The sequence below is a fragment of the Coenobita brevimanus genome, chromosome 92 (assembly GCF_032717465.1).
Source record: "Coenobita brevimanus isolate Jiangsu-jjx chromosome 92, ASM3271746v2, whole genome shotgun sequence".
In the NCBI taxonomy this organism is placed as follows: Eukaryota; Metazoa; Arthropoda; class Malacostraca; order Decapoda; family Coenobitidae; genus Coenobita; species Coenobita brevimanus.
Genome location: NC_137045.1, coordinates 2,457,842 through 2,529,930, shown reverse-complemented (window position 1 = coordinate 2,529,930; position 72,089 = coordinate 2,457,842).

Below are 72,089 nucleotides of genomic sequence, written 5' to 3'. Positions count from 1 at the left end.
GGGAAAAAAAAAAGGAAAGAATATGAAACGAAAAAAAAAAGGGAACTAAAAAGGAAATACAAAAAGGATAATGCAGAATGAAAAGGTTAAAGGAAGAATGAAACGGAAAGGAAGGAAAAATGAAAATCAGTAAGAATCATCAGGAAGAGCAAGGAAATAGGAGGAAGGCGAACCGAGAAGTTAAGGTAAAAGGAAGGCAGTGAAAGTGATAAGAGAGGAAGCGGAGGAAGGGAGACTGAAAGGGAGAGGAAGGGAGAGAGAGAGAATGATGATGATGTGAATGTCTGGGAGTAATTTATGATAGTGAGGGTGGGAGGAGGGTGGGGAGGGGAGGGTGGGAGTACGGTGGGGAGGGGAGGGAAGAGAATGATAAAGTAAATGGTAGAAGTGGGATGGTGATACAGGAGAGGCAGGAAAGACGTAAACCGAAGGAGAAAGAAAGACTATAAGAAAGAAAGAATGTAAGAGAGAAAAGAAAATCAAACACTAATATGTGTGTGTGTGTGTGTGTGAGAGAGAGAGAGAGAGAGAGAGAGAGAGAGAGAAAGAGAGAGAGAGAGAGAGAGAGAGAGAGAGAGAGAGAGAGAGAGAGAGAGAGAGAGAGAGAGAGGAAAAACACTGTCCAATCTATTTACAAGGAAAGGTTCAACAGCAAACACAAATACACTAAATATAATAATCATCAGTATTTTACCTGAGTAATACGTCTCTAAGATAAATTCATGTGTGTTGGTAGCAGGGGTAAAATAGTGAACAAACTGGCTTAGAAGTACTGAAGGAATTAATGTCTTTACACGGCATGTCTGTGAATTAATCTTACAGCAGCCTAGCAACTGGATTTGTGTACATCAGTGTTCATTTCCAACCACTGATGACACTGAGAACATTGGTGGCAACACAACGTCAGCACACACACACACACACACACACACACACACACACACACACACACACACTCCATGCTTACAGGACAGTGCGGGGGTGATGAATAGGCGATACACATCATCACCAGCACCACAGTTCCCATCTGGTCCCCCAGCACCAAACAGATGTGGGTGTTTTCACTGATCCCCTTCACTATTACCACTCCTTGTATTTCATTCCTGTCATTTCCAGGCGCGTTTAAAGGTTATGAGTAGTTTGCGAATTGGAGGGGGTATGTAGAGTCTTCATCAACCATTTAAATACACAACGCTTTTACAAATTTGAGTAAATTCGTCACACAATATTTTAAGACAAATTTTTATGTTCAGGAACAGACAAACTCACTGTAAACCCAACACACCAGTACAATAGCAAGCACGCCTCCAAATTCAACAGCTATATACTGAGCGACTGAATCAACTGAGATTCGGTTCAAGCCGGTTCTCCCCACCACTATCCCTTCCACCACACTTGCAGGTCTATTCTGTGCCACTCAAGTCAAATCTTGTCAATACAAAACAATGGAAATAAATCATGCTTGATAAAAGTACCTGTATTCTTTTACAAAGATCACAGTATGTATTTATAAAATATCTATCTATATATACAGAGAGAGAGAGAGAGAGAGAGAGAGAGAGAGAGAGAGGAGGTACAGTATAAACGGAGAGAAATGAAGTAAAAACCTACACCTATTCACCACACAATATATAATCAGGCGTACAAATCTTACACAAGCGACCTACCAAACGAAAATAAAAGTCTGGCACATTTGTCACACTACAAGAAAAAGTGGAAGATATAGTTGGTTGGGAGAAACGGGGAGGGAGGAGGATCGACGACAGGAAAATATTGTACCGTTGTTTATTATTTTTATCATTATTACTATTATTATTGTTATTATTATTATTATTGTTATTATTATTATTATTAGTGTTATCGGTATTTCATTATGAAAAGATGGGAGTCCAAGGAGTGTTGGATAATTTTTAGACTGAAGTGATATACAAATATAAAAATTAACGTTTTGGCTGCGAATTCAAAACCTGGGCGAATTTCTTTCAGTTAACGACTGATTTTTTCTTTTTTGCATAAGAAAAAACGGCGAAACAAAAAATTTATGAGGTATCGTGGTTAACGTTCTGGACGATAATAAAAAAAAAAATACCGGTATATATATATTACAGACGATTTTACTGAGCTGAAGGGAACGTATCACAATACATGGGTTTACGTGATCAAACAAAAGACAATGTGTTGGTAAAGATGAAAGATGAAGCTAAGAAAAGGATGTGAAACAGGAGGAAAAGAACTGAAATACAGGTCAGAGAAGGCACTGAAACGAAAGACACGGAAGGCTCAGTACTCAAAATCAGGCAGATGAAGAAAAAAAAAAAATAAGCGCTATCATAATGGGAAGAAATTCGTTACTCTTCAGTATGATGGCGTCTTTATTTCCGCTACCTTCACATCATTTTAATTCCATTTTGGGGATAATTCGTGTAGCAATGGAGTTAGCAAAAAGGTCCATCAACTCCTCCAGTATCATGACACAGATTTTATTCGGCTTAAGGGAGACAACGCACCCAAAAGTTAACGAATCGTACATAGAACACACACACACACACACACACACACACACACACACACACACACACACACACACAAAACATAATTAGACCTGCAGTAGTAGAAAGAAGTGAAGAATAGGCAGAGATAGGAGACATTAAAAAAAGTATGATCCACATTCCAGAAATAAGATAAGGATAGAACGGAAAATATGTTAACACATCGTATATCTATCCGCGGAGTAAAACGAAGAGAAGGCAAGGACAGAAAGGAAAAATGTTATCAAAACAGTAGAGAAATAGAAGGAAAGGAGGGGGAGAATAACCAGGAAGGGGAAAACCTTCCACATAAGAGAACTAGAACGATGAGAGAAACAGACAGGAAGAGGGAAATATATATTCCTATATACAGTACATAAACATGATATACCGTTATATATAATGTGTCACACACACACACACACACACACACACACACACACCAAAGAATTACAACGACGAGAGAAAAAGAAAGGAAGGGAAAAAATTTTAATATTATTCCCACCCACCTCAACTGTGTGGGTGTTGAGTTACAGCTTGTGTAATGTGAGAGGACAAGGGTGATGATTTCGGCAGGGGGCAGGGGGTACGGGTAAGGGAGGACTAAGGAAGTAAGGGGTAAGGAGGAAGGACTGAGGGGGTATGAAGGCAAGGCGGTGAGGGAAGGGGGACTGAGAGGGGAAGGGAAGGGGTAGGAGGTGGGGGATAGGGGTTTGAGGCTGAAGGGATTTAGGTAGTAGAAAGTGTGTGTGTGTGTGTGTGTGTGTGTGTGTGTGTGTGTGTGTGTGTGTGTGTGTGTGTGTGTGTGTGTGTGTGTGTGTGTGTGTGTGTGTGTGTGTGTGTGTGTGTGTGTGTGTGTGTGTGTGTGTGTGTGTGTGTGTGTGTGTGTGTGTGTGTGTGTGTGTGTGTGTGTGTGTGTGTGTGTGTGTGTGTGTGTGTGTGTGTGTGTGTGTGTGTGTGTGTGTGTGTGTGTGTGTGTGTGTGTGTGTGTGTGTGTGTGTGTGTGTGTGTGTGTGTGTGTGTGGTCCTTGAGGAAATGGAGAGCTGTGTGAGGGTGAGCGGGTGGAGGGATGTAGAAGAGGAGGCAGCACGGGAAAATGTTGGTGGGGGAGGGGAGGAGAAGCGGCAGGGGAGAGGAAGGGAAGAGGGATGCTCATAAAAGGTGAAAGGAAGGATGGTGAAAGGGGCAGGGAAAATGAAAAGAACAGGAGGAAATAAGTAAGGCGAGAACAACTATGATGCAGAACAGGCAAAAAATGATGGCGAAAAATTACACAATGAGGAAACTTACGAAATTCGTCCTTAGGAGTAGTAAAGCAAGGAGGAAATGAAAGTAGGACAAAAAAGGACGGTTGTGAGAGGGATGTGTTGTAAAAAAGGTGGTGAAGGAAAGAAAGCTGGGATGAGGAAAGGCAAGGAAATGTGTGGGAGCGAGTTACATAAAAAGGGCTACACGAGCGACATACAATTTATGAGCCTGTGGAAATCCTTAGAGTGAGTTAGGTTAGGATAGGTCAGGTTAGTAAGACAGCCTGTGGGCGTGAAAAAAGCTAGGTTAGGGTTGGGTAAATTTGGAAAAGAAGTGTAAGCTATGGAAGCAAGTTACGTAAAAAGGTTAGGTTTGGTTACGTTAGCAGGAAAGGCATGGAGGTGTGTTGGAGTTACATAAAAAAAAGTTACGGAGATACACAGGCGACTTACACTTTATGGCCCCATGGTGGTGCTTAGGCCTTTGTATTACGGGAAACAGTGTCCCCTGGTATAAATGAGAAGAAAACAGGGCAAGAAGGTAGAAGAATAGGGAGTGCGACGAAGAAGGGACCGTGACGGGGGAGGCAAGAGGGAGTGGATAGGAAAAAGAAAAAGATACGAAGGAAAGGAATGGAAGAACATCATGAGAAAGGAAGAGAAATTAACATGGAAAAGGGAACTAAAAAAAATGGAGAAGGATGGTACGGAGGAGGGGCCGAAGTGAGAACGGAAAAGGTTGTGGGAAGAAAAAAAAATAGGATAAAAAAGGAAGATGAGTAAGGAAAATAGGAGTGATAAGGAAGAAGGAATATAAGAAACGAAACGGTGGTGGGATGTAAGACAGAGATGAAACAGGATAAAGAAGAAAGAAAGAGGAAATGAGATGAAGATGGTAAAGGTGTGTATAGTGGAAGATATAACGATGAGGAAGGGAAAAAAAAAAATGTCCGGGAGGGAAGACTGCACGAGATGAGAAAGGAAAAAGTGTGTGGGGAAAGGGATACCCGTGCAACAGGAAGATCAAAAAGTACAAACATATGAAGAGGTATGTGTTGAGAAAGAAATTAAATGATACTAGATAATGCGATGGGAAACAGGGATGAGAGGAGCAGGATCTTGGTGAAACTCATACAATAAAGGCAGGTAGGACTTGGAAATGTGAGGAAGGAAGAGGGAATGAAAGGGAGAAGATAAGGAGAAAAGGGGAGAGAGAGGGAAAACGTAGAGAGAAACGAGAATGAGTGGCTTATAGAAAGAGTGGAGGAGAGATCGAAATGAAGAGAATACCGGTATGGGAGGGTGTGGCGTAGGAGAAAAGAAGGGGCGTAGAAAAATAGGGCAAAGAGCTTAGTACAAAATAAAAATTGGACACAGAAAAAGAAAAACAAGTAATTGGTGTACAGACGAGATGCAAAAGAAGGGATGGAGAGAGAGAGAGAGAGAGAGAGAGAGAGAGAGAGAGAGAGAGAGAGAGAGAGAAATCAGAGCGTGTAAGAGAGAAGTGAGGAGGGGTCGGTGAAAGGATGGACGGAGAGAGAGGTGGCCAGAGACAGGAAGGGAAGGAGAAAGGAAATCGAGCGAAGTTTAGGGAGTGATAACGCACGAAGGGAGAACTAGGGTGGTCTGGTGGATGTGTTAGGCATGGGGGTTGTGAAGGGGAAGGCTGAGTGAAGACAGACAAGACCGGACGACCTACAGATAAAATGAAAGTTGTTATTTGGTCTAACTTCGGGGTTCGGTGGCAGTGGAGAGATAAGCAAGTAGATTATTCATGTGCTAAGGTCGTAGGTTAAGTGGCTCGGAAGATTTTGTTACAACACTGCCTCACACATCATACTCGATACATCATACTCTACACACCACATCTCAACATCTTTTTGTGTATATTATCAGTGCAAACTATGTCAATGGTGAAATTAAATATATAGCATAAAAGAATATCATGATACAAACTACATAAAGAATTAATTCATAAATGGTGCTAAGAAACCTTCGATGCCAAATTGTATGCGGTCGTTGTTACACAAAAGTGAACATAGGTAATTAAAAAAAAAAAAACACACACACAACAGGCCTTGAACTGCTTCCTGATCAATGAAGACTAGTAACAATTCTTTCCTTCCCAGTCCCGTGCGTGTGGTGCTATGTCGTTGTTGTCGCCACACGCTCTGGACGAGAACCCGACAGACTGCAGACTGAGTTGCTGATCTCCTGTAGTCCACCATTCGAAGGACAAGAAAGCTAATAGGCGCGTGTATGAACAGGCAGGGGAGCCACCCGGTTATATCTGTGACCACATGAAGGCGATCCTCTCTAGCACCACGTACTTCTGCCGTAGGGACTTGAGTGTGAGTGAGTGTTTATACATCGTGTTTGTTTAAAATGTGCTCAGTCAAGTGCTATCTTCGTTTTGCTCTAACACTGTCCTTGCTTGCATTCAGATTCCAATACTGGGTCAGGAAGCAGGTGGTATAGTGGGAACGGCTGGTAGTAGACGCATTTTTATAATAGTTCTCACGCTAGAACGGGAGTGGTGTGGGTGAACACTAGCAGGCTGGGGTGGTGGTGGGTGGTTGGGCATGCCGAGGAAATGTGTACTGTGGTGACCGATGTTGTAGGCAGGCCGGTAAGGTGCAGGGCAAAGATGCGAGTAAAAAAAAAAAATAAATGGGTGGGGTATGTGGAATGGACTGGGTGGGGTTAGTGGGGTGAGCGAACTGGGTGGTGGGTGGTGGGTCAAGTACACACAGGACGTTGTATGAGGAGCATAGTTCTTTCGGATGTTTGACAGGTAACCGGGTGCGGTGAGCATAAGATGGCTCGCTAGGAAGGGCATTGTAAGCTGGCCGGTTTGGACAAAACACAAAAAATTAGGAGAGGAAGAACAACAAAGTCAACACACGTCGCTCTATACAAGTCTCCCGATGCATGTGAGAACAAGGAGAGAGGGAAGGATTAATGTGGAGGAAAGGAAGATAAACAGCCGAGAGAAAGAAACTATCACATTAAGTATGGCCTCCTCCTCCTCCTAACTAACCAGGTTCATTATAATTCTCATCTTCTGCCCCGCCTTCTTTCCTTCCCACATTAAACACAACTTCGCTTTTTCCCACAACTTAGCAGGAGTTTTGTGTCCCCGGCTTGGAAAAACATCGAGGGAGATGAAATTGAGTTCCGTCTTTTCACTTTTCCCGCGGGCCAAAACTCCAGGACAAAATTGCACACTCGAACGCGCACGCAGCCGGCAAACACAGAAAAGGCGGAGGAGGAGGAAGAAGAATATGGCCAGAATAAGAATGGATAAAAATAGTAATAATGAGTACGAGGAGGAGGATATAATGCACACTCAAAATGGAGTTCGTATTCTCGTGGGATTAGGAGTCTTTCTAATCCTGTTTTCTTAAAGTTATTCTGTGTTTTACTTCTTAAGCCCTTTAGTGAGCTGGAGTCTTAGATATTATATTTCTCTTACCACCTGTCGATTTCTCTCAGGTCAAGTAAGGCGTCTGGCAAATTAAAGGGTTAGAATTTTCACTTACCTCCACGTTAACAGAGCTCTCGTTAGCTAAGTAATCTTGCAGTAACGAACATTAAATAAAGGAAGGAATTACTAAAATGAAAAGGTTAATATTTTCTCATGTATTAAGTAGTTTTACATGGGACATTCTGCATAACAAACTGAATATTAATGGGTCACTTGGGGAAATATCGGCTCCTCTCATTATACAGTAAGTCAACGATATGCTTTAGAATACCAAGATTTTTTCAACACAATTTTCACTGTAAAATGGGGGGAAATGGTTATTCATCTTTATATGCAGCGATGGAACTTAAACATGCTTTTTTCTTTAATTTCCTGTGGACTTAATGGCAGAACGAATAATAATAATAATAACAAAAACGACAATGTAAACTGGTAAAGAGGAGGTACAGTCATTGAAAGTGCTGTTGACTCTCCTGCTTCTCTCTCTCTCTCGGCTGGTGAATCTGCAGTAACCGACACTGATAATTTGGTCATGGATAAATGTCATGAGTGTTATTTTCTTCACATTCACTAATTTTCAACGCCCGTGGAAATAAAAGCAGGAGAAAGGACAAGACTTTTCTGCTGCTGTAACTGACAAGAGTACGAACTAAAGGCACGCAAGGAACACACGAACACTCCAGCCAAGGCCTTGACTCCAGCAAGAAAACGCATGGGCACGGAACCAAGCACAAGAACGCGCAGCAAAATAACACGCAAATAAGCACACACACATGCAAGCAAATAAAAACAAGCAAGGGTACAAAATCACAAAAGCAAGAAACACGCACAATATCGCACAGAAAGCACAAATAAGCAAGAAACACGCAAGCAAGCAAACAATACACTCAGGGAAACAAAAAACCCTCAAGAAGCAAGCACAAAAACACTAGCAAGATTGAACACGCATAGCACAAGATGATACAAAAAAAAAAAAAAAAAAAAAAAAAAAAAGCCAGCAAGCATGAGCTCATACATGCAAATAACACACCAGTAGGCACAAGAACACCCTAAAACTCACCAACAAGCACAGAAACACACAAAAACACGCTAGTAAGCAAGAGCACACGCAAAAACACGCCAGCAAGCACAAGAACGCTCAAACACGCCGACGAACACACCAACAAACACAAAAACAAACACGGAGATTGCTCGTGTGGTGGTGGTGGTTGTGGTGCAGTGGGTAAGGTGGACACTCAAGGACAAATGTCAGAATAAGTTGTGTTGGGCCGGTTTCAAATGTCTAGTTCTTAACCTCCACACTACAATTATGTCTTTTTATCTGTGTTATTCGTGCTCTTGTCCTCTCTCACGCTGGACAAGTACAAATGAGGGACGGGTAGCCTACCTGAAGTGAGAGTCCTATAATGCATGGAAAGGCTGTCATTTTTAAACATAATGAATGGAAATACCACCATTTTTAAACTGCTATATATCTGTGTCAGCGTCTGCATGCACCACTGGTCTGAACCGACAGCGCGCCAATATACTAACACACTGATTGATATAGCACTAGCACCCACTTGAAATGTCCAAACAGACTGGAGTTAAACCCAGGCCTGGCACCGCAGCTCGGCCACGTCTCCGTAAGCACACAAAACTGTCACTCATAATCCTAATTAGGGCAAAACTTTATCAGTGTTGTGGAACACAGTGACACAATATATGATTACGTGGTTTTTAAACACCAATTCTTATAGTCGGCATTTCAAGACATATGCATACAAGTGATATTCTCTACAACTGTCCCTTGATAAATGACACATCTCAGAGCAAATCGAGTCAGTAAGAAGGCAAAGTAAACGCAACTTCAGGATTAATAAGACTCTCCACACGCCCACTCAATTCCACACACAAAGGTTCGTACATCCTAAAAATAAGCTCAGTTGGATATTCTCTTTCGCCTCATCTTTCCTTCCCAACAAATGTAATATAACTTTAGACTTCAATTTATATGAAAAGAGCAAATTCTTTCATAGTTGCCTGCAGTGAGATTAGTGTTGCTCCAAGTTATTCTGTGTTTCAACTTTCTGCGTGAGCAACGACGAGAAGACGACTTGTGGGTGAAGTGATGAAGACGAGGACGAAGTGGAAACAGAGAGAGAGAGTATGATGGGATACGAGGAAAACTGAGCATTAGAAGGAAAAAATTAAGAATATGAGTAGAGAATTGTGCGTTAAATACTGTAAAAGAGAATTAAGCAGGAAAACATATAAAGCTGCAGAGAATATAAGGAAAAACCGAGTACTGAGGGAAGAGGAAGAATATGAGATGAGGCCATTTAAGTGGAATAATGAAAAGGATCGCGAAGCAGGAAATTAAATGGAGAAGAAGAGGAAATATAAGGAAACTCCGACAATCAGGAAAGGAATATTAGGATTATGATGACTTTTGGGTGGAATGAAGAGGAAGAGCGCGAAGAACCGAGATCTAGAGTATGTGGCTATTCAAAGGAAAACCAAGCATACCAGAGGCAAAAATAAGACGAAAGAGAACCGAATGTTGCTCTTGATAAATAAAGTACTGTCAGGAGGGAATGAAACCTATGCAATGGCTTGGGGTGACAGGTGCGTCTTGTAGTGCCACGTTCCTGCAGTGTGGATTTGTTGGTACCCGATACGAATCATAAATAGCTTTAATCCCTTTACTACTATGGCCTGGTGGCAGGTGGAGGCGACAATCATCCACTCACTTAATGTAGTGCTGCCTACTTCTTCTTTCACCTTTCTTACTCATTTATAGTGTCTGCTCTCCTCTTTCTAATTCTCTCATCTTCTCCATCAGTTTTTATTATTCTTTCCAATTCAGGTTGCCCTACACTGAGCGATAAGACAAGTCGAATGGTTTCATGTGACCCAGGAAACCATTTACAACGCTGGTTGGTAAACATATAACCAACTAACGGGGTGATGAAGAGCCTACTGTGATGCCCCTGTTAACTGGATGGAGGCGCAAATGCGGCGTTCGTCCGAGAACCAAACCTCCACACTCTTCCCTGCGCGTTGCTGTGGTAAGGCGCTGTCCGCCGCAGGGGGACATCGGTTCACTGCATGAGAGGGCCTTGTAGAGGCAGTTGCTTGCCTGATGTTGATGGGTTTGCTCGGCCAGACATGCAGGTGTTACTGAACAACAGCAACTACCTTGTTTTTTTTGTCATTTTAATAGGAATTCCACCATACATGTTTAAAAACTTAAGGATATCTAGTAGTAAATGACTTAATGAAAGCTGTATCTAACTCCACCAGCTCGAAAAATCCATACTAAACCGAAGCAAATCGTTAGGGGAGAGCAAGACTAAAACAACGATGACGTACTGAGAATACAGGACAAAAATGGCCTCTCGTCACCATGGCCTCAGGAACGATGGACCTCCTGCACCATTCATGCTCAAGTACCAATAAATTTCAAACGTAGCTTGGATGTGTCCAGAGTTGACGCACCTGGTTATTATGGGCAGTTAGGGTCGGAGGTGAGGTACACTGAGATGTATGGTATGGCTATGTGAATATCTCGAGTGCTTTAAACGCAATGCAAAACCACCTCTTGCTGCTGCTGCTTCTGCTTTGGCCTTGTGCCGATCAAACTGTGCTGAGGGTGAAGTCTCGACTGTCACTTATCAAGCAGACTGCACAGCAATTTCTACCAATATAGGCCAGCTTCTTTGGTGTTCACTCATGCGTATGCAAAAGCCATTGGTTACTTAACAGTTGCCCTTGGGTCATACTCACTGAATTTTGCATCTTAAAACGGATTTACTTTTACGATCCACTTTTTTTCTTCTTCTTAAGGAACACGAAGTGACAGCACTGAACAGTATCGTTCTTATTATCAATCGTTAACAGGAGCCGTAAAAGAAAATTACTATTGTCACACACTGCGTGCACCTTAGCTAAATGCAATAGTTAAGTCAGTTCTGGCTGAACCTCCATCCACGCTGTGTCCTCCGCATCTCGGCGAATGATAGTCGTGATACGAGTATTTAGTGGATGGGTTTTACTGCAGTATTTCATACTGTTCTTGGCTAGCATATATTAAAATGTCAAAATTTCTCCTTGGTTTCTCATCTGAGTATGATTCCTAGTTCATGCGATGCATTATGATAATTAACAGTTGGGTCCCATCGCGGGTGCAGGCCCAACTAAGACTGTAAATGAGCTCTGGTATGTGTGGGAGCATTCAGGCTGCTTGAGCAGGTGTGACGTTTCCTCATGGTGTCCAAAGTGAAGGCTGATGGTTATACTGACCTGCTGGGTCACTCACTACATGGCTGACTATGCCCCCAGAGTCAGAGTGGTGGTGGATGGTGCAATGGTGACTGTACTTGCGTCTTCAGTGCTGAGTGGAGAGCAGCTTGGTAGGCATCTCGTATTTCTTCCACTAACTGACTACTCCCCGACCTGGCTCACCCTCACATCTGTACCCACAGGTGCACGTGGGAATGAGGTCAATTATCACCACCACCATCAGGACTCCGATGACAGGGAATAAGTGGAATGCTACTTGCATAAAGTTGCTGATCCGGGGCCTTGAGCCTTAAAAACCAGTAATGCGGTGGATGCAGCAAAAAAGGAACTGAGTGGCTGTGGCCGGGACAGGCGGGCGGCAGGTAATAATGAGGGGGAACCGGGATATAGAGATATGAATGATAAAAGAGTCATATACAAAACAGGAAGCTCATGTACGGTTCCGCCTATAAAGGTGTACAATAGTCAACGTAGAAGACGAAGCGGAGACTAGGGGTAAGATGGGAGTGAACTGAAGATACGGTAAAAAGGAAAAACAAGATAAAGTTGCATGGCAACCTAAATACATAAGTAAAATAAGACTAAACATATGTGACAAAAGGACGCCCATACCGGGGGCAAACACAGATGGAGAAAGGAAAAAAAAAAAGGGGGGGGGGAGGGGGAGGACACTGGAAGGCAAGATGAAACAACTGAATTAACGAGACAATGGTCATGAATGAGAGGAACTACAGGTATTTTATATACATATATATATATATAGCATCTTGTAACAAGTGGTCCCAACAAAGGGACGATCCCTACACAGCAACGACCCCCTCCCCCCACCCTTCCACGACACTCCACCGTCCCTTGTATACTCCCTTCAGGCTTCCTTTGTCCTTCTACCTGGTTATTGGTCCACTTCTCTTTCCAGTCACCACACTCACATACTGTACACCCTCCTAGTTAATCTCTAGTTATTCATTCACTCCAAATGGCCTACCTCTAAGCACTTTCTCTAGATTCACTTTTAAAAATAAATTGTTTCCACTATCTCCACTCTCGACTGGTATCTCAAGCACTGTTTTACTTTTCCTGCTTGCATATGTCAGTGCTTGAATAAATAGCCATACTGTACCGTCAGGTGTACGCTCATATACACGACGGTATTCTGCCTATCATGTCCAAGATCTTCCGTTTTATGCACAACTGACGTTACATCAACATCCGTATCAGCAGCTGACAGAGCCACCGCAAATCATATGGTTTCCAAACAACAGAAAAGGCATGTAATGTATGTGAAAGTTCTAATACCCTGTACGTCAACAGGACCCTTGCCAACGGTTACTTTACTGGAGAGCATATATAAGAAGACATATCAGTACATACTTATGATGAATAAAGGTTCAGAATCCGTTGAAAAAAAGCCGTCAAGATAATTTTCCTTGTTGCGTGCAGAGAAAGAATGAAGTTATCTTCCTAATGTTTGGTGAATACATCGTGGGAAAGCCCAACCATCCGAGACGTGTGTTAGCCCGGTTAAGGCTCCGGTTCTGCTTCGTTAATTTAAAAATGATATTTCGGCAAAGCTGGGAAGATAGTTCATTCCTTGACTTTACGCAACTGTGGTTCCAAAACAACCTTAATGAAGAAGTGTGGTACTTACCTTATCAGCCACGTTATTCTCACCATCACGTCTGTCTGAAAAAAACAAAAAGTGTTAAATTAAGCTGATACAAGGCAAATCTGTTTTCATATCTATATGATGTAAATACACAGAGCGCAAAAATATAATTACCATCTCTGGTGAGTCGGGATAATCTGCATTCAAGATATATCAATACTGTCTCTACAGTTCAATAAAATTTGTTAGATATATGCACAAGGAAGTGCTATCATGGATTTACTTATAATTATACCAAAATTCTTGCTCATGCATTCCAAGCTTATTTTTGTATTTTAACATGAGCTCACATTCTTAATATTACACGAGCTAAGACGGGATGGAACAAGCTAAGAAACACACAGACAGGAGGAGGAAGTGGAGAGAGGGAAGCCCCACAGATATCTGTTTTTCATTTCTAACATAATCTAAACTATCTAATTTAACCTAACATAATCTAATCTGATCTCCCTCACCACACTCTCACTAAACTACACCTAACCTAACCTAGGCCTAACAACCTGGCCCAACAAACAAAAGAGATGAGAATGCTGAAGTGAAGAGAGAGAGAGAGAGAGAGAGAGAGAGAGAGAGAGAGAGAGAGAGAGAGAGAGAGAGAGAGAGAGAGAGAGAGAGAGAGAGAGAGAGGACATCCAACAACTGTTTACATATTTCCCCCCCATATTACCTTGCTCTGTCCTCACTCACACCCACTGCTTTGCTGTACATTAAAGATCAAACGTCTACGTCTCTGCTTCTTTGCGGTTCTGAGTGCACTTGTAAACTGAACAATATCGTAGTATAAAAGTGAGAATAACAACACCGCTCGTTAACTTTTTCAGCCCAAGATGTCATTTGTAGTTTATTTTTACAGGCACCTGGCGATTTTACTCAGGTTATGACAGGACCTTATTAGTGAAGGTGTTAATGATGGCTATACACAACTCTGCATTTTAAACAGCCTATCTTAAAACAGTACACAATCGTCTGTTGGGGACAAGAACAAAAATGACGTCATCTCGGGTGGAAAGGGTTAAGTAGAAGAAAAGGGGGGGTGTGGTGAAGAGATGTGAAGTATTTCATGGAGGAGTATCCAAAAAAAAAGTTCACTGAAAACAAAAAAAATCCCTGTCACATTCCTTTTAACCATCTGCTTCACTGACGCCTATTACCCAAAAAAAAAAAAAAAAAAAAAAAAACACGCAGTTTTCTTATTCATAAAAAAATGATAATACTAAATAAAAGTATGATGCTACAAGTAACAGCAAACATGATTTACAATAAATACTATAACATAATCACCGTATATAATTAATGCAAATATACAAGAATCTGATCCAAAATCTATCTTTCTATCTCTTAAATTAGTACATATAATCAAATACATTCCCTCACCATTCTAAAATTGCACACACACACACACACACACACACACACACAACACCGGAACACAAAACACAAAACCACGAAAACAAATCACCACAAAAAGCAAGCCAACATATACAAGACCCTTCTAGGAGAAAGGGAGAAAAAAAAAAAAAAAAAAACAGCCCACGAAGAAAACCCCGTAAAACCGAGCGGAAAGTTAATAAACACGGGACAGAGAGGAAGTTGGGGTAAATATACGAGGAAGGAAAAATGCGGCGGGAAGTTTAGGAGGGAGTGGTGGTTTGTTGTTGATATTATTGTAGGGGGTGGTTATTGTGGCATCATCATTATCATCTCCACGACAACGATGATGATGATGATGATGATGATGATGATGATGATTTTGTGGCTGTTTATGTTGTAGGCTAATTATGCTGTGTTCTCGTGAGTGTTTATGTTTGCCGTATTTGTGATTCAGTGTGGCTGTTCGAGTGTTGTCTTTGTGGCGACTGATGATGATGATGATGATGATGATGATGATGACTGGATGCTGCTGCTGCTGTTGTTTTGATGATGATGATGATGATGATGATGATGATGATGATGTTGTTGTTGCTGCTGCTGCTTTGATGCTGATGTATTTTGTTTCTGTTGATGTTGTTTGCGTCGCTGATGTTGGTGCAAGGGATGATGACGCGTTGCAGTACACTCGCTATTGCCAGACGACTTTTTTTTTTTCCTCTTCTTCGATCAGGAGACTTCGAATTGGAGGCGTTGGATATACAGTCTTCATTAACTCTTTACCACAATTTTGAACACACACACACACACACACACACACACACACACACACACACACACACAAATACTACAGACGACGTTCTCGACGAAGGGAAGTTCCTAATGGCGTGGTGTTTTGATGTGCTGTAGGTTTGCTTTCAGTTATCAAAGTTTGGATCTAGGTTTCTTGTCGTAGGTACTCTTTTACTGTTAGGTCTGTGTTAGTACTGATAGCGTCACCATTGTTAAAAGAGACTGTTTTCGTTACGATGGAAGAGCTATATATACTGTTAAGATTAACAAGGGAGCGGCAGTGTTTTAACTTAGGCCCTAATGCCTCACTCAGCTGAAATTGATTCATCTGCTTTAGCTAGAATAGAATACTAGAGCTGTCCTAACCATGAGAGGGTTAATGGTGAAAACATCAATCTCCTCAAGTTACTAACTCACTCGCAGCAGAATAAAATCGTCTGGTGACGGCTAGAACAGAATCCTACAGCTGTCCTGATCATGAAAAGGTTAATGATGACGGTATTAACTTTCCCAGGGTCCTCTGACTCACTCACACCAGAATAAAACAAAATAATCGAGCTGTCCCTATCATCAGAGCGTAACTCATCATGAATGTGTTTTAATTATATGAAGGGCGTGTCAGGGTTACAATTATCAACGGTGCAGTGCCATCGTTATAGCTGCAGTGGCCGTGTTCTTGCTCTAATTACAGAGTGTGTGTGTGTGTGTGTGTGTGTGTGTGTGTGTGTGTGTGTGTGCGGGAATTCTTGTAGTAACATAAGAACATAAGAAGAGAGGATAACTGCAGTGGGCCGGTTGGCCCATGCTAGGCAGCTCCTAGAAGAGTAACTGAACTACTAGAATGAGATAAGGATAGCAAAGAAGAAGGTAAGGTGAATAAACTCGTCTAAGTATAATGTAAAAAATAACGATCAAAATGTGGGGGTTAGGAATACAACCATAGGTGCCGTGGGATGATAGCAGTGTGATGTGCAGGACAATGAGGGGAAACTGGAATTTGTGGAATTGTTTTAGTACCTAGGTGCAGTGATAGAAAAGTACTATTATATACAGCGCAGACATAGATTTACTTCAATACGATAAATACAGGGCCAATGAACAATGATTTTTGAAACCCACATACGTTATCCTCTGAGCACAATACACCTTTTTTCATTATGTACGAATTTCAAAATTGTTCGACTAAAATGTGGGGCAGTATCATGGTCCACAACTGTACAAAGGAAGTAATGTGGCCCATGGAGCTGAAGTGACAGGTGTTATGATGATACTGAAACAGATGTGAGGTCAAGTACAAAGGCTTTAAATGCTTAGTGCCAACAGGAAAGCATGGATGTGAGATCCACTTGTGATACTTGCGATGGGTGTGTCCTTCCCCTCCCGACCCCCAGTTCCTTGTGGCCACTGCCTTTCTATACCACGCTATCGGAAACCCTGCCATTTTCCTGATTCCCGCATATGGCCTCTTACAATCAGTCTCATGAATCTGCAGCAACTGATAGTGGGGACTATTTTACTACAGACCATTGTCACCAGTGTTGTCTGTATCTGCTTCACCACATTAATATTCAACAGCCCTTGGAAAGAATAACAGGAGAGGCATCAGGACTTCCGCGGCCGAGAGTGCGTACGTGATAACTCTTCATTTTTACTAATTTCGGTCCTTCAGTTCCCCTCTCGTTGCTGTAACTCTCACATACAGCTCTCATCCATCTACGCCCACTCCTTCCTTTTGTCTCTTAACTCTATCTCGTCTTCATGCCTGCACGGCTCTGCTTCCCCATCAGTGTTCTCTTTCGCCACTCAGTTCCTCCCCTCATTCCTTAACTTGCAATCATTCTCCCTTACTCTGACTTTCCCTACCACTTTCCTGTTTCTACTCCCTTCATTATTAGTTTATTCTCCATTACTTTGCCTTTCACTACCATATTCCTGTACGCATCATTATTGCTTCCTTCTTCCCATGTTCTACACCTCGCATGCCTTTCTCTTTATTCTCCCCCTTTGTTCCTTCACAATGATCTTTTTTTTTTTTTTTCTTTTTTTTTTTTTGCTCTCCTGTACAAATCAGTCTCCTTTTCTCAAAATTTATTAGCGGTCTCTTTCTTCCTATAAGCCTCCCGTCCTCCACGTCTATCTCCTTCTTTCGTCTTCATTTCATCCCATTTCCTTACCTCCTCTAAGTCACTTGTTAACAAATTCCTTTTCCCGCATCTTACTTTCATTATTTTTCTCATTTCCATCCAATATTACTCTCATCTCTACATATTCTGCTTTTCCCACACGCCACTGACACTCACCTTGTCTCTACTCCGCATCCCTTATTCATATAGCATCACTCTTTTACCCTCCTCAACCATCATTCTCTCTCTCTCTCTCTCTCTCTTATTTATCTATATCTCACGTCATTTACCTCTACATCCTCGACATCCTTCAGTGTCCTTTCCAATTCTCATACCTTCACTTCCGTATATTCTCTACTCCCTGACCTCGTTTCTTCTCACCCCTCTTCTGTTCATATCTTTTTGCCCTCTCTACATTTTCCCCTTCCATTCCTCTTCAATCCCCAATTCCCACTACCCCCACTTTATTCCCCAATACTCTTCAATTTACATCCAATACTGCTTTCTTTCCTCACCCCTACTCTCACGCCTCTGACCCTCACTCTGCTCCCTCTCCAGGTTTTTTCTGTTTCCAAGACGTCTTCATTTCTTCTCCCTACATTTTTCCCTTCTTTTACTTTCATCCTCACTTTCCACCCAATTTCACTCTCCTCTATAACCTCTACTCCCTGGCTCTCACCGTGTTCCCTCTTCTGTTTATCATTATTCTTGAGTCGCCCTTCCTTCCCCAACCTTCATAACTCTCTCCTTCTTCACTTTCCGTCCAATATTGCTCTCCTCTATAATCCCGCTACTTCCTGGCTCTCACCTAGCTTCTTCTCCTGTTTCTTTTCTCAAGCCGTCTTCGCCTCTGCTTCCCCCTACCTCTCGTAAACCATCCATCACGGGACGGGTGCTTATGAACTGGAGGGGCCATGGATTTTAATATTACACCCCTCGTCACCCTCTTTATCACTCCGGCCCTACGTTGTTTATGTATTTTCTTTCCCATCTCTCCTTCTTCTTCAATTATCTTGCTATATTAACTACTCCCTTCTCTTCTACTATTTATCATACTTTCCTTCCTTTCCTTTTTTTTTTTTTTAAAGGGCTCTCAATTATAATCCTTCCTCTCCCTACTTTTTTAAAAATAATATGAGAGGGTTCAAAACTATTCTCTTCCCTTCCTTGCTTTTTGTCCTTTATGAATGAGCGGGTCAGAACTACTTTCATTTTTTTTTCTTTTTTTTTAATATAAGGGTCACAACTACCTTCCTTAGTCTCTTTCCTTTATTTTTTCTTTCAGAAGTGAAAGGGTTCCGAACTAAGGGTGAGTGCAGTGGAAATGGTACTGCTAAGGAAAGGTGCTTACGTTAGACAGACAATATAAGAAACTGTGAAAACGTTGATTAAAGAAGACAACCAGTATAGATCGGACGTGTTCAGAGAAGGTAAAGAGCGGATATGTTTATGGAGATGGAAAGGAGAGATGTGAAATAGTTTGCGAGTCGGACGAAGCGTGGAGAGGCAAGAGGATTGATAATGTAAGTTAAAATGAGAGCCCGGTATGGAAGCTGGGGTGGCAGAATAGTTCATAAAAACTAATGCATGAACTGAACAGTCGACGGTGTGGTTCTTCCCCAGGGTGCTGCGATTTAACCACGAACGATTCATGACGATAACTCGAAACTGTTTGGTAATTACAGAATTAGGTGTCTTATTAACATGACCAGGATGAGGCGGAATGATGGGGGGGAATGGTATGTATGAGAGGGGTGTGTGAGTTTGAGAGAGGCGGTGGGATGGGGTGGAATGGTATGTAAAAGAGGGGTATGAGTTGGAGAAAGTGCAACCTGATGGCGGAGGACACAGTAACATGGAGAAGATTTGTTTACGGCCACTCCTCATGGAATTAAGGCGTCTGGCGATAGATACACAGGTGTACAGTGCATACCTTTGCTAATTGCCTGTCCTTTCTCTTACCCTCTAGTTTTTGTCTGCTCTTAGTCTTCCTTAGTTTACTCTCGGTGCAACCAAAAGATTTTATTCAACTAAAAAGGGCCTCTCATATCTAAAGGGTTAAGGCTGTGTCTAACCTCTCCACTTGAAAACCTGTCTCCTATGCTGAATAAAATTGCCCGGAGATGCTATGAATATAATGAAAAATATGTTCCTTGTCACAGTGGGCTAAATGGCTGCTAGCACAGGAGCATCAGTTGTCCACATACGAAGAGACTTCTTTTCTGCAAGAGGAGAGCAATTGATCATCCTTGCCTTAAATGTCTGAAATCCGTAGCTTAGCCTCGGGTCCCTACGCTACTGACGGGGAAGCAGAGAGAGAGAGAGAGAGAGAGAGAGAGAGAGAGAGAACCATCCCGTCCTTGTCATTTCCGCACTTACCTATCTGTCGGTGTACATTTGATTAAAAAAAAAAAAAATACGGTACTTAACAGAAGCGATTTGGACTGATGGTAAGGGCAAATGGGTACATAAGCAATCCTGTATGTGCGCATGTTCTTCCGTATCTACATAAGGCAAGAAACCACACCTAACTACACCCTCCTCTCTCTCTCTCTCTCTCTCTCTCTCTCCACACAACACAAACATATAAATTAAAAACGAAGGACTCAGATTTCCCATGGTAAAATAGATTGTTTTTGGCCATCGAGCGAAACAAAATTCTGTCCAATACTGTTCCAACAAAATATGCTCACAGCGATATACGAGAAATGGAAATAAATAATAGGAATATGGAATGGCGACGACAACGACCTAGAAATGGAGAGGTGTATATGAGAAAAAAGTTAAAGTTTGTGATGAAAATATGTCTAAATATATTGTGCAGTGCTATTTCGTTATTTCTGATAATCTCTGCCTGGAAATATTTTAATCCCTTCAATCCCACGACGCATTTTATTCCTCCAACGTCGTCGTGCTGAATGGGTGTTTATCACCTGTGTCATAAGCCGCCAGGTATGATACACTTGGAACGTGCCGCCCTCATATTGGCAGAGCGGCACGAGCTACCTTGTTATTGTTACTGGTGGCAGAAAACTTGAATTTGGCCCACTGAAGCAATAGGTGATTTGTAGCCATTTTGTTCTTGTTACTTTCAGACGCTTTTGGTCAGTTTATGGATGTCATTTTCGAACTGGGGGAGTTAAATATAGTCTTCATTAGCTTCGTCGCTACAAAGGTGATTCCCTAATCTGATTTACATTGTCTGGTAGCTGTTACTACAAAAAAAAAGTACACAAACTGAAGTGCTTAAGCTTTCATTACGCCAATACTATTCCACCAACAACAGGCTCTTTGATGGATGTAGTACGAGTCAGCCCACGAGTCCACCACCTACCACGACCACCATCCAGCTCCTCCTCCTCACTCCTCTCCGACCATGTCACCCTGTTTAATGCCCACGCCCCTTCAACCTAATCCTCTCCGCCCACTTCACCCACCTTTTCCTTCCTCACTATGCACTATTACATCTCACCAGCCACTGAATCATGCCAATGCGATTTTGCATATGGCATCAGAGCCTCATGACTGCCTCATTTACAAAGGTGTATTACTCGGAGAGCGACATGTGATTCCATGAAAACTGTTACCTTGCTTCCAAAACCACAATACCAGATAGACCAATTTCCGGCAATGTGCCACACGAATGACTTGAATCACTAAGGTATGTATTAACCTGAATATATGACAGAGCAGAAGATATTTTGGGCCCAAAGCCTAGAATGAGACCTGAGACTAGATTAAGGTCTGAGCCTATTTGAAGACCGATTTGGATCCACAAAACTGATAAACAACAATAAAGCAACAACATCTCAGATCGTGCCAAGACTCCGAAGTCTATGCCACCTCCAGGCTGACATGAGACTGAACTGAGTGGCGTGGAGCCTCACAAAGAGACAACAGTTTTATCAATTAACTTTTTCTCTCATAACGCCTAATACAACAACACCCAACATTTTGTAATAACATACTGTGGATGCACAAGTTTCTCAGTAATAAACATTTTCAGTCTATGATAAATATCTGATGCACACGAGCAGACTAATACATATATACTGTACATATGTGTTCTACATCTGTCAGTTATTTGCTGGAATTAGCTCGTCACCCGACACATAATTTTCCGGTTCTTGTTACCTAAAGGTGATGCAACCAGTGCTTTATAATTACAAGGCTGCCCAATACATTAGTATCATAATAACGTACGCTCGGCCATTATCTTTTTAGTCAAATACGACTGCAATGTATATAAAGGTGGTCATTTTATGCAATTTAAACCATATGAATTGGTGCATAAAACAGCTTGCTTTATTAACCATTACATTTCATATTGGAATCAAGCTGATTACATCATCAATAATTAATCTCATTTCCTTCCTTACCTTCCTTTACCTTGCCTTAATTCCGTGTTTCTCCTTATCTCCTTTATTCTATGTCCCTCCATTATACCCCTTAATACTTTCTCAATTTTATTTTCTTTCTTATTCCCTCCTACCCTGTTCCACCTCTGCACCCATCACCACTACACTCCATCACCCCGTCTGCTTCCACCTACTTCCCTCACCCCCACTATCGCTCCCCACCCTCCATTCACCATTAGGTCAGCCGTGATGGATGAGAATTCACCTAGCAACCATAACCCGTGAATACACACTGATATACTCGCGTACAGCCCCCATCTGTGTGTGTGTGTGTGTGTGTGTGTGTGTGTGTGTGTGTGTGTGTGTGTGTGTGTGTGTGTGTGTGTGTGTGTGTGTGTGTGTGTGTGTGTGTGTGTGTGTGTGTGTGTGTGTGTGTGATATTCGTATGCATTAAAGCCTGACTAGAAAAGTGTATGTGAGTTAGGTGAAGGAAGCGAGGAAGAAGGAGTGACCAAGAACGAGATTGAGTGATGGCGTGAAGAGATACAATACAGGGTTGGGGGGGGGGGAAGTGAGTTGGATGGAGGAAAGCCAAACAGCAGAGGACAAGGCGAAGAAGAGGCGATTTGTCTGTTATTACCCCTTATGAGACTATGGCGTTCGGGAACAGAAGAGAGATAGATAGATAGATAGATAATAGACAGATATGTCTTAAAATTTAATGCTAAGAATATGTGCTAGGAAGACTCATGGGTTAACAAGATTATGGTCCATATGCCTCAGATCCTAGCACTCCTGCGAGGCACAAAGGGGACCCCCACTCTCGCCTTGACATCAATAAGGTGAGGGACATCAATAGAGCCATCAATTACGACACACAGCACCAAGGCGACACACACACACACACACACACACACACACACACACACACACACACACACACACACACACACACACACAGGTTTATTAATGGAATACATACATACAACAGTCGTCAATGGCCTGTATGCCTATGTGTACAAGTAACTCTTCGGGCGTGGTGGAACAGAATAACATTAACATTGTCCATCGTAGGCCGGAATTTTTTTTCCTTCCCGACAACAACAAGTGTGATAGGTCTAAACATTTTTAGTGTCCTATATTCCTCTTGACCACAGCAAATGATCGTATGAATCAAAACGAAGGAATATGAAAAGTCGTAATTTGCAGATAAAAGGTTAATACGCTGCATGAAAACAACTGCACCGAAACTGACTTACTCTCTCCAATGCCCATCTATCCTTACATACATTTCACGACCATTGTAAAAGCGTTTTACGGAATTCTGGGGATTCTTCTTCCCACTCTCTATGTAACACCTTCCATATTCACTGCTTCCCTACCCCGTCTGCCAGTGCTCACACCTGACAAATAACGCACTTTTCGTCATTTATCGTAGTTCGCTCCAATTTCACCTCTGTTTCACATCACTTTTCTGAACACTGTGACAATTTGTTCTTATGATGTGCACGACACTTAAGATTAATGTGCTCTTGCTAACTAATTCCACAATTTTCACTTTATCTGTATTAATATACATCATGTGAAACATTATTCTGATATACATTTGGTGGTAGGTGGTGGCGACTATCATCTGCTCACTGGATGTACTGTGTGCAGCCTACTTCTTCAGGTGACTCTACACTGAGTTATAAGCCTAATGTTTCCTGTAACCCAAGAACCATTCACATCGCTGCGTGGTAAACCTGTAACCAAAAACGGGGTGATGTGGACCCTCCTATACTGTCTGTTAAATGGGTGGAAACCCAAATGCGGCGTCAATCCTGGAATCAAAACTTCAAACTCGCTGTCCACCGCAGAGGAGTATCGGTTCGATGAACGGGACAGCCCTGCAGAAACGATTGTATGCTTGCGGTTGATGGGTCTGTTTGGTCAAACAGACCGGAATTGCTCTACTACTACTACTATGAAACAGAGTATAAAGACAACATGTCATCTTGCTTAAGAAATACATTATATATAATCATGTACTGCATAGAGAAACTGTTCCACAACTCATATTTAAAGCAACATCGCCGCGCAATCACTGTGTACATTCTGTTTGTCTGATTTAACAATTGGCAGAATTATTGCTCCATAACTGCTGCGTGCATCCATTATACAACGGCTGTGATTCGTGAACTGTACATTAGTAATGTACAAAGTTGGTAGGAAAAGTCTTCTTCCTGGTGGAGTGTGATGTACATGCACCGGAACAACGGCCATCTCTTATAGTATAAATTTTATTCCATAACTGGCGGGTTCGTGTTGTAAGGTTATATATATAAAAGGGGTGATGGAAAAAAAAAAATGTGGAGCTTACGCTTGGCTAGAGATTCAGGGCCGGGTCTGGGTCTATGGTTGGCAGTGCGTGGTGTAGGGCGTGATGAATCTGATGCCTCTCCACCAGCCCAAGAGTAATGCCAGGGTCTACTGGGAGGGAGAGGCTGAAGGAGGGAATGGAGCAGCGGAGAAGGAGAGGAGGAGGTGGTGAAAGAAATGGAGGGAGTGGCGAAAGAAAGTGGTTATAGAAAACAAGGGCAGTAGACTGGAGAGGGTGAAGGAGGGGAGGGAGTGGGAGAAGAAGGAGGGGAGGCAGTGGAGGAAGAATGAGGGGAGGCAGTGGAGAAAGAAAGGGGAATAGAACTGGCAAAAAGAAGAGGCGGATGAAGATGGTGGAAGGGAAGCAGTATATACCTGAAGGTGGTGGTGAAGAAAGAGAAAGGGCGCTGATGATTAAAAGCCGGTGACACTGCAACGATGACTGGCGATGAGTGAGGGAGTAATGGAAAGCTGGAGGGAGACTATGACGATGAGAAAACAGTGAGAATATAGCAGGATGAAGAGGAGCAAAAGAAGGGATGCTTGGTCCTGTCCCGGGCAAGGCGACAGGGGGTAAAAAAGAAAATAAAAAGGATGTTGGGAAAATTCATGAGAACTGACCAGCCGAAGACAATAAACGCAGGCGAGGAGCTCTGAGGCGTGAGGTGTAAGCAGTGAGGTGTGAAGGGTGAGGTGTGAACGGTGAGGTGTGGGGGGTGAGTTGCAAGGTGTGGCGTGGATCCAGTGAGGTTTGAAGGGTATGAGTGGTGAGGAGGGGGGGATCTAAGAGAAAGTAAGAACATAAGAAGAGAGGATAACTGCAGTAGTCCGGTTGTCCCATGCTAGGCAGTTCGATTATGAGAACATTCAAAGTTCCAGATCACAGGGAAAGGCTAAAGATCAAGGTCACTGGGCGAAGTCAACTAAAACAGATCTGACCTGTTCTAAACCAAAGTTGTCAAACCATCTGCGGACACACATCCTTAAGTTCATATCCAATACCATTTTATTTAGCTATTTATTTATTTTTTTTCTCCTAACAACAAAGCGTCGAACCCTTTACCTTCAGATATCCTGAAATGTGCCATGAAACGACAACGATTCTTTCTTCCACTCCACAAACTCATCAGTGTCGGTAATAATTTGCTCCTGTCCTTCACTATGACATATTTCAGATAACAGAATTCCAGTTGCTGCATAACTTACCGTCCATCCATCATCCAATCCTACTTTGCCCCATGAAGAGCGTTGGAGCCCGGGGCTAGGCATGTTGGTCCTGACATTTAAGATGAGAGTGACCAGCCTCACTCATCCCTGAGTGGCATTACGTGAGCAATAACCCCAACCATCCCTTGGATATAAACCTTCACTGGCTCAATCCGATTGGAGCACCGCAATTACCCACTAAACCACCAGTTGTCATAATTTGGTTACATGGTTACCACCCAGCATAGTATATGGTTTCCTGGTGTACAGGAAACACAAATACTAAATATTTTCCAAGGAGTCTTAAGTCTTACTCACACATACATGTTCATTTTCTCTCCCAGTTACATCTCATTGCCTTTTACAGCGCGCGCACGCGTGCACACACACACACACACACACACACACACACACACACACACACACACACACACACACACACACACACACACACACACAATTACGAATATCATGTTTTTGCATAAGTCCACTTCAAGACTGAGTGAAGTCATGCGTGATATCTCTCTCGCTCGATCTTACCTCTCGGCATCTCTTATCTTGCCTGGGATCTCACAGGTATGGTGCGGGGAAAAACAATGGAGGGGAAGAATGGAAGAGAATGTAAGTTGAAAATGACCAGCAGTGTTTCTCTCTCTCTCTCTCTCTCTCTCTCTCACACACACACACACACACACACACAGGATCACACATTAATACTCAGTTCTAATTTTACACGATGATACTAAACGCAAACTGTAAACGCCTACTGCATGACATGAGTGGCTTTACTCGTTTTAAAATCATTTTCCATTCTCACTCCTTTCCATACCCATTTTACCATTGCCAGTTACTTTTTGCAGTCCATCCTCTCCCCTTTCATTATTTCTCTCTCTTGAACACCAGTTTTGTTTGTAAGGGTCCATTTAAATCTCTCTCTCTCTCTCTCTCTCTCTCTCTCTCATCTCTATTTCCACCAACTGTTTAAAAATGCCTCACCGTTTAACCTTTCAGTAACTCTCATGGGATATAAAAATAAAGTCTTTCCCTTCCTCTGTCGATTTCATGTTTTTCTCGCTGCCTGTTCTCCATAAAAGTCTGTTCTTTCAGTGACTTTCACCGTGCTCTCTAGCTTTCACCATTTATTCTACAGTATTCTATATCAAGTATTTTTTCCACTGGTAACATGAAAGTGAGTGACATGTAGGCGTGCGGGCATCAGAGAACGGACTGTCCAAGTGCATACCCAGAGTCGGAATTACACCCACACACACACACACACACTTACACTCATCCACCTGCCCATCCACTTCTCCCATCATCCGCTTCTCTACAAACAACTGCCAACTTTGCGGCAACCACCTTATTACTCACCCGCTTCCCTGTGTACGAAACTTCATCCACCTCACCTATCATCCACTTCACCCTTCACGAAACTTCATCCACCTCACCTATCATCCACTTTGATATTTACGAAACCTCATCCACTTCACCTATCATCCAGTTAACCATGTACGAAACCCCATCCACTCCTCATCCATCATCCACCACTATCTCTGCGACCCGTTCCACCGTTCACCCATCCCTACTCATCCACTTACTAAATCCCACGTGGTTTTCACCCATCATCCACATCCCTATACATGCGACACGCTCTACCGTTCACCAGTCCCTACTCATCCATCTAGTCAACCACTCACTAAATCCCTTCCAGTCTTCACTCATCATCCACTTACTACATACGCAACCCGCTCCACCGTTCTGCCATTTCAATTCGTCCCCTCCTCAAAGTTACCAAAGCACTCCACCTCATGCTCCTTTCACCCTGTTTATCCTGCCTCTGAGTCGTGTTTATCTTGAGGGTCGCTAAGAGGGTAGGGTACTCTTGAAGGAGCAGGAGGAGGCGGTGACGAGGCGGCGGCGGACAAAACCCAGGGATACAGGAGAAGGGCGGAGAAAGGGAACCGTCGGGAGGAGAAGCAGGAGAAATGATGACGAGTCGACTGGGAAGGGATGAATGGTGAAAGGATATTTGTTAAAAGAATGGAAGGCACGGAATAGCTGAGAGAAGAACAGAGACATTGCACGTAATAATCGCTGAGAGAAGAACAGAGACATTGCGCGTAATAATCGCTGAGAGAAGAACAGAGAAGACGCACGTAGTAATTTTTAAAAGTGTAACGTCTAAATAAATATGATTCTTACGTGTTTAGTACTTGTTTAAAGATGAACGCTGTGACCTGGTATTTATGAATAACCTGTCTGCGTTAACTGTTCTGTTGAAATCAACGAGTTGAACGCAGATAACGGAAAACTGGTTACAATAACATAAAATGAGGGGGAATAATGGCAGTGCCTTTCCACATCTTATTCCCCAAGTCTGCAAAGATTCTTCCTGTATGTGTCGGACGGTGTTCCGGCGAGATACAACATGGTTAATGTTTGTCTGTAATGTCAGTAATTTAAGTGTGCATATTTCAAGAAACAAAAACTATTATTTGTAGGCAATACTTTTCTTGTATACACACTGTAACACTGATATCGTTAATAACAAAGTATTATATAATAATAACACACATTTTAAAAGTATCAGTCCATACATCCAGTTTTGAATATCCATTGTATCAGGCACTGGATGATACGAGGCTGGATGTTCCCGGGAAAACTATACAACAAGTTAATTCTGACAATGCATTAATTTAATCACATTCGTATTAAATGGCTTCCTTGGTCGGGAGTTGTGTTGCTGATCCATCTGCGGTCGACAGGGTAGTGCAGGATATGGCTCAGCAGACGACTATTTAAGGGGTTGTTGCGCAAAAATAGGTCCTGGTCGTGTGTGCTACATGTCAAAAGCCTCAGGTCAGCAGCACCTAACAACCAAATGCTGGCTCAGGCTGGTGACGATGATTGGCACCAACTCATATTGCCGTCACTGGTGGGAGGGGGAAGGCAGGGAGAGGAAGCAGGGGAGGAGGCGGGGAGGGATGGGAGGGGTAGGAAAAGAGGTGAAGTGCATTAGGATGGAAAAGGGATAAAGGGAAGTATAGGATGGAGAGAGAACAGCGATAGTAGAATGGGGAAGAATCGAGAGGCGACAGTGGGTGGGAAGAGAGGTGAAGTGCATTGGGATGTGAAAGGGATAAAGGAAAATGGATGACGGTGGGGGAAGAGAGATGGCAGGGGTGGAACGGATGGAGAGAAGAGGAAAGAAGCATTAGGATGGGAAAGGGGTAAGGGGAGATACACAGGGGAGAATGGAGATAAGATAAACTGGAAGGGGAAGAAGATTTGGTGATTTAAGATGGAGAAGAGACTAAACGAGTAAAAATAAGGAAAAGCGAAGAGGGTGGGAAAAGGATAAAAAGAGACACTGGTAGAGGAAGGAGGAGAGATAAGGCATGTTAGAGCGAGGTACGAATAAAAGAAATTAAAGGAAGAGAGAAAAAAGGCGGGGAAAGAAGTATTATGCATTAGGATGAGTAAGGGACAAGAGGGGAACAAGGTTGGGGCGGAAATTAGGTAACTTGCGATGGAAAAAGAGAGAAAAAAAAATGAGGGCTAAAAGGTACATGTGGATAGGAACGATATATTAGGATCGAGAAGGAACAAAAGCAATGAAGGGATGAGGAGAGAAGGTAGGAAAGAGGGATACGGTAATAACGGAAGAGGAACTGACAAAAGGAGTAGTGACGGATGAGAAGAGGCTGGAAGAAAAGGAAGATAATTTAATATGATGAAAGGACAAAATACAAGTCAAGGTGGGAAAATGAGCAGAGGTGGGAAAGAAAAGTATGTAAGGTAAAATGGGATGAGAAAGGGAGAAATAAGAGAATGGAGAGGAGGGCAGAGGCCTGGGGTTTAGAAGGGGAAAGAAGGAAGGGAAGAAGTGACATGGAAGGTGAAAAGCAGTGAAGGCAGACAGACGAGAGAGAGAGAGAGAGAGAGAGAGAGAGAGAGAGAGAGAGAGAGAGAGAGAGGAGAATCACAGATCAGCATATGAAACTGGAATGGCAAGAGATAAAAGTCAGGGATGGAGAACAGACCAATGTATAAAAAAAAAAAAAAAAAAGCAAATCAGACAGAAGGGAAATGAACCGGAGTGGCAAGAGGAACACAAATAGAAAGAAGGTAAAATAAAAACAATAAATAAAAACTGATCTAGGGGAAGTAAATACTCTTGGGGAACGGAAAAACAATGAAGAAATGAACGGAGTGGGGAGGAAGGAGAAGGACTCATGGAAAACAAATGAACGCTGAAGACGATGGAAAACCGAGGGAAAAACAAATCTGTGGATGGAAAACTGGTGTTGCGTGGATGTGACATTAACATAAAAGCAAGAAGAAGAAATATAGTCTAATGAGAACTAATGAAAGAACTGCAAGACGCTGATAACGATAAAGATGCCGAAAATGGAGGGAAGAGGTAAAACAAAATCGAGTAAAAGAAAAACTCTAAAAAACAAAAAAAAGGGGTAAGAGTAAGAATAAAATCAGGAGGGAAAGTAAAGGGATAGTGAAATAAAAAGGACGATAAAAATGTCGGAACTGGATATGGACAACTGAAGAAAGTGGCCAGAAGAAAATAATAATGCCAACAATGGAAAACAAAAAGAAGAGGGCGAAGTGCAACAGGAAAAAAAAAGAATTAGCTCAAGAATTTGTTTACAGGAGGTGAAAGAGAACATGGAGAACTAAAACTCCAAATTAAAAAAAGAGAAAAGGAAGAATGAACAAAAAAGATAAAGGATGGTAAGAAAAGATAATCGGAGGGGAGGAAAAATAATGCTCAGTGAATAACAAAAAAAGGACAGGAATGAATTAATAAAATGCAAGAGGACAAGGTGAGGGAGAAGGAAAAATTATAGGAGACTGTGAGCGGAGATACCAGTGCTGATGATGACGCTAGGAATGGATGAAGTTGCTATCTTACCTCATTCCCCTAACTTTCTGCCACTCTGACCCCCTCCTATCCTCTCCTTCACTGTGTCCTCTTTGATCTCTCTCTCTCTCTCTCTCTCTCTCTCTCTCTCTCTCTCTCTCTCTCTCAGCATCTGCGGTAGTTTCGTGCAGAGAATGAATGTGACAGCTCAGGCAGGAAAAGGGATTTAACCCATTGAGTTCAAGTGAAAGAAGGCAGACACAAGGACGAGGCTGTGTGTGTGTAAGGATGAATTGAAAGTGGGATGGAAGAGGACGGCTGGATGGACAGAGATGAGTAAATAGAGGGATGGAGCTCTCTATCTATCTATCTGTGTGTGTGTGTGTGTGTGTGTGTGTGTGTGTGTGTGTGTGTGTGTGTGTGTGTGTGTGTGTGTGTGTTTATTATCTTTCTTTTGTGTCCCTATCTGTGAGAGGAGTAGCGCACATCCCACCTCCCTCTCTCTCTCTCTCTCTCTCTCTCTCTGTCACCAATCCCCTCCCCTCTCCCTCCATACCTCGTTAATTTGAGGAGCAACTTCCAGGAGGAAATTAATCACGGACGGACACGCTTAGGGAGGGGAAGGGGAGGGGAACGAAGAAAAGAGTAGAGGTGGGGCGAGGATGAGTACAGAAGTGGTAAAGAAAAAAAAAAAAAAAAAAGGATGAGAGAGAGGAGATGAGCAGATTAAAGAGAAAAAATGTGGATCGGGGGAAAAAACTAAGCAAGATGTTAGGGTTCCAATGATAAGGAGGAGGGTATTAGGGGAAAGAAGGGAGGGAAGGGAGAGTACATTAGCATATATGGAAAGAATCGGCTGAGAAAGGGGAGATAAGAACGGATCGGGGAAAAAAAAAAAAAAGAGCAAATCATCTAGGAAATAAGAGGAGGAGGAGAGGGCGAAAGGAACAACAAATGTGATTAAAAAAAAAAAAAAACGTAAAATGACATGTGGTGGACAAAGGAAACGACTGAGAAGAGGAGAGACGAGGAAGAAGGAAGAAAATGAATTTAACCAAGCATAGCAAAATTAGCCTACAGCCAATTCCACAGTGGGTGACCCCCAGGGGCCGACCCTCTGTGAGGACTGGCCCTCTGGGGTCACACAATTCCTGTGTCTGGTGGGTGGAGGTGTACCACTATGTAAAGCTTCGTGCTCCTGGGAACAAGAAGTACTCCCACTCTGCCTAAAACACACTCCTGTACGAGATATACCACTGTCCAAAATTTCGTTTTCCTACGTTAAAGCCGGGCCGTGCTTACAGGCGTTAACCGGTACGCCCGGAGGCCGCCTCCCCTCCAGAGGGTGGCTTTTGGGGGTACCATCCTTCCTATAACTTGCTTTTGGTGGATATACCACTATGCAATATGTCGTTTTCCTTGGTAAAAAAACTGGCCTTGAATAACGGTACTTCCGGAAGCTACCTTCGTTTTTGACCTCTGCGCCCCTACATGTCTCCACGAAGGTAAATAAAATCGTCTGGAGGCGGCAAACATGAATTAATGACTTCTTTATTCTTATTTTCCCTAGACCATTAAATTTTGCTTAGGTGAGACTTTCTAAACGAGGACATTAAAAAATTCTAGCCCTTCTACCACGACAGATCCTTTCAAAGACATCTGGAGGTAGAAAGAAGAAAATACAAAAGACGTCATCGTAGAAGTGGGGTTAAAACTACCTCCTCTGCTCCACTTAAATACATAATCTCCACCAGCCAATCCAGAGTTAGTTAGGCCTAGTGTAGAAGTTGGCCTTTGAAGATTTAATGGTGTGATGGCGTTTTTGTGGGTGAAAGTTAATCTACGTACACCTGTCTCTGTCTGTCTCTCTGGTGTGTGTGTGTGTGTGTGTGTGTGTGTGTGTGTGTGTGTGTGTGTGTGTGTGTGTGTGTGTGTGTGTGTGTGTGTGTGTGTGTGTGTGTGTGTGTGTGTGTGTGTGTGTGCGCAATTTCTCAAAATAAAGCGAAGTGGAAAAATATCTAAAAACTCTCACACAGCCCATACGTAACTTGTAATAAACCTTCTTCACTCCTTTCTTTACTTTCATTTCTTACCCACCGCCTCTGTTTTACTTCCTGATTCTCTTTCTGTTCTTACCTACCTCGTCTTCATCTCCCCCTTTTTCTTCCTTTCTTTCCTATCTCCTCTTCATCTACCTTCCTCTCTTCCTTTTCTCTAACACCTCTTCATCAATTTCCCCTTTCTCTTCCATTTCTTTCTTACCTTTTCTTGAATTGTCCCATCCCTCTCTCTCTCTCTCTCTCTCTCCTTTCTTTCCCACCTCCGCTTATACTTCCCCTTTCTCTTGTTAGCCTACTTCTTATCCTCTTCAGCTCCCCTTTTTTCTTTCCTACCACCTCTTTAACTCCTTCCCCTTCCAAATTATCTCCCTCCACCTTCACGCCTCTCTCCTCCACTTAACGTCTCACACCTATCTCTTCATCTCAATCTTCTTCCTCTTTAATGAAAATGCCCGCAAGTCTTCTTAATCTTCTCTCTTTACCAACATTCATTTGCATTTTTTTCTCTAACTTCTTAGGCCGTGAATGTACCTTAATTTATACCTTGTTCTTGCTGCTACCTGACGATTTTATTTACCTTCTGAGAACACCTTAGTAATGGAGGTGTTAATGAAAACCACATAAGCACCTGACAGAAAACCTTTAAAAAAAAAAACTTAGTAATTTCGTCGATACAGCAAGACGAGGCTACAAAACACGTAATCTTTGTAAAGGGGTAAAACTCCTATTTCCCCTTTCATTATACATTTTTCAACTCATCTTCTCACTCCACCTCCCTTTCCAGTAATTCCTCCTTCTCAATAAGCCAAGTCCTCATCATCCCTCTCATGGTAAGGTCAACTCTAATGTTATAGTCCAGGTAACGTCAGTCATTTTTTTTAAGCTTAGAGTGTGTAATGTTAATACAATGAATGTTTGCACTACTTAAAATTAGCCCTCGCAGTTGGGACAATTCTATTTTTTTTTTTTTTATTCTAGTTGACTCCAGAGGATTCTATTCAGCTGAGAGTGAGTTCAGGGGTCAGTAGCTGTTCTCTCTCTCTCTCTCTCTCTCTCTCTCTCTCTCTCTCTCTCTCTCTCTCAACACTCCTTCCCCCTACCTCATAATAACGCCTTGGACCTCCCTTCGCTTAACCTCCCTTCGTTTAACCTCCCTTCCCTTAAGCTCCCTTATTCCTACTAATGACGATGGAATAATTTCTCCTGAGGGAATCACGGTAATATCTAGAGCATCTTAATCCCCGTAACTTTGGACGTGGGGGAGGAAGGACTGCTAGCATTATGTAGCCCAAGATTGAGAGTAATGGTTCATAGCCCTACACTAACCCCTCTAAAGGAGTTTCAGGAATAAAGGTACTTTTTATTGCCAGATTTTTCGTCATGTGCCCGTTTAACACACACACACACACACACACACACACACACAGACGCGCGCGGTACTGTATTTAGTGAGGCTAGCAATCCAGATTATCTGACGGAATGTGGAGGACTCTTTCGGAACTGATTCTGGTTAGTAATAGTCTATATGAAGGGAAAAACACTTGACGTACAAAGGTGTAGAGGATGATACACTCTTAATATTAAACAGATTGGCATGTAATTAGCACTCTTACAGAAATTTGCCTGATGTGTGTTACGGCTCAGGTTGCTGATGTGGGCGTGGATGTGGCATGCTGCGTCACAATAAATCAACCTGCGTCCCCATAATCGCTCACAGATAATTCCCTTAGCGGCTCCTTTAGCGATTATTAGCCCAGTTCTCACCCGTGCTCAATGACACGCGAATTAATTAACTAACTCGGCTATTTACTGTTGGGTAATTACATGCCTGGCTTGCTTGAGTGGATAATGCTGGATGGCTGGCTGAGTCTCTCTCTCTCTCTCTCTCTCTCTCTCTCTCTCTCTCTCGTGTGTGTGTGTGTGTGTGTGTGTGTGTGTGTGTGTGTGTGTGTGTGTGTGTGTGTGTGTGTGTGTGTGTGTGTGTGTGTGTGTGTGTGTGTGTTTAGCCTATACGCATGACCAGGATATGGGGACAGTAAGCATAAAAAAAAAACTGATAGAGAAAGTCAAGATGATAATCAGAAAGTAGGTAACAAGAGGAGAAACACAGTATCATGAAAATTTAATTGAGGGAGGAATTAAAAATGAAGAAATAACATGAAAACGAAAATGAAAAAAAAAATAAAAGATGAGAACAGGATAGCCCGGAAAAAGACAAACGAAGAGAGAGAAAAAACACATCGAATTAGAGAGACAGGATAATGGAGGAGGAGGAAGAGGAAAACTTAAGAACGAGAGGGGAGGAATGGATGAGGAAGAAGACATGTTAAAATGAAAAAAATAATAATAATAAAAGACCCGGAGGAAATGGAAGACGGAAGAGTCCAGAAATATGATGAAAACATGAGGAAAAGGCTGAAGGAAAAACAAGCAACATTAAAAGATTAATCAAGGCAAGACTAGGAGAGAGAGAGAGAGAGAGAGAGAGAGAGAGAGAGAGAGAGAGAGAGAGAGAGAAAGAGAGAGATACTGGTACTGGAAACAGATAAGAAATATTAAGACTTCAGTATTATTAATGTTACAGCGAGGGGAGGTGAGTGGTGCGAATGGCCAGAGTGGTGATGATGATGAGTGAGTGGTGGTGAAGAGTGTGGAGAGAATGGCCGGTAAGAATGACAATGAACAGCAGAAATGTAGAGCGAGTGACAAGAATAAAGTGACAGGTAAGAATGAAGAGGAGGAAGTGAGTGGTGAGAAAGCAGAGTGAGTGATGATGTGGAGTGGGTGGTGAGAATGCAGAGTGAGTGGTGACGATGTGTAGTGGTGACAATGTGGAGAGAATGTGGATTAGAGAGAATGACAGAATGACTAGTGAGAAACTGAAAGAAAGCTTCCAATGAATAGTGATTAAAGAGAATATAAAATGCAAGACAAAAACAGCGACTTGTGATAGTGATAAAATAAATAGTGTGGATATGGCAAGTGTCAGTGTGGATGTGACAGGTGCTGTGGATCTGTAGTAGTGTTGATGAAATGAGTGGTGTGGATGGCTGTATAAATATGCATGACGCTATGACGAGTGATGTGGATGTGATGAGTTCAATGTGTGTGCGTGGAAGTGATTAGTGGGGTGGATATGAGTGGTGTGAATGTGATGAGTGATGTGGATGAGAGGTACAGATTTGAGAGGTGTGGATGTGATCAGTGGTGAATTTGTGACGAGTGATCTGGATGTGATGGGTGATGTGGATGTGATGAGGGGTGTGAATGGAAGTGACGAGTGGTAAGGATGTGACTGTTGTGTGGATGTGAGTGGCGTGGATATGAATGGTGTGGATGTGAGTGGTGTGGATGTGACGAGTGGTACGGAAGGTGACCTGTGTGAGAGCTAGTTCCCTCCAAACAACGCAAGTTAAATTAATCTGCGAGTTTTGTGGGGTCTCTCTCTCTCTCTCTCTCTCTCTCTCTCTCGCTTCACAGTATATATTATTTAGCATATAATTTTTCTCCTCACCTCAAGCAACAACTTTCACATTCCATTTCTCTATTTTCCGACTAAACCTTTCCGCCACTTTCACATTCTTAATAATGCTGTAAATCTTTGCTTCCTCTGTGTCTGTCTGTCTGTCGCATTTTCACATCCTACACCTCCCTCGTCTCTTATCATTTTCATTTCTCTTCATTTACTCTTCCCTCCTCCCATCCCCTCCATTATTTCCTGCTTCCTCTCTTCCTCCTCCTTCCCTCTCCTCTCCTCTCTCCTCCTCTCCCTTCTCCGTCCCTCCTCTCTTTACTTTTCTCTTCCTCTCCTCGCCTCTCCTATGCCTCCTTCCATTTATCTGTTTTCCTTTCCCCTCCCCTTCCTGTCACTCCTTAACCTCTCTCATTTTCCCAACGTGTGTGTGTGTGTGTGTGTGTGTGTGTGTGTGTGTGTGTGTGTGTGTGTGTGTGTACCCGAACGGCGACAGAAAAGTACAAAAAATGGACAAAGTTTTTATCCAATAATCTGTGGCCGGAAGCTGGTGTCTCCCGGCAAGACGTTTTCTCTCCATTCTCTCCCACTCACTCCACCTCGCTCCTCCACTCATTCCATCTCCACCACTCATTAAATTTCTCTACCACTTAGTCCACTACTCAGTCCATCTCTTAAGAACCCTCTCTCCCTCGCTCCAACTTACATTCCATCTCTCCATCACTTCGCTTCATCATTCATTCCCCCTCTAGACCATTCATCCCACCATTCATTTTATCTCTTCTCCACTCGTTCCATCATTCATTCTCTCTCTCTCCACTAGTCGCCCCACATCTCTGCACCACCCATTCCATCTCACTTCCACTCACTCCACCTATCTCCATCACTCATTCCATATCTCCACCACTCGCTCCAGTTCTCTCTACCTCTCTCCGTCACTTATTCCACATCTCCACCACTCGCTCCACCTGCTCCATCTCTCTCCACCCCATATTTTTTTCTCCATCTATTTCCACCCCTCGTTCCACCTCTCTCCTTCACTCAATCCCCATATCTCTATTTCATTTAATACAGCCATCATTTCCCTCAAGTCGCTCCACCTCCATTCTCTCTCTCTCTCCCTCTCCCCCCCCCCTCTCTCTCTCTCTCTCTCTCTCTCTCTCTCAAAGAAAAGTGTACAGTAGCCTGCTAGGTGTGAAAGGTGTCAGGTGGGATGTAATTATTCAGCTCCTTATAGGTAGGGGTGACGGTCAATGTCTGGAAGGAGAGCGGGAGAGGGTCAATGTCTTGGGGGGGATGGGGAGAAGGAAGAAAGGAAAATGTAGTAGGAAAGGGAAGGAGAAAATTAACGTCGGCCTGAAGGGGTTAATGGAAAAAAAAAAAGCTGAGTCACTGCGGTTCGAAAGGTAAATTTTGAGCTGATTATTGCAGTCTGGTGGTAGGGAAAAAAAAAAAAAAAGCCTGAAAGCGGAAAAAAAAAAGTTCAGGGAGAAGAAAATGAAACTGGAGGGGGGAAGGAGGGAGGGAGGGAAGGACTGAGAGAAAAGGAGGACTAACACAAGGAAGTTGAAGAAGCAGAGAGGGATGGCATGAGGAACTATGAACTTAATGGAAAAGATGACGAGGAAAATAAAGGAGAATGAAAGGGTAATACAAGAGTGAGACGATGAGGAAAAGATGTGAAGGGAAAACAGAAATGAACGAATAATATAGGAGAGAGAAATGATAGAGGGAGAAATGATGGAGGGAGAAATGATGGAGGGAGAGATGATGAAGGGAGAAATGATGGAGGAAAAAAGTGGCGGACGGAAGACGCTGATGAAGTTGTAGAAAAAGTTAGTAAACCACATGCCACTGACGCTACAATTCCTCTCTCTCTCTCTCTCTCTCTCTCTCTCTCTCAGCTGCACAGGGTACAAACTGCTTTAAAACCCATCTATCTCATAACCACCGACCATACTTCAGCTACGATCAGACACAACTTCCCCTCCAATACTTTCGCTCACTGAGACTCGACACTGTAAGAAGCAGATCGGAAACACGTGCTACAACTATACACAGCTGCGGTCAAACTGTTGGTCTACTGCTCCTCTTAAGTCTACTTCACACTTGTAGCATGCGTATCACTTTTATCCCATACAAACCACAACATAAAACAATCATCAATGGGTAAAGAAACATACCAAACATCACTCAACTTGGGAGCAATTACCAGCAGAGGAAAATGAGAAGTAGAGTATGTGGAATATTTTTATCGATACTCTCTCTCTCTCTCTCTCTCTCTCTCTCTCTCTCTCTCTCTCGTGTCATCCTGTTAAATCACCTGGCAGTATTCTGGAGAGATGGAGGGGTTAAAATCTCGCCTAATTCGTCCGGAGCTCCTGATGTGTACAAGGATTATTGACTGCAACTGTACATTATGCTTCTCAGTGTGATGATGATGATGTTTGGAATAATCTTGCTTCCTCCATTGGATTTTAATTAGACTATAGTGGCATTTTAGTGTGAAAGAAGACTACACCTGATTCATTTATTTCGAAGTTATTATTATTATTATTATTATTATTTTTTTTTTTAGCTGAGTAAAATAGTCTGCCGGTGTGTGTGTGTGTGTGTGTGTGTGTGTGTGTGTGTGTGTGTGTGTGTGTGTGTGTGTGTGTGTGTGTGTGTGTGAAAGCGGACAGGAATGAATGAAAGTGGAACGAACGACTTAGGTCTGCAAGAAAACTGCTGACACGAGAGAGAGAGAGAGAGAGAGAGAGAGAGAGAGAGAGAGAGAGAGAGAGAGAGAGAGAATCTATACGCCCGACACATGGTTTGAGGCAACACTACTTTTTACAATCTGAAGCTTTCTCTCTTGTGCTCGCTCTCTCCACCTCTCGCTCTCCAATCGGCAAGCTTTCTCCTGTGCTCTCCTGGGATCATCGCAGCTTTCTCTCTTCGCACACAGGGGCACACACACACACACACACACACACACACACACACACACACACACACACACAATCTGTTCCCCTTTTAGTATTATTTTCTACCGCTGATATAAAAATTTCTCCCAGAGGCTAAAAAATGTGTCGAGCAAATACATAAACAAAGAATGACCATGTAAAAGTCTTGGAAAAGGATGGAGTCAATTAACAGTCAAGTGTCGGGGCAAACACAACTGTTGTAATAAAAGAAGGAAGAAGAACCCAAGGCTGAGGCGACAGGAATTCAAGAAGATAGTATGGGTGGTGCGAAGGATGGTGTGAACAGGAAGAGAACGAAAGAGGTGGAGAAATGAAAGGAAGGAAATTCTTCGGGGATGGAGGATGTGGAGGGGAGGGACGAGAAGAAATAGGGAAGAGAAGGTGAAACAAGGGATCGGGGGGAAAGGGTGATAAAAAATACTAAAGGAAAAGACTGAGAAGGAGACAAATGAAAAAGTATATGTGGTTGAAAAATGAAAATGGGAAAAACTGAAAACTAAGGACAAAGATGATCATGACGGAAGGAAGACAGGAGGGGGAGAACATAATGGGGAGAGGAATAATGAGGGTAATCTGAGGGAAGGAGGATGTAGAGGAGAGGGAAGAAGGGACACAACAGAGGAGGAATAAGAGAGGAGAGGGAAGAAACGCGAAGTGAGAAAGAAGAGGATGTGGAGGGAAGAGGTAAAGATGAATAAAGAAGGTAGGGGAAGAAGGGAGACTAGGATGAGGCAAGCAAAGAAATGAGGAAAGACGAGGGGGAAGGAAGAGAGAACGGAGGGGAAGAGAAGGGGAAGAAAAAAGAGGGGATGAGAGGGAAAGAGAAGGGAGAGAGAATAAAGGAAAGGCGGAACAAAGCAGGGAGGGTGGGATGGAAGGAGTGAGCGAGTGAAGAAGCAGGGGGAGGATGAGGAAGGGAAATGGAGAAGGAAGATAGGAGGGAGGGAACAGGTAACTTAAGGAAAGGAGGAGGTGGAGAGGATGCAAGGATGAAGGGAAGAAAGGGAGGAGGAAAGAAAACATGGTAGACAGGAAGGAAGGAAGGGAGAAAAGAGGGACTAAAAAAAAAAAAAAAAAAAAAAAAAAAAAGTGAATGCTGAGCAGGTCACTGGGTAAAGAAAATGAACAACAATTGCTTCATATATTTCTTCCTTGTGTGTGTGTGTGTGTGTGTGTGTGTGTGTGTGAAAACAAACAAGGCGAATGAGTTCTAACGCAGCCTTTGTTCATACGAGTGCATGTAAGTCAGTGAACGTACACATGTTGGTTCATATGTGCGTGTGGTCTTGTGTATGTTCGCTACTAGGTCATAACCTTTCTCTTTTGCAACCACCCCCTGACTCACCACACGTCCTCCCCTACCCTTTCCTCAATTTCCTACCCTCCTCGTTCCTCCAACTTACACATTTTCCTTCTTCCTCCTTACCCTTCCCTTCCCTTTATTTTCTTTCACTCCTCTTCCCTCTAATTTACTAATATTCCTTCATTCTCCCTACCAACCCCTTATCTTCCTTCACTCCTCACCCCACCTTTTCACTAATCTTCCTTCTTCCTCCCTACCCACCCCTTCCCTTTATTTTCTATCACTCCTCTTCCCTTCAATTTACGTAACTTCCTTCTTCCTCCCTGCCGTGGTTTTTGCACCATATTTCGTCTACTTGTATTTCGTCATTCTTTTCCTCAATCCCTCTGACTCACCATCATCTCGCCCTTCCCTTTCCTTCCCTTCCGTCCAGTTTCTCGTAATTATCTTTAATATTCCTTTCTCGTTATCTTGCCATGTTTCTTTTCTTTTACATTTCTTTTTTTTTCACTTATATTTATAGTTTCGTGTTCTACCCTCCTATAAGTAAGTGCCAATACTCTCACCTTATCTCGCCCAGTCATTCTATCTTTACCTACTTATTTTCCGTTTCCATTCTTCTCCTTACGCTTCGCTCCATCACCCACTGCGACAGTCTTATGTAGCCCCTCCGCTGCACTTCTCAGCTATCAATATCTGTACAAGAGTAATTTATTTCCTTGTCTCCCTCCACCTAACTTCAGTATCTTAAAGAATTTCCTCTGATTTTATCAATTCTTTTATTTCTGCTTGTAAAATGGTTCCGTTTTCCCCTCCATCCATCATTTACCAGCTTTTCACATTCTTCAGCATCTTCTTTTTGGTACCTCCCTTTAGTATCAACTCTATCGTTCTTTCTTTTCTTTCCCAAATCCTCATTCCACATTATCCCCTCTACCACAATCTCTCCTATCTCACAGTCCTAATACTCCCTTCCACAGCGCATCTCCTCTCTCCCTTCTCTCACCATGACCCGTCTCTCTCTCTCTCTCTCTCTCTTTCTCGTCTTGACCTTAATGCTTTCTTCCCAGTATCTCTTCTTCCTTTCTCTTTCCCTTTCCAAACAAATCTGAACAAATCTCTCCCTCCTCTCCAACTCACATCTCTTAAATCCCCTCTTCCTCTTGCAACAGCCTACCCACATTCCCCTGTCTGCCTCCCAGCCTGACGCCCCTTTGAGACAGACAGACAGACAGACAGACACACAGACAGAGGCACAGCAGGCGTTCACTTAAGGCCCCCTGCTGCCACCTGCTCTCCCCTTCCCCACTTCCCAGCTCCCCTCCACCTCCACCTCCCCGGCTGCCCTCTACCTCCACCTTCCCAGTTGATCTCTACCTCCACCTCCCGTCACACGCCAGTCACATCCTTCACTCTCATCACTAATTATTGACTGACGATTTGGGTGCATGTGGCACGAGTGTACTATGTGTGAACCGTAATTTTATATAAACACGTACGCGTCGTACGCGTGTGTGTGTGTGTGTGTGTGTGTGTGTGTGTGTGTGTGTGTGTGTGTGTGTGTGTGTGTGTGTGTGTGTGTGTGTGTGTGTGTGAATAAATTGCACTAATATATGTGTGTTTAGTATTGGCTACATATTCCAGTATCTAAATTATCACAAGTTTCTCCGTGCTCATAAATGAAACAGCCGTACAAACCCAGACTCCTGCTGGAATACCAAAAATGTACTACTGACGTTAATAAAAGGGCAGGGAGAGGCGCGAATCAAATATTTACGTCAAACACACGGACAGGAAGTAAGAGTCTGGGGGTGATGACACTGAGGATGAAACTGGGACGCAAGTTGTGTTGGTCGAGAGAGAAATTGAAAGAATACCATCTGGGTCACTCTCTCGTTTAGTCGCTTCTCATCATCGGCCATGGTGTCGGTGAAAGTGGAAAGGAAAACCAGAATGTGAACTACTAAATCGAGTGTCAGTTCGGCAATGGAAGATAAATTAGCAGCTCAGTAAAGTTTTCAAAAATGGTAATTCCAGTAGTACTCTAAACGCCGTTATGATGTCTTTCCTCAGATTAACCCCTTCAATCCGATGGCGTGGTTTTGTTTTATTCTTGCCACGTTCAGACGATTTCATTCAACTTCGGGATGATGTCCAGCAGTGAGGGGTCTAGTGAACGCTGTATCGAACTCCCCCACTTCGGAAAATCTCTCTCCCCCCCCCCCAGATGAATAAAATCGTCAGAAGGTAAAAGGAATAAAATTACGTCACCGAAGTGAAGTGGTTACGGATAACACATCGCAATGAAATATTTAAACACCTCTCCACTAACCCCTTTGATAAACGGGTAACTTTTTACTATCAATATACTACTTAAGCTGCGTCAGTAGCATTGTATATCCCGTTGCGAAGGAGTCGGAGATTTATATTACACAGCTACATACCATACATGAGCACAAGATCAAAAAAGCATCTTTATATTTTCTCGTCTTTACGTTTTGAAACCGCAGACGGATGATTTGAAAATGCTCCCCAATCACTTCCCATGTATGCGTAAGCCTGTTGTAATTATCAGCATCGCATGCAACATTACGTTTATGGATGTAAAATAAACTACAGTTCAGATTTATGTGCCTTGAGACGAAAACGCTGACAGCAACAACGCTCACTGTGAAACCATCGCTCACCTGTGTAAAGCTACTTTCGATCGTGCGTACTCATCCCCTACAATAAGATGACGTCTTATATCACCAACACAAACAACGCAACACTGAGGGCCAGACTCCGCAGCCACCAGATCTTTGGCCATCTGTGGTGTCCGAAGCATTGCGACGAAGCAATCGATAAACAGCGCATCAGCAGCAGGCTCGAACAGGGATGGCGATTCATTTAATCACAGCCAGCATTTATAAACCCCCCTAAGCTTAATTTGTGTATGATACTGCTTGGACAGAACTACAATTTCATTTATACACTTGCTTGTTTGGACTTATATTACAACTCCACGTCTACACGTTCTATTTCTATGCATTCTCCAGTACCAAACTCCGCCACCACGTGTGCCCAGTGATAGCGTGGACAAGCATTACCTCTCTTACGGCCTTGACGCTGCTTCACACGATCAGTTTCGAAGCATGATGGCGAAGCGATCACGTGAGGGAGGACAGCTCGGTAACTGATGCTGCAGACAGGCAAATTGAACCGTCACTCCTCTCGAGCGTGATACTCGGGTAGCTATCGATAATTTGGCGTGACCAGCTGCCAGGCTCATGCACCACTAGCTTGCTTCAAACGGACAGTGTAAACCAACATGCTCACTGCTGCGGCTTGGCCTTCCCTTTTCATACCGACTGTACACATGTTGAATAAGACCGATGATTTCATAAATGGTCAACATTAACTATTTTCAACTGACTGTGCACGAAATAACAATATTTACTATGCACAGGACAAGGTAAGTGGTTCATAAAAATGTATGGCAGCCTAGTGAAAGTGGTACCAGCGCACCACAGAAACATGGGGCTTTTTGCACTATACACTGTCGTGGTGTCAAACTGTTCCGCCCAAAATATGCTCCTACATTTTAAAGATCGCATACATAAAGACATTTCGTTTCTCATACTGCTGTTAATATTAATGATGTTTCTGATCACCAGTCTAGTGCGAACACACGTAACCAAAGCAACATTCAGGTTGTTTTAATCTATATGCAATTCCTGGTCTGTCAATGGTTTCCAGATGTCCACGGCGCAAGCGGTCATCCAGTCAAAACAGGATTCAGACTACATGCTATCACATTCGAACCAATCCTGTACTAACAATTTACACTTTTTCCTGAATGCTATGAACGGTATTGCCCTCCATCTATGCAAAAGGTCAATTCGTGAAGCGGTCTTCCTCACACTGTATTTCTCCCCTTCCTCTGATCTCCTTTCTTTCAAAAACAATGTGACTAGGAGTCTCAGGATGATCTATCTAGAGTTTTTCGTTTGCTTATTGAACTTTCATTGACACATGTGAGCTTTGCTTTCGGCTGTTCCTATGTAATATAAAACATACACCGTTATACTGGTAACGTCTCTTATGTAATATCATATATGTATAAAATACGTATATACAGATGTAGAAACACGTGCAAGTACACACACACACACACACACACACACACCTAACTAAAATGTAATGAAATGGTTTAACTGAGTAGTCAAATATCTAGTACTGAAATTCACTGCTGACTGAACCGACAGTACTATAATACTTTATCTGCATAAAGAATGATACCGCTGATATGCATTCTGTAACACGAGGATGCATCTCATTACAGTGTCAATAACAATGTCGAAAATAAAAACATTATGCGCCCGACGAAATGCTGACGAAAAATGATCCTTCCCCCACACAAATACTGTACTGGCCTCACCGAGAGTGTTTCAATGATATGTTATGAGCTTTTGGCAGTGCGGTGAAAAATCAACAATGAACATCTACTCAAAACGATGACACTATTTATTATTCTGTCGTTCCTATCTCCTGACGTTTTAGTTCTGCTAGGAAGATACATTTCTAATCGGAACACTTAGGTAAAGCCTCCCCTTGCCTGTTTAAATTAAGATGTCTTCTCTACAATTAATAAAATCTTCTAGTGGTAATAAGGATAAAAAAGGAAATCCTGGAAAAGGTGTTAAATATATACCATTACCGTTCAGAACATCACCAACATGACTCGAAGTGTTAATACCTTCACTACGATGACGTTCTGTCTATTCCTGCCAAATACGTACAACATTAACTTCGGACAGACTTCTCGACCTGAAGGGGTTAATAAAGCCTATATCTGACCCTTCCAGTTCGAAAAGCAAAAAAAGGAAAATCGCCTGGAAATAATTCACTACTCTGGTCTGTCTGATTTTCTCCACACTCCACTTTCTTTCCACATCCCATCTCCACTTTCACATTTAACCCCACTCTGCTTAGCCCCACTATAAACCCACTCCATTCAACCTCAATCCATTTTCTATATCTACCTGACCCCACTCCACTCCACTCGAAACCACTATTCTCCACTCCAACCACACATACGCTTGGTTTGCCTTGGTGTGTGGCCACCAAACAATTAAGCCTAGAGGGATGTGGGTTCCTTACACACACACACACACACACACACACACACACACACACACACACACACACACACACACACACACACACATTATGAGCAGCTAATCCTACAATGCCGCAGTCGGTCGATGTTTCTCACAACAATATGCACTCCACCAAACTCCCAAAACTTGTCACACCACCCCACTCCTCTCACCTCCACTCTCTTACTCTTTCCATCCACATCCACCCTCTCACTTCTCTTATCTCCCTCCGCTCTCTCACCATACGTATTCACCATCACTCCTTTACTCTCTCCACGTCTCTCCACAATACTTTATAGCCTCACAATCCCACTAAGTTCATCCTCTTCATAGCATACGCTTCAAAACACTCCACCCAGCTCACAAAGACAAGACACCCACCCACGCTCCTTACTCCATTCTCTTCACATCTCTGCTCTCCTCACAGACCCTCTCTCCTCACACCCGACACACGCACACTCGACTCTTGCAAATGTGGAGCTCCGACCAGGCAATTTAAGGATCAAACATTTCATCCGGTGGCACCATTTACTGCCGCTTAACAGCCTGTCTTCAAATTGAGCGACGAAGGATGAAATGAAGGACAAAGGCAGACTGGCAAATCAGGGACAACAGAGACTGACGGCAGACTGATATTTATCTTTGTTCACATTAGACTATGGATAAAAGAAATAAGAAGAACAAATCACTGACCTTGAAAATTCGTATACGATAATATGCTAATCTGTTTTATCACTAATTCAATGTAATTACGCACGACCGCTGATACATCTGCCAAATACGCAAGATGCTACATACACTGCAAACTACATACAGTCCATACACATACATGAGCAGGCATTAAAGTGACGCAAGGATTCCCATTGCCTCATTTTCATTATTTCCTCAAATAAATGCACCTCTTCTCATGCAGTAAATATCTGAATTGCAAAATCCTTCCCTTCATGTGTGAATGTTATTCGATATGAAACACGATCTTCATTTATAATGTTAAAGGTTCGATACACGGAGTGGGAGAACAGTTAGGGAATATTGAATACCTGTATTAGGTATGGAATAATACATTTGCACTTCGAAGCCCGGAAATATATGCAATATGATTCTGTCGGGTATTCTGGCTGCTTAACGTAACTGGTCAATTCAATAGCGAAGGATGGCGAGGATTCGTAGTCTGTGAAATATGATTAAAAGAAAATAAAAATATCAGTAAACCGGTATTGCCTACGGGGAAGAAAGGAAGCAAGAGACAGCAAATATCCTGTCTTGGGAGGCTGGTACTAAAACAAACACCGGTGCCTACAAACCCCAAAGAATATCGAAAACAAGCATCACCATTACCTTCTACCCAACAAGAATGACTATGACGATGTATTGCGTCCAAACAAACTTAATGCAAAATACCAGCCCAGACAACACACCAGCCCAGACAACACACCAGCCTAAACACACCAGTCCACACAATACACCAGCCCGAAGAAAGAAGCCAGATTAAATCACGGTCAATACAGATTAAGTGGCAATTAAATCCGAGACTCCCAACAAAGTAATGATGACAAAACATACAATTAAGCAGACAAGGGCGACTAACTCAAACACATAGGAGTAAAAACCTGAGGCCAATTACACACACACACACACACACACACACACACACACACACGATTAAATCATAGCAAACACTGACAAGGGCGACTACACCTGATGCAATCACGGAAGAAATACGATCACACACACACACACACACACACACACACACACACACACACACACACACACACACACGATTAAATCATAGCAAACACTGACAAGGGCGATTACACCTGATGCAATCACGGAAGAAAAACGATCACACACACACACACACACACACACACACACACACACACACACACACACACAGACATACACACACACACGATTAAACCATGAGCAAACACTAACAAGGGCGATTACACATGAAACAATTACGGAAGAAAAACGATCACACACACACACACACACACACACACACACACACACACACACACACACACACTCTGACAGTGCAAGACCTGGCCAAACACCTCATCCAAACATCCTTCAGCTGCCACGTCGCTCACATCACAAACACATTAGTGACTTGTTTTTTTCTCCCTTGTGTAAAATCACACCCTCTTATTATTCCTATTTCCAATCTTTCTTTCCATCCTGTTGTCTCCTAATTTACTTATAATAATTATCTCTCACCCTTTCCTTTTCCCTGCTCCATTCAACTATCTATCCATATTTTATCTTGCCTGACGCTGCAACCTGTGAGGGATGAGTTCGATAAACCGGCCTCACTTCAAACATTTCTTTATTCTTGTCCGTCTCTCACCAATCTCCTTCCTTCTGATTTTCTTTAACATCACTGTCCCACTTTCCCATTCCCTTCTTTACTTCCTTTACACACTTTCAATGTATGTTCTCCCTCTCATTCCTTTTCCTCATCTCTGTTAATTCCCTCAGAACATCACTGCCTCACTTACCCAACCTCTTTACTCACTTTAGCGTGTCTGCGGAGTTTGCTATTGATATTTGTTTTACCTTTCCTTCTTCCTGTCCGTCCTTAGCTGTTACCCTTCCAGAACAATTTACTCAGACAATCAATCAAACATTAAGTCAACCGTCCCCTCTCCATAACGTCCTCTCATTTTTCTCTGTGTCCATCCTCTCTCTCTCTCTCTTCCGTTTCTCATCTTTCTTATTTCCTTTAACGTCAGTCTCTTACTTTTTACTTCCTTATCCATTCCCGTAGCACTGAATTTTAACTTTGTTTCTTTCCTTACTTGCTTTATTTCCACTTTCCCTTAATCTCTTCAAATCAATGATGTTTAATTTTATTCTTTACACTACTAGATGATTTTACTCAACACAGAAGAGGCACCTGACAATGAATGGAGATACCGAAGGCTGCATCTAACACCTCTAGCTCGAAAAGTCCCTCCAGAGCTGAACAAAATCGTCCGGAGAAGGGAAGAATGTAGTGAAATGTGACATCGGAGTGAAGTGGCGAAAATAAAGCGGGTGCAATACAGATTCCGTGGTTGGATCCCTGTCTCCTTCCCTACACCCTTCTTGTTTGTCTTCCTTCCTCTCGCTTAATCACTGCAACACATCCGAGCCTCCTCTCTCTCTCTCACCAAATCACTGCTTCACTCCCTGACCTACTTGCCCTACTGCCTCCTCCCCCACTGCATTAATACTCCTCCCGTCGCGCCCCACCTCCCTCAAATAACCCTGTGTGAATAATGCATTTCCATCAACCTTCCCTCTCCACTCACTCCCTCGGTATTTCTCCCTCTCCTTCTCCCTCACTTCCATTTCCTTCCTTCTTACTATTCCAGCTCTCGTTGCTCCTCCCTCTTTTTCTAATACTTCCTACAGGATATTTCATTTTTCTATCTTCCTCTCTCTCTTCTTTGCTTCCTTCCTTCTTCCATGTTCCATCTGCTCTACTTTCTCCTTTTCCTAGTCCTTCTTTCCTCCATATTCCATCTCTCTATCCTCCTACCTCATTTTCTATTTATTCCTATCACCCTATTCCACCATTTCATCTTCCTCTCTGTTCTCCTTCCTTCCTTCCATATTCTATTTATCCACTTGTTCTCTACTATTTAAATACTGTTTTAATGCATGGTATTTCCGACCAACGTGAACCTTCATAATAAAATTCCTCATATTTCCACTTTATTCCTGGTACTTACAACTATACTTAGATGAGGAGAAACTTTATGACCAGGAGGAGTTATTATTGGTACAGCCTTCACTCTCTCTCTCTCTCTCTCTCTCTCTCCCTCTCTCACTTCAAGGGCTCTCCACCATGGTAAATATAATCGTTTGCAGGGAGGAAGAAGAAATTATGCACCGCGTCATCGAACTGGAGAAAAATAAATAAAGCCGTTATCAGTAGTCCATTAACGACACACCAACCGAGGGCTGATCCTCTGCACCCCTCTCACGTTACAGGGCACTAACACCACCCACCACCCCTATTGTAATACACCAGGGCTACCACATTCAAAGCTGGTGTTGCGGTATTACCAGGGGTGGCTCTATGACGTTAGGGTGGGTCCAGCGGGCGAGGAGGCAACACAGTGAATACAGAGTTAAAACCCCTTGCAAAAGCCCAGATTAAACCACTCGATCACAAAGTTCCCAACACATCACTCTATCCATTTATCCATTCCACCATCACCGCCGTTCCTCTCTCTCCTCTCGAGCAATGTCGCCTCACTTCCGACATTTCCTCAGAGCTTCATTTTTTGTTTCTAGTTCCGCTGTTTATTTCGCTTCGCCAGTCTCTTCTCACTTTCTTCTATATCCCTGGCAAATTCCACTTCATAATACTTTTCCTTGGCCGGGCTAAAATTCCCTGTTCCATCTACTTTCCTTAATGTCATCCTTATCTCCATATGCTCTCCCTCCTTTGCTATTTCCTTCTTTTCAAGTCCTATTTCCTTCCTCCTTTTCCTCTCTCTCTCGACATTCTGATTTCCTTCTATAATCCTCTGGAACCTCCGGCGGTCAAGCGGAAGCGTATGGGCCAACCAGTTCTCCTGAAACTGATTCAATCCCACCCGGGGGAGAACATTTAAGAAAGTGCACTAGTAAGACCTTTCATATCACGTGTTTGCACCCTGCCGTGGCTCCCTTGGTAATACGCAAAGGCTCTCATTCACCAACATACAATTTCTAACGCATTTTCTCACCCTGTCTCCAAAAGTCTTCAACATCTACACTAATTCGTGAAACATGGAGTGGAGGACGGATTAATTCACTGACAAAATGCTACCCCTGGGCCCTACATATTATCTGCCCCACAGTACCCGTAAACACGACCTAAGCATGTATAGTGGCTGCTCGTCAAAGTCAGGCTTGTGCACGCCGACCGTAACAATACATAACCCTCTTCTCCTTTATTTTACATCATTCAGTTCGTAGTTCTCCTCTTCCTCTATGTTACCTCAATCACTTCATCGTTTTTTTAATTCTCTCATACTGATTCCCCTTCACATATTTCACATCATTATCATTTCGTCATTCTCTTCCTCTCATGTTCCCTTCAATAATTTCGCCGTTCGCTTTCAAGTCTCTCTTACTAATTCCCTTTCATTCATTTCGCATCTTCACTATTTCGTCACTCCTTCCTCTCCTGTTTCCTTTAACCCTTAAAATCACTACCTCACTTCCTAACCTCTTTTCCCACCGCCTTCTTCCCCTTTCCCTTTTTGTCTGTCTCTTCCCACGTCTCATTCACCCTCTCTCAGTTCGTATTTCCTGCTTCCATCCCTGAATCACCTCACTATACCTACAAGGGAATGAGAGGATGGGGAGGGAAGGAGAAACAGACAAAAAGGGAGATAAGATGTGAGGGAGGATAAAGGGGTAAGGAGTGAGAGAGGAGGGTGAGGAAAACTAAGGGGAAGGAGGAAAATGGGGTAATGGAGGAGGGGCGGAGAAAGAGAAAGGGCATAGTGCAGAAGGAGGAAGAAAAGAGGTAAGGGGAGATTGGAGGAGGGGGGGAGGAAAAATGAGTAAGAAAAGGGGGAGAGACAGGGAGGAGAAAGAGGGTAGGGGAAGGGAAGGATAATGAGGTAAAGAAGGGAAAGAAGGAGGATGGGTAAAGAGGCAGGAGGAGGAAGGAAAATTGGGTAAGTGTGGAGGAAGGGAGGGTATAAAAAGAAGTAGGGAGGAAAGTGGGAGGAAGAATGGGAGTAAACGGAGGAGAGGGAGAGAGGAAAATGAAGCAAGGGAGAAAAGGGAGAGAGGAAAGGGGATTGATGGGGGAGGGTGGGATGAAAAAGGGGTAAGTGGAGGAGAGAGACGGGCAATGCGAAGGTAAAAAAAAAAAAAAAAAAAAAAAAAAAAAAAAGAGGAATGGGGTAAGGACGAGGGAAGACGAAGGAAAATGGGGTAAAAAGTGGGAGCAGGGAGGTAAGGGGTAAGCAGGGAAGGAAGGAGTAAGGGGGCTCAGTGAGGGGGCAATGGGGGGGTTAAGGGGGGTATTTCCATTAAGAGGGCCAGCCAAGCGGTAAATGCAGTCATCGTCGTGCCTGTGAGCCTGACCAAGTTTTATGTCTGGCCTCTCTATATGATCAACAGGCTCGCTTTGTGATCACGTTACTGCCTCCCCACTTAATTATTGATATCTCCTCCACTTCCGCAAGAGCCGGAGGGAGGAGGGTGATGTTTAGGCAGGGGGGATGCTGTTATTTATACCTTTTACCTTTCCTTAGCCACTACTCAATTACTGACATCTCTTCAACTTCTGCATGGCCGAAAGGGGTTGCTGTTTTAAGTATTTTCCTCTTTTCTTGGTCTTTTAATATAACTGACAATAATGACACTTCGATATGTACGGTATGAGAAGGTGGGGGAAAAAATCATCTCTGTTTCATGTTTGCTTCCATCTGCTTCCCAATATCAACAATATCTAACTGCTGAGTACAATCATATATTCCTTCATATAGGTAGAATCTTACATACAAAGATTAAATGACATTTTATTTATACCGCTGTGATTCTTGGCTGTATTAGCTTTCTGGACGCAATCCACTACAAACCAATACTGTCACTCAAGGAGAAAGGAGTCACTGTAGTTTAAGCATCGGTATGGTCTGTGATCATAGATACGCTTAAATATTCTGAATTAGATAACCAAATGATGAGCTTACCGCCCAAATATCTATAAAATATTTAAAATCATATAGTTAGAATAAAAAACCTGACCATTGCATTACCAAACCTTACTATTTATTTCCACTAGATCTTGAACAGAAAAGGGACCAGGATCTATGCCAAAGGTTTCCATGTGCCTGTGCCTCCCAACCAACATTTACTCAGCCACTCTCTCATTTCCTCCTTCCGCTCTTCCCCCAACCCACTCCATCCCTCCACTCCCACACAAAGGACTAATTCACTTTAAAATACACCTCCCCTCCCTTCCTCCAACACAAACAGAAACTCAGATCCGTGTGTTGAGGTCGGGTAATTAGTGCTGTTGCTCTGTGTTGCAAATGTGTTGTGGCCAAAGTTTGTGGCTCTCTCTCACTCTTCTTTGTTGTTATGTAGTTACTTTGAAGTTGGGGAGGACCTGTGTTTGAAGGTTTGGTGGTGTAGGCGACCAGAGTGGGTTAACGAAGGGAATGGGACTATTTCAAGTGTGGCTCTCTACCTGACTACCGGTGTGACTGGTTTTGTGTGTCTGACAGGAACAGTATCATGTTTGTGTTATGATAACTGCCTGGTGTCCGGGTCATGGGGTAGCAAAGGCTGTTACTGGCTGTACTGACTGCTTGTCTGTGGGTACAGGCTGTGTCTGACTAACTGCACATTAAATATTAGATTTTCTACGTTGTCCTTAACTAAACAGGTATGTCTGTTCTGTCAAAGTAGTAACAACACTTTTCTTTTTCTTTCCTGAAGAAGTCGAAGGCGCTGGGAAGCTGACCCAGAATGAGTTTTCCATCCATCCGATAGTTTGGTCTATACAAGCTGCAATTACCGACCAATTTGAACGACTGAGGTGTCAAATAAATCGTCTGCAGCTGAGGCTGTGCTCTCATCTTTTTGGACAATACGCTCAGGTCAACCTGAAGGTTATAGTGAAAAAAAAAAAAAAAGGTCGAGACCAATCACCTGGTAATCTCCTTGTGACGTCATAATTACGTCACAACAAGTCTGCCAGCCAGCAACTGACACCCACCCCCACCTCGGTCTCTCCCACATTTGGTGCACTCAAATCTATTAATTTTTCACACAAACACACACACACACACACACACACACACGAGAGAGAGAGAGAGAGAGAGAGAGAGAGAGAGAGAGAGAGAGAGAGAGAATTTTTACTATATACACAAAACGATTAACCTGTACTTTAACATGTTCCAATTAAAATATCACAGTCAAACAGAAGGGTCGCAAAGTCTGATATCAGCGCATAGATACAAATTCAGATATAAATTCTCTGCACACGGCAAGGATCACACGAGACGTCTTCCTGGGGACCCTAGCATGGTAAAATGAAGCAAGTACTTTTTCTCTTCACGGGCCGTTCTTAAAAACTACTTTAAAGTGATTCTATTGGGTTTTATTTTGTATCATCTACAAACCGTGACTATGGGCAACAATCAACCCCTTTAATCCGACGTCTTACTTTTTTTTGGCTTATTCTTTCTACCTTCAGACGATCTTACTGAACTTTTGAGATACCTGTAATACTGAAGAGGTTAATGAAGTCTGTATCTAATCCCTGCAGTTCTAAAAACCCCTCTTACGGTGAAGAAACTCGTCAGGAAACAGCAAACACACACACACACACACACACACACACACACACACACACACACACACACACAAATAAACTACGTCAATGGCTTCAAGAGGCTGATACATTTGCACATTTATTTTTAGGGAGGATTAAATGCTGTAAATAGAATACTTTCATGACTGTGGTGGTTGGCGGTGGTGGAGGTTGTGTTCAGTGGTGTGGATGCATCACGTCCCGCACGCCCACAACATAACTGTGGTCCTGTTAAATTGGACATAACTTTTGACTTACTAAGAAACTGAAACACTCTCTCCCTTTCTCTCTCCCTCCCCGTCTCCTCCCCCACCCCCCCGTTCTCTCTGGTGAACGGTTACACACGCCCATAAGATACCTGTGGCTACATAAAATAACTTTTGCCGAAAAAAAAAACCTCCCTTTCTCTCCTTTTCCCTGTCTCCCTCCCCCCCTCCTCTCTAACAGAGTGTGATGGGGCAAACTACAGGGAAGGGGAGAAAAAACAAACATGAAGAAAAAACAAACATTAAAAAAACAAACTATAATCAATACCACAACTTCGAAGGATTTTTACTGTGCATGGCTTTATATCCTCAGCAACTGTCAGACCTCAAATACAGGAACACCGGTATATGTATATTTCCTAAAGACCTCTGACTAAACCTTGCCAATAAAGGTGTCTCCTGTGCAACAAAAAAGCACCATGTATACAATATGAAACTGTTATACATTGTAATCAAACGTGTAGTAATCACAAATTCCAAGCAGACACACACAATCTCGAGCACATGACAACACAAACAAATAACACAAACATAAACAACATAATCACGTACGCACACAAGCGCACGCATGCACGCACGTACGTAAGCGTAGAAACACACACACACACACACACACACACACACACACACACACACACACAAAAGTATACATAAAACAATACATACACACCGCCACCACCTCCACCACCACCACCACCACCACAACAACAACAACAACTCAACACACACACACACACACACACACACACACACACACACACACACACACACACACACACACACACACACACACACACACACACACACACACACACACACAGCACCCCTAACGAGCTGATAAAGGAGACAAACAGAGAGAAGGGCAGATAAGAGGAGAGGGGGAGATAATAAATGACATGACAAGAACCGAAAAAAAAGAACGGATTAAAAAAAAAAAAAACTATGAAGAGGAGGATATGAAAGAGGCTTAAACAGATGAGAAATACAAATCATAAATAATTCCCATCTGATAAAAATAACGAAGAGAAATTTATGAGCACACGAAGAGCAGAAAAAATAATAAATGACACATGTGTGGATCTCAAAACTGAAAAATACAAGAAACAAAACGTGTACAACATGAAAGAAATCAGGAAAAGTTAAAAAACAAGATCAAAGAAAAATGAAGAAAAAAAATGATGGTCAATAAAAGAACGAGTGAAATGGGGGAGAAGGATAGATGGAAAGATAAAAGGGAAGAAATAAAAGTACGAGGCAAAAAATATGATTGAAATAAAGACGCTTAAAAATAAAAACGGACACATCAAAGAGAAACCGACCAAGGAAGCAATGCACTATACCTGCAGACCTGTATAAAAATCGCACATAGAAGGAAAAAATGAAGACGCACTTATAAAAAACGAAGAATTCAAACTGGGAGCATGCAAAAGACAAGACTAAATAACGATGAGAATGATAACTTCAACACACACACACACACACACACACACACACACACACACACACACACACAAAAGGGCAAACACCAGAAAATAATATCTAAAAAAAGTGTAAAAGGAGATAGTAAAATACAAAGAAAATTATACGCAAAGAAAACGAAATTGACAGACTTAATAATAAAGTAAGACTCAAAGGTAAAACTGAACGAGGTTACGAGATATCCAATTAAAGAAATGGTAAAGTGACAATGCGGAATAAGCTCTTCAGGTAAACATGGGTACCGAATATGAACAAGGTATTGGACGAGAAATATCAATGACAGAATGAAGAAACAAGCCAAGGAGAGTCAAAAGCTGTAAAAAGTAAATACCGAGTGAAAAATCCTGTGAAAAATATGACGTTCAAAAGACCATGACATGAAAGAACCTTTTAAAACTCTAAAAAACACGATATTAAATGAAAATAAAACAACGAAAGAGAATAAGAAAAAAACTCGAAAGGCAAATGGCGGTCAAACAGAACGAGGCTGCCAGGGGAAAAATAAAATACTGCAAAAGAATGACAAACACAAAACTACAACACGCTCTGAAAAAGAACTTGATATTAAAATATAATAAAGGGAAAGAAGAAAAAGATTTAATGGAAGTATAATAAATTAAATATCAAGTGAAAAACAAGATAAAGAAATACGATAACAAACCGAGAACACAATAACAATTATTAAAAAAAACGATTTAAAAAAAAAAAAGAAAGAAAGAATGGAGATCAAGCCCGAGATTTTATACCACACACACACACACACACATCTAAAAGAGGTAACGGTGAAGAATAAAAATGAAGTGGAAAACAGACTAAAGAATTTGGGTCTGTAAAAAGAATGAGAAACCCAACGACAAAAGAAAAATGTCAGAAAAAAAGTCAGAACATACGCAAGGCTAAAAAAAGAAACGAAATACCCCATGAAATGCAAAAACAATAAAAGATAATGAAGACGAAGCCAGAGAATAAACGAGGCTAAGGAATGAGAGTGAGGCAGGTGGGTATCGTTAATCACCAGGTGGTCTACCTTGGGGTGTCGCCTCATTAAATCCTGAGTCAATTACCGAAGGGATGGCGGTCCCAAGAGAAAGCAGAGGAGTTATATATTGTAGTTTTATCCTCTAACAGCGAAATTTCATCCCATTCATTATGACTAACGCCTGGTGTACTTCTATTCTTGCTGTGTCCAGGCGATTTGTTTCAGTTTAGAAGAGGCTTTGAATTAGAGAGGATAGACGTGGCCCTCACTATTAATTCAGTACCAAGGCGCTCTGCTTGCCTGTATAAAAATCATCTGGAAGTAGCAGGAATAAACTAAAGCAAGTACAGTAGTAATATTAAGAACTTCAAAAGAACGAAAACTCTCTGAATGACGGTGTTCCAAGAGTTATTCAGAGAACAAAAAATGCACCCAAACACCAACCTACACAACAAATAACAGACATGAAAAGAAAAAAAAACAGAGGCCAACAATCACGCAACAAAGCCCCGCCCTGCAACATGACCTTGCACTGAGCCGCAGAACTTGTCGCACCACCCACTACTTCTGCGTGCGCCAACCTCATACCCCGGCAGACTCCCGAACTGGATGCATGTGATCCGGTTTTGACTATACCTTTATCATGGTACACGGTATACTGATAACAAGGATACCACAAGTGTCCAAATTAGCAGTGTAGTTTATCTCTACTTAATTCAGGAGTGGAGGTTATTTATATCTTAAAATCGTGCTTAATAAAAAAAGACAAGGCTAGAGAGAGAAGGCATTATATATGAAAGGGATGACAAGGAAGGTGTACAGGTGTAAGGTAAAGAGTATATGGAGGGTACTCGAGTATACATGCAATTTTTAATATAATGATATGACACCCATTTATGTATCTTAAGTAGATAACTCCTCTATAGTGACTCGAAATTTTTCTTCAGTCTTTAATAACAATTACAGCTAAATCACTCCTGTCCAAAGATGCTGAAAATATTCCCTGTCTTTCATAATAACGCCAAATATTCCCTCTCCCTTCTCTCTCTGTAACAACGCCGTACAAATGAAAAAAAATCTAGACACTCAAAACATTCCTTTTCTCTTTTATAATCACGCCGCACAATCACTGGCCACATTCCTTCCGATCAGAATCCAGTGTGGTGTGAATGGAATAAATGCGTTTTTATCTATAACTGAAGTTACAGCGCTTACATCTCTAAAGGATTCCATAATTCTCTCTCTCTCTCTCTCTCTCCCTCTCTCTCTCTCTCTAACCACGCCACACAACCACTGGCGTTGAAAGTGGGCCTACTAGAAGCCAGCGTTGCGTGAAGGGGATACAAATGTTTCTGTGTCCACGTGTCATGGTGCGGTGGCCCAGAATTCGATATACCTTTCTCTCCCTCTCTCTCTAACACTATACCACTTGCCACATTCCTTCCCCACGTGCCCGGCAGTTTTTGGGGGGGTACGCTCCCTTTACCCCTTTTAAATATGGCTGCCTCGTTCTCTAAATTAATTCTTACTCCTCCCGTACTTTCCTTTTATATAGCGTTGGAGAGAAATTTCACACTGAATTTTAAAGTTATACGATTCGCCACATTCTGTCATGTACACAGTAGAATGTGGGGACTAGGACGATCTATGTAACCCCCTCATATAGTTATTTATTTTTTAGTTATCCCCTATCCTACGATGACGTCCCCTCCTTTTTTTAATTCTATTATTACCATCTACAGACGATTTTGCTAAGCTTGGGATACTTTTCAAACTGGAGAGGTAAGATTAAGCCTTCATTAACCCACTCCGCTTCATGAGGTTTAACCAGCGCTGACTAAAATCGTCTGTATGTTTCAAGAATAAAACGCAATGTACGCCATCACTTTGAAAGGGTTATTTTAGTTTCTTTTAGACGTTTTTATTTACACCTCTGGGAAGACTTCTCGAATTTTATCCAAACACCATACCAATCGCCACATTCCATCTCCATTTCTGGGGGCGTTTCTGTGACACTGACGATCCCTACAACCACAGTCAGTACGATATGGTCTCTCTCTCTCTCTCTCTCTCTTTAGTTTACTCTTGCAACCTTCTGATGAATATATTTGGCTTTGGAAAGAGATTGAATTGCAAGGTCATTTACAGTCTTTATTAACCTCTTAACTCCGGAAAACCGAGCACGTAATTTTTCAATCTACTCCTTCTACTTCCAGACATTCTTATTTATCTCTGTGGAAACTTTCTGGACTGCTGGGGTAATGTACAGTCTTTTATTTTCCTCTTCACTACAATCAGTTTCTCCATTATTCTAGCCACTTCCAGATATTTTTAAATTTCACTCTTGACGGGTTTGATACTAATTAGCTTTCAAATGTTTCAATACAACCATGATCTGAACAGTTTAATAAAATCGTCCGACGCCAGGTAAAACAAAGTTAATGACATACTCCCGGTACAATGATATAAGCAAAGAACGTCAGGTTGAACAGAGAGCTACGACAGTCCAACCTGATGTGGGTCAACAGGGTTTATATTCGGGGGATGGCTAGGGTTTACTGCGAGCATGATACCGCTCAAGGAAGAGCCACTGGTCACTCTCGCCTTAAATGTCTGAACTAAGTAGTCTAGGCACGGGTCCCTACGCTACTGATGGGCAATAAAGGACTGGATGACAGGAATAGGATTAGATACCCTCGTAATTTACCGTTTCTTAAGTTAAAAAGAATTGAAGATCATCTCTGTCTTAGAATCCCACACTCTCTTCCTCCATTAGCGCTCCCAAACATCCTCTTCTCAGGGACCAGCAACACCGAAATATCCTCCTCCACCTGCACCACTCTCAGCACAATGCACTATAAATCCCAGCTTCGTTCTTGCCTCTCTCCCTCTCCACCTCCACTTCTCCTTCTCTCTCTTCCCTCTCCCCCCCTCCCCACGTCCACTTTTCCCTCCCTCCCTCCCCTCGTCCATCTATTTCTTCCTTCCCGCCCTCCCTTCGTCCATTTCTTCTTTTCCTCTCTTCTTCCCCTCGGCCAACTATTTACCCCTTCCCTCCCATCCCCTTCCAACTCCCATGTTCGTTTCTGAATCCCATCTCTTCATCTCTTTTGTCTCCCCTTCTACCTTCCCTCTACCTCCCTCCCCATTTCTGCTTTTCTTTCTTTCCTACCCTTCCCTCCTCACATCCCTGCACTCCCCTTCTCTAACTACATCCCCGCATTTCCCTCCTCTCCCCACATCCCCGCAATTCCCTCTCTACACCCACCTCTCCCCTTTCCTCCCTCCCCATTTCTGCTTTTCATTCATTCTTTTCCCTCCCCTCCTCACATCCCTGTACTACACTCTCCACACCCACCTCTCCCCCTTCTCTCCCCAACCCCCAATCCTTCCCTCCCACCTCCACAAAGCCTCCCCACGGTGCGATAACTTAGCCGTGCGAGATGAGTGTGGGGTGAGAGGGGTCCCTGCACGCCCCCAACCTGTCACGGTGGATATCTCTCCCATCGCCACTGTAGGGGGGGGAGGGGAGAGGGGGGAGGAAGAGGGGATATCTGGGTAAGGATACATTTGGGGAAGGGGTGATAAATGGGTGTGGTGATTCTTGGGTGGGGAATATTTTGGGAGGAAGGATACTTTGGGAGGGGGGATATTTTGGAAGGGGAATATTTTGGGAGGGGGAAAATTTTGGGAGGGGGAATATTTTGGGAGGGGGGAAAATTTTGGGAGGGGGGGAAATTCTGGGAGGGGGAAAATTTTCGGAGGGGGGATACTGGGGAGGAGGGATATTGGGGAGAGGGGATATTTAGGGAGGGGTATGTTTGGAGAGGCGGTGATATTTGGGGAGGTGGGGAATGCCTGGGGAAGAAGGGGAAAGGTCAGGTAGCTGGATTATTGGTGTCGGGAGCTGACAGGATGGATTTTTCTCCCCTCACCAATTTTGGGGAGGGAGTAAGGAGAAAGCAGGTAAATCTGGGGAGAAAGGCAAACTCTTGGGAACTGGGGAGTGTCTGGGGAGTTGGAAGAGTGGCACTGGTGAAGACTGGAAGGAGAGGGAGAGGAGGTAAGGGTTAGGAAGGCTAGCGTGGGAGTGGTGATGGGGAGTGACTGGTGTGGGGAAGAGACTCAATGGAGGGGAGGGGAGGGGAGGGGAGGGGAAGGGAGGAGACGGGACGGGAAAGCCTGATTGATTAAACGAAATATAAAACTGATGGCGTGAAAGAGGAAGGTGGGAACTGAGCGGCGTGTAAGAAAACTGAAAACAGAGACCCGGAAGTTGTACACAAAGGAAACAATGCAGGAAGAGAGAATGGGGGGGGGGTTAATAGATGGAAGGGAGAGAGAGAGAGAGAGAGAGAGAGAGAGAGAGAGAGAGAGATGAAAGAAGATGACATCGAGAAAATGAGAGGAGGAGACTGAGGAGAGGAAGAATGCAAGGAGAGGAGGAAATGGAGGAGCAGAGGAAAGAAGGGGGTTAGCAAAAGAGAGGAAAAAAGAAAGAAAGGGGATAGAGGAACGTATAGAGAAACATGAAAAGGTATGTAAATAAAACAGGAGAGGAAAATAAAAGAAAATAAAGTTAAGAAAAAAGGATGGAATAAAAGGCAGAAAGAAGGAACGAGGAGACGAGAGATATGGCGGGTGAATATTAAGAATGAAGTGATGGAGGGCGGGATGGTGGAGGTAAGAGGAGGAAAACGGGAGAGAGGAATACGAAGGTAGGACGGAAAAAAAAAATGAGAAAGAGAAATAGGAGAGACAGAAGAGGGGGAATAGTTAATGTACAGAGGGGATAGAGACACAAGATGAGAAAAAATTGAGGGTACAGAATGAAAGAAGGGAAAGGAAGAGAAAGGAAGAGAAGTGACGGGAATGGAATGGAATGGGAGAGAAGGGAAGGGAGTAAAGGAAGGAATGTGAGGAACCAAAAAAACTAGAAAGGGGGACAAGGAAGTAGAAGAAACACAAAGCAAGTGGGGAGACCAGCTGAACCTTCACGGCCATAAGCAAGAAACATGAAGGAGTGAGCGTGCAAAAGGCAGAAGGAACGAGAGGAGGCAAGAACGAAGTAAAGGTAAAGGAAAGTAAGAAAATATTAAGGAAACAACGAGACAAAATGAATCATGGCACAGCAAACAGGCATATAAGGTGGTGGGGAGGGAAGGACAGGAATGGAAAGAAGGAACAGGAAAAGAAAGGAATGGAAAAGAAAGGATAGGAAAAGAGGAAAAAAGAAAAGAAAAGAAAGGAAAAGACAACAGAATGGAAACGCATGCATGATTCACGAAAGAAAAGATGGAAGAAACGCGGAAGCAAAGGAAATAAACACAAGGAACAAGGAAAGAAAAGAAAGGCAAAGGGTGAAAATATAACCAAGTAAGGAGACCAGAGGAGGCACGAGCGCCATATACAAGCCGACATTTGTGGTGCTGGAGTGTAGAGGATTTATGTCATATTTGTGTGTGGGGGTCACCGAGGTAATTTGGCAGGCTGTCCAGTGTTTTGCTGGGACAGAGCAAGTGTAATATTGGCCGGGAGTGGGATGGGGGAGAGGGAGTCAGGGGGAGGGAGAGGATGTGAGGGGGAAGTAGAGGAGTGAGGGAGAGGGAGAAGGGGGAGGGGGAAGGAGAGGGGTGAGGGAAAGGAAAAGGGATGAGGGTGAGGGAGAGGTGATGACGAGGAGGTAGAGGGGTGAGGAGAGGGGTGAGGGGAAGGGAAAGGAGTGAGGGGAAGGGAGAGGGGTGAGGGGAAGGGAGAGGAGTGGCGAAGGAGAGGATGGGAGATGAGGGAGAAAGAGAGAGAGAGAGGATGGGAGAGGATGACAGCGAGGGGACGGGAGGAGAGAAAAGGCCATTGGAAGGAGGAAGTGTGTTAAAAGGTAGGTAAGGCTTGTGTGGAAGGGTGTAGTGTACAAACCTTGGGGGAAAATGGTGAAGAAAAATGCAGAAAAGGGGTCCGTGGAAAGATGAAGTAAAAGGCTAAAGAAAAATGGAAGGAGGGAGTGGAGATAGATGGCTAAAAGAGGCAGAGGGGAATGACTAGACTCCATGTTTGTGTGTGGGAGTCACAGCGGTGATTTGACGGGCAGGTCTAGTGTTTTGTTACGCCATAGCAAGTGCAATGTGGGCCGGGGCAGGGGTAGGGGAAGACTGCTGGTTGGGGGACGGTGGAAGGAAAGAGGGGTGGATGGGAGAGGGGTGGTGGAAGCGTAGAGGGATGGAAGGGAGAGAGCTACTGGTGGAGGAGTGGGGAGAGGGGAAGATGGATTGAGGAGGGAACACTTTTAGACTGAGGGAGGGGGAAGCGTAGAAGGGCTGGAAAAAGGGAGTTTGGAAAGCTGGAAAAAAGCTGAAGACGGCCTGGGGAAAGAGATGGGAAAAGGGAGGGGAGAATGGGGGAAAAGGTAGCAAGTTCTGGGAGAAGGTGGAGAACACTGGGAAGAGTGGAAACTGTTGGGAAACGGGATGGAAACGGTTGGGGAACTGCGGTGGGGAGGGTTGAGGGAAAAGGGATAGAGAGTGTTCGGGAAGAGTAGAGAGTCTTGGGGAAAAAGGGTGGATAGGAAAGGGGTGAAGAAGGCTGGGGAAAGTGTGTTGGGGAAAATATGAAAGGGCTGGAGTAGAAAGTTCTATGCAATGTTTGTACAGTGACCACTGAGTTAATTTGGCTGGCGGGCCCAATGTTTAGTTAGGACATACGTAGCTCAATCTGTAACTCAATTTGGGTCGGGGAGAGGGGAGGAAGTTGAGTGATGGAGGAAAGAACGGTGGGGGAAAAGGAGGGGGATAGGGCCGGGTGGAAAAAGATGGGGATAGGGCCGAGAAGGGAGGAAGTTGAGTGTTGGAGGAAAGAACGGTGGGGCAAAAGGAGTGCAGAGGACTGGGGGATATATATATGAGTACTGATCACGTGGAATTAGGGGTGGTGAGGACTTGGGAAAAGGGATCTTGAGGTACTGGGAAAAGGGAGCTTAAGGTACTGGATATGGGATGGGGATGAATTGGGAAAAAGGTGTGAATCGCACACATTTGTTTGGGAGGTCACTGGGGTAATCTGGCAGGAGGGTACAGTGTTTGGCAAGCTATATCAAGCTCAATATGGGTCACAGGGAAGGAAGAGGGAAGGTGGGAGAAGGGTTGGGGAGAGGGAGAGAGCTGCGGGAGAGTGGAAGGAGGGGTGGGGAAAGCTGGGGAAAGAATGAAGAGGACTAGGGAAAAAGAGGTGCATAAAGCTGAGGAATATGTGTAGAACGATGGGTAAAATAAGTGAGGAAAGCTGGGGTAAAGGTGAATAATAAACCAAGAAAAGATACGGGGGTAGTTGGTGAAACAGGATGCAAAGGCGCAGATGTGGATATGCGGAGTTAATGTGTATGGGTGGGTGTGTGGGTGGCTGGGTGTGGCAGTGTGCGTATACGTATGTGTGAGGTGGGCAGGGGCTGAAAGAGCTGACACAATGGGAGGATGACTGGTGGGATGGATGGGTAACGAAGGGATGAGAGGTGGGTTGGGAAGAACAGAGAGGAGAAAGTAGGAAGTTAACACAGGACTAATGTGGTGGAAGGGAAGGGAAAGACGGAGTACTAGAGATGCCGTTGGTATAAGAGTGCTATGAGAAAGTGATAAAGTAACAGGGACGACAGACAGGGAGTAGCTGTACTGGTGAGAAGGCTCAGTCAAGATGTGGCTTTGGCAGACTAGTGAGCAGGAAGTGGGAAGAAGACAGAAAGGACTTGAGTATATTGATTTCACAGTGCTGTAAATAATTCAAATGTTAGAACTACGCTATACAGCTACAATAAACAGCAAGAACTACACTATACAGCTACAACAGACAGCTAAAATACACTATACAGCTACAATAAACACCTAAACTACACTATACAGCTACAATAAACAGTTAGAACTACACTATACAGCTACAATAAACAGCTAGAACTACATACAGCTACAATAATCAGCTTCAGTATGCAAAACCAGAGAGTACTGATTAAGGAGGGGTAGGGTTAGGAAGGCACACTAAAAGAAGATATGAATAACACAAAGGGAAGGGAGGGGCTGCGACAGGATATAATAGGTTGAAGAAGAAAAGATCGGCAGGGGATGAAGGGAGAACACAGAAGTTAATATGGAGAATATCTGGCCGCAGGGAGGGAGGGATATTGCTCCCTAGATGCACACGTGGAAGGGAGAATTGCTGAAAACGGTGGGAGGGTAAAAATGTGGAGGGGGGAGGATGTTGGAAAATCAAATGGGTAAGGGGTACAGGAAGGGAACTACGAAGAGCATGCTGGGTGGAGGAAAATTTTGGGAATGTTAAGGGGAAGAGAAAGCTGTCATGGAACGGTCGTAAAGTGTGAGGAATGAAAGCAACAACGATTCTTAAAGGTTATTATTACATGGATATATAAAGTACGAAGATAAGAGGCGAGATACGATCCTGATGAGTAAAGCAAATGGACGAGGAGAAGAAAAGGGAAGTAGAGGAGAAAAGAAAATTAAAATGTACATAAACTCAGGACTGATTGGGAGAACGCGTGATGAATAGGCTGGTGGGAAACAAATGAATATTAACTGATGCTTGAAAGGTGTAGAGTTCCGATAAAGAGTACATGGTGACGAATGTATGCGAGAATCGACAGGTGACAAGGGTGGATACAGTGAGGCGTGAGAGAAGAGTGGGAAGTGAAGAGTGCGTGAAGAACAGTGTGTGTGGGGTGAGGAGTGTGGGGTTAGCGAGAGGGGCAGCAGCAGACACCGTTGTAATAGCTATGGCCCAGCGCCGTAATGGCTCACCCAAGTGGCTGTTCCTCATAAAGGGCTGGGGGAACCACCACACACGCATGTTCACAGGTCTACCTGCTAGTAATTAGAGGTAGTCTAGGATGATGTTAACGATCCTCAGAGCTTTGCGGTCTCTCAAGGGGAAGGGTCAATTTCAACATTTAAATTTATAATCTTTATTAACTAGAGAAAACAGCAATAAGTGTGTCAGACCTACGTAAAAACACTTGCACAATCACATATATATACCATAAATGAAGAAGCAGTTCATAATCCAAGCTAACATTCCGCACAATATCTTCCCTCTCTACCTGTACATTCGTTCCTCCCCAACAGCACAACGCAGAAACTATGAAACACCGCTTAAAAAGAGCTATAAAAGTGGTAAGAGCAAGGCGTCCACTTGTTGAGATTTAGACCTAAAGCTAGTCAAATTTACCCGGTCGTTAAGATTATACAGCTACGACACGACGACAAGTTCTGTGATATGGAAAGAAAAGGCCACTGTGAAAACTTGGTGTAAATCCAAATAAATAAATAAACAGATAAATAAGATACATAAAAATAAAGCAACATGACTCCCGCTGTGCCGATGTCTGAATCATAAACGAAGAACTTTAAAATACCGCACCGTTTGTTATATTTCAGTAACTGTAAACTGCATTCTACTATGACAGTAAAGTGTTTTGCCCTCAGCCGAAATTACTAGTTACTCATAATTCCCACACACAAATAAATGGAAAAATATCGCTCAGGTCAATATCTTCAAACGTGTGAGGCGCTATAAAGTATTTCTCTTGAAAACTGTACGCCAACCACGGCAAATATGATGAAGTAGCGATGAACTCTTTATCTGTATTGAGAATTATGAGGTAAGATCGTTCGTCAAATGCTCCAAGAAAACACAAAGTTCTTAATTCCAAGCCCAAACACTTATCGTGATGGTTTTAACATTCCTGGTGCCTAAGGATTCTGGTGAACATAGTAAAACTGTATGAGGTTTGAGGAAAAAAGCTTAAATAAACTGCAGAGCGGGTAATCGGTAGCTAAAACGTTAAATCAGATGGAGTACTCACTGTGGCGAGGCGATGGTGGGGCCAGGAACCCATCGATGTAATCCCTGTAAAGACAAGAGTAGTTTTAGTGAAGGCAGCCACGCTCAGGGGAAAAGAGAGAGAGAGAGAGAGAGAGAGAGAGAGAGAGAGAGAGAGAGAGAGAGAGAGAGAGGTGCCAATGGACAAACCTATCAAAAAAAAAAAAAATTAGCCTCCAGCATCTTTAGGCCACCTTTCACTGCAAACAGTATATATCATTTCAGTCAGGGTATATCTTTTTGGTTTACTCTGGTTGACTTCAGACGATTTTATTCAGTTCTGGTAACATGTCCCCGGACAGGAGGGGTTAAAAATAGTTAATTAAAAACTAAAGGTCAGATCATGTTCATTTGCGGGGAGGAAGATGGACTTAGATTGATGCTCTCAGTTAATTTTCGTTCAAGTTCACTTTTTAATTCATTTTGTAACTGAGTTTTTTGAGGCAGCATAAGCCTGAACAAACCACAAACCGTACTCAGCGATCTGCAATATTTTTTTTTCCTCCTCAGCGGCAAGTGTAAAAACGACACGATGCTTATGACGTACCTAAACCCCTTGAATCCGATGACGCTGTTTTCAGTATCATTATCTCACCACCAGACGATTTTATTCAGCTTAAGAGAGAGATTTTGTCGTGATGGGGTTAATGAAGGGTATACTTAGCTTCTCCAGTTCGAAAAGCCTTCTTGAAGATGAGTAAATGTGTCTCGTGTAGCAAGGGAAAAAAAAATGAACAGACATCCTGTAGTTTAAGGGGTTGACAATGAAAACTGATACAATCAAGTAGAATACAAACACGCTGGATACTCACTGCAAGCTTTCAGGTCAACAGGATCCACACCATAACTTATACATCATTATCAGTAACCCCTCATTCCCAGGATGTACACTTTTATACTCATATTTTATTCTGATGAAGAGTTTATATCTATCATCTGCAATTCGAAAAGTCTCTTCTGAGCTAAGAACTGTAAAATCATCTTGTGGTTGCAAGGAAAGGCATGAACGACGTCATCGTAGCAATACTGTACGTAAATCACAAAAGGCCTTGGCTAGAGCTTAAAAGAAAAAGCATGCTCCCCCTGAATGTGTTATAACCCGACCACCAAATCCTGCAGTTTGTGGATATATATATTTACTCACGAGATAAATTTTTGATCTCTGAAGGGAGGATAAAATCGAGGTTATAGATAAATATGCATAGCGTGGAAAAAAACATACTGAGTATACATATATATATATATATATATATATATATATATATATATATATATATATATATATATATATATATATATGTCTATCTATCTATCTATCTATCTAGATATATACCCGGTATGTTTTTTTCAACGCTATGCATATTTATTTTTAACCTCGATTTTATCCTCCCTTCAGAGATCAAAAATTTATCTCATTAGTAACATGAACATGAAAAGGGCATAAAAAAAATATATAGTATCAATAGGGTTGTATTAATCCCCTCAGCCCAGTAACGTAGTTTATTTCATAATGTTTTTGCCATGATCAAAATATTTATTCAGATCATGAAAACCTCCGGCAGTTGCAGGGGTCAAATATACGGTGACCTTCATTAACCCTTCTCTACTAGGTCCCTTCAACGCTAAATGAAATCGTCTGGTGGTAGCAACATTAAAATAGCATATACGTCCTTGGACTGAAATTTCTGATAATTTTTCGCTGGGGCTGGTGCACATCAGCAGCCAGTCACACACCATACGACTGTGTTCACCTGCGAAAATTACTTTCAGTCAAAGCCTTAAGAAACTAATCTCGAGTACCCCGCTACTCGTATACATATAAATTCTGCTCAGGCTAACAACATACGATATTGTTTAGTTAAGAGAAATCCTAAGGAAAGTGTGGGGAGGGAAGGCGATGGGAGAGGGTGGAGAAGAATGGGAAAAGGTACGGAGGGGATGGTGGGAGATGGAGGGGGAAGATGGGAAAGGGTAGGAGGAGAGAGGGGAGGGCAGGAGGGAAGCATGGTGGAAGGGAAAGGGAAGATGGGGAGGGAAGAGTGTGAGAAGTGGGAGGGTACAGGAAATATGGGGGAGGGGAGGGGGAAGATGGGGAAGGGTAGGGTGAGAAGATAAGGGAGGGTATGGGGAAGATGGGGGAGGGCATGGGGAAGATGGAGAAGGCCGGGAGAAAGCATTAAGGGAGATGGTGGAAACTGGGAGAATATGGGGGAAGGGATGGAGGAAATGGGGACGGCAGGGCTGAGGGAGGGTTGGGGGAGGTGGGAGTGGGCATGAGTAAGGGAGGGATTGGGGAGATGAGAAAGGGTAAGGGTGGGGGACGGTTGTGGAAAATGGGGGAGTATAGGGGAGATGGGAGAGAGTTGGAGAGATGGATGCGAGGGTAAGTTGGAGGGACACGATAGAGGTTAGGGGTGAGGGATGCAGTTTTATACCCTCGCATCCAACTCTGTAAACACCTGCTGCTTTGATAAATAATATACAGCTGCGGACAAAAGGCTGCCTAATTTGTCATCTCTTCTCACTCTTCTCCGCTGGCTAATATTCCAAAGCTTAGAGAAGCCCAGTATGTTTCCATGCCCACAGGTGAGACTCTTTGATATGATCCGTCAGGGCGGAAAATGACGGACATGCCCTAAGAGTGTAGTGGAATGGGTGACCTGGTTAACCTTTCTCTCTGACTGTACATCGTCACTAGACTGCCGGCCCATGAAAGAGTTAGCCTGGATACTGAATAAAATCAAAGCGTATGAATATGTATTGGCAACTTCAAACGCAGTGTGGCTGGGGTGTGTGTGTGTATGTGTGTTTAGGTGGCTGTGGTTGTGTAAGTGTTTGTGTGTGTGTGCCTTTACAATGATGCTTCATAATTAGCGTATAAACTCTGAAGGTCAACATTAATTGTCCCGCCTCCGCTCTTGTTTACTGTGTGTGTGTGTGTGTGTGTGTGTGTGTGTGTGTGTGTGTGTGTGTGTGTGTGTGTGTGTGTGTGTGTGTGTTCTACTGTACACCATGAAGGCAGAGTAAATGAGGTACCGTAGTTTAAATAATATAACGGTGCTGTCCGCAGTGTGTTTTATATGGCTCTCTAAATAAGTCATGCATGCGTACAATTTGGAAAATAGTAAAAAGTTTCCTTATACCCAAATGAGCAAACCATGGGCATATCTATACACAGATACATATGGTACATGCCTACATACGGTATATTAATACATATATACATGCATGCATGTATGCAAATACAAATACAGAGAGAGAGAGAGAGAGAGAGAGAGAGATGCAGCTACTGACCAATGTAATTATCTCTAAATGACATACCACCACCATACACTGAGATAATTTAGTACACCTCGATGCATACTGCTCTCTCTTTTACACAAAACGTTAGTAAATAGACAGCTGGCTTATACTGCAGAGATCAGGAAAGAATTGAAGTACGAGAAGGGGCGTTTAGAACAAGCAACTCACTGGACATTTAAGAGGAGCATACATATGTAAACTTATTAAGGACATTTAAGACAGTGACTCATGTATCTGAACTTTTAAATGCATCTGGTAACAGTGACTCACGTACTTGTATATGTGAATCACGTTGCGTCCAAACGAGGATGCTTACACAGTCGTACGCGCGTGGGAAATGTGATGCGTCAGGCGGGAGATGAGGTGTGGTATGCGGAACCACAGCACAATGTGTATATACCGTATACTGCGTTACGCGGTGAACCATTACTGCTGGATGTGGGGCATGACGCGATGGCCGGACGGAGAAGAGTAGGGGTGGACGAATACACAGGTGAATATGTGGAAATGTAATACAAAAAGGGAAGAGGACCGGTGGAAATATTATAGGAAATGGGAAGTGGGTTGCTGGAAATGTGATACGGACAGTTCAGTGAAGGGGTGAGAAGATTCTGCTGCTTAGTGTCGAAAATGAATGGGTGGATATGAGATGCACGAGTACGCTTGCAAAAAATGATTATGATCGAGGGAAATATGGAGGACAGTGACTTGGGTGTAATAGAGATGCACCAATACTGGCAGACAATTGGGTATGTGGGAAAGTTAGATACACAGTAAAAAGAATACACTGGATGGGATAATTGTAAAGTTTATTGAAGCAAGAAAGTGTGAAGGTTATACAAATATGAATAAGGGTAAATGGTAAGGTATTACGAATAGGCAGGTGGATCTGTGAAAGGTTTGTGCGAATAGGCAAAACATAGGGTAAATCTAAGTGGATATGATATACCAACGTGGGAAATACAGCCTACAGGTTGATAGGTGGATGAGAGGTGGATGAATGGATAAGTGAGTGAGTGGTATGGTTACGATAATGGGGAATACGCATGACCGCTCACCGACATGTTAAAAGCACCTCCGTTACTACCATCACATCAGTCCAGAATGAGAGAGCTCTTGCTTGAATTCAGTAAAGACGGTGTGTATTCATGCCGAAGCGGTGACATGTGACTGTACGTGAAACGTAGTGTATGAGAACTGCTGTGTCCAGATGAGTCTACATTAGTAATAATAATAATAATAATAATAATAATAATAATAACCATCATCACCATTATCATCATCATAAACAAGATTAATGAGTGTAAAGATAACACATCATGACTTGTGAGACTCTGCAGTACGATGAAGCCTGTTGTAATATATTCTTTCCACTTCCAGACGATTTTATTCACCTTCAGGGAGAACTCTCGTAGTAAGGGAGATTACAAGTCCTTCTTAGCTAATTAACTACAAGAAACAGTCCCTCTGCGTGAATAATATCAGGTGGTAGTGGCAAGAATACAATATAATAGGCATCACTGTCCTCAAAATTGAAACAGGTATTGGCACACAGGAGTCATGGGAAAATTAATGTGCAATGATGATGATGATGATGATGATGATGATGATGATGATGATAATGGTGGTGGTATTAGTGAATGAAGGTGGTTGTGGTGGTGGTGGTGGTGGTAGTGGTGATGAAGATGATTATGATGATGTGTATTCCGATGAGTATGCATGAATATGCATATGAACACTTGTTTACAAATGCATCAGTGCAAGAGCTTATGTGTACAGGTCTCTCTCTCTCTCTCTCCAAAAAATACATACTGTATACACATACCCATTAAATCTTTATTAAATCCTTTAACAACATTTACGCTATACACTCATAAACACTCACTCTGGCACACACAAATTAGTCATGCAACCAGGCGCTCGCTCTCTCTCTCTCTCTCTCTCTCTCTCTCTCTCTCTCTCTCTCCCCACAAAAAAAAATACATATACACATACACATTAAATCTTTTTTAAATCTTTTAACAACACTTAAGGTATACACACATAAACACTCTCTCTAGAACACACAAATTAGTCATGCAACCTGGCTCTCTCTCTCTCACTCACACACACACACACACACACACACACACACACACACACACACACACACACACACACACAGGAAGTTTGGTCAGTTGCCACACGAAGCTGTTCATTATGTCCAATTTCCCATTTGCTCTACGTGCCTGTGTATGGCCGCGGCAATATGGGCAGCTGCGTGTTTAGCCTCCTTTTTTACAAGAATATATTTTTTAGTTTTATATATATATATATATATATATATATATATATATATATATATATATATATATAGATATATATACCAACAGGCGATTTTATTCAGTTTCAGAAGAGATAATTCGAACTAATGAGGTCAGATGTAGAGTTCATTAACGCTACCACAATTAAGCATTAATTACAAGAGGTTACCGTAGAGAAGGGGTCAGATTAATAAGTATGGATGTAAAGCTGCAGTCAATAATTCGTTTACACACCTCGGATTTAAAATTACTGAGGGATAATAATCTCTCGAACTAGTGTGAATATTACCGGCGAGTCTGGCCATGTGAAAAGAA